General features: G+C 42.4%; 2 protein-coding genes and 2 long non-coding RNA genes across 5 annotated transcripts; 2 read left to right on the forward strand and 2 right to left on the reverse strand.

Annotated features, from left to right (window-relative positions):
- Positions 1-13,824: 13,824 nt before the first annotated feature.
- LOC105909564 (apolipoprotein B-100-like) lies at positions 13,825-28,455 on the reverse strand. The gene is made up of 28 exons (XM_031581414.2): positions 28,324-28,455; positions 26,792-26,818; positions 26,157-26,260; positions 25,619-25,764; positions 25,181-25,328; positions 24,835-24,987; positions 24,567-24,691; positions 24,386-24,471; positions 23,798-24,248; positions 23,596-23,710; positions 23,333-23,479; positions 23,029-23,240; positions 22,726-22,921; positions 22,453-22,632; positions 22,161-22,364; positions 21,905-22,072; positions 21,569-21,774; positions 21,271-21,450; positions 21,054-21,163; positions 20,550-20,760; positions 20,280-20,449; positions 20,025-20,188; positions 19,778-19,887; positions 19,200-19,564; positions 15,604-19,005; positions 15,385-15,499; positions 15,082-15,262; positions 13,825-14,970 (listed from the first exon to the last, which is right to left on the reverse strand). Exons 1-28 carry the CDS (start codon positions 28,376-28,378, stop codon positions 14,110-14,112), a joined length of 8,592 nt encoding a protein of 2,863 aa, XP_031437274.1. The 5' UTR covers positions 28,379-28,455; the 3' UTR covers positions 13,825-14,109.
- Positions 28,456-34,301: 5,846 nt separating this feature from the next.
- Positions 34,302-44,474, forward strand: LOC122133555. The gene is made up of 4 exons (XR_006152863.1): positions 34,302-34,675; positions 35,727-35,813; positions 35,982-36,091; positions 44,352-44,474. It is a non-coding gene; the product is annotated as an uncharacterized LOC122133555 (long non-coding RNA).
- Positions 35,908-52,657, reverse strand: LOC105909579 (apolipoprotein B-100-like). The gene is made up of 28 exons (XM_031581412.2): positions 52,566-52,657; positions 51,823-51,864; positions 51,361-51,464; positions 50,933-51,078; positions 50,564-50,711; positions 50,221-50,373; positions 49,882-50,006; positions 49,701-49,786; positions 49,120-49,570; positions 48,918-49,032; positions 48,661-48,807; positions 48,365-48,576; positions 48,068-48,263; positions 47,801-47,980; positions 47,508-47,711; positions 47,221-47,388; positions 46,930-47,135; positions 46,623-46,802; positions 46,398-46,507; positions 45,989-46,199; positions 45,716-45,888; positions 45,459-45,622; positions 45,221-45,330; positions 44,346-44,719; positions 38,160-44,138; positions 37,952-38,066; positions 37,650-37,830; positions 35,908-37,538 (listed from the first exon to the last, which is right to left on the reverse strand). The coding sequence occupies exons 1-28, from the start codon at positions 52,618-52,620 to the stop codon at positions 36,570-36,572; spliced, it is 11,304 nt and encodes a 3,767-aa protein (XP_031437272.1). The 5' UTR covers positions 52,621-52,657; the 3' UTR covers positions 35,908-36,569.
- LOC122133554 lies at positions 47,694-50,884 on the forward strand. Of its 2 annotated transcripts, XR_006152862.1 has the most exons (3): positions 47,694-48,020; positions 48,170-48,282; positions 48,378-50,884. It is a non-coding gene; the product is annotated as an uncharacterized LOC122133554 (long non-coding RNA). The 2 variants fall into 2 exon arrangements; XR_006152861.1 differs by having other exon boundaries at positions 47,694-48,282.
- Positions 52,658-63,253: the final 10,596 nt, after the last annotated feature.

Consider the following 63,253-nt stretch of genomic DNA (forward strand, 5'->3'; position numbering starts at 1 on the left):
TTAGCCCACTGGAGATTACAGAGACATTCTGTTCTAGAAGGTTTTTGTAAAGAAGAACAGTCTCAATTAAGTCTCACTCACTCAGTTGGATTTCTCACTTCCTCTCACTTACCTCATGAAGGGTAATTCATCTGTCCCAGGGAAGTGTATGCACATACCTGAAAACTGGGGAAAAACATGAAAACAAACTCAAACCCCAGAAATACACGATAAAGGCCTGCTTTCATCCTGTGACATTACCGTAGATTGCTGTGGCTACAAACAAGATGATGACTGCTATAGAATCCGATTTCAAAACCAGTTATTTCACCTTTCCGTGCTCCGCAAGCTTCGGGTACCAGGAGCCACACCGCAGCAGGCGGTGTCTCTACCACCAATGCACCCGGTGCTCAGTGTACCCAGTCTACGCCCAGTCCACGCCAGGGATGCCATGAGGCTGGACGAGACCAAAGCCAGGGTCACATCCATTTTTGGTGACATCTTAAAGCTTGACTCCCCTAAGAAGGTGAGCTTTGTCGTCCACTGCAGCATGTTTTTTCACAGCGTAATGTTAGTTTGACGTGTGACTATGAGTTTGTTAGATACATGTATATAAAGACGTTACTATTAATGAGACAGAGACCAGCAATCAGAATTTCAGCGCTTTATCTTTTGCAAAAGAGCTAGAGTGTCACAACCAAATATCATGAACAAACTCCAAAGATGAGTACAAGAAACATGTTTCATGAGCAGACAAAAATTTTCCCAGGATGTTGGTATGTCTGTTTCATATCGCTACAGAAGTTACAGAAGTGTTCTCAAAACATGTCCTTGAAAGAAGAACAGTATGTATGACTATCAGTACAAACAGGTGGTATGCCTCAGCAAAACAGTGTGCCTCAGCAAAACAGGATAAGCATTCAGATTAGAATAGAATAACAATGTCGTCATTACATTTCTCTATCAATCCTCCCTTTTATTATATTTTAATCCCTAGGACAGGTCTTCTGTGTGGATTTTCCCCGCCCAGTTCATTCATTAAAAGAGGTGGAATCAAAGAGATGCAAAGACACTTCATCATCATAAGCAGGTGCAGTTGGCTGAGCATAGTCTTCTTCCTCCGCAGGGAGTGCAGAATACATGATGTCTCGTTTCTCCACAGCATATTCTATTGCTCTGAGAACGAGAGCTCGAAAACAAGGTATCAAACAGTAACCAAACAACACTAAAATTGTAAGCATATAGCTATTATTACACTGGTAATGGTGTCTTTCCATTGACCAGCCACCGTCCCATCAGGTCAGAGAACGGATCAGAGTAGCCAGAGGTGATGGAGCCATAAGGAGCTGTATTCTTGGGGATAAACGTGCAACAGGCATCTCCAAACATTTTGCAAACACCCCCTTTCTCAGCTAATAACATGTCTAAAGCCATTCTATTTTGCCATGCCATTAAACTTGTCTTATCTAACTGCTCGTGTACCCCTTGTATTGCATATCGAGTGTAATTGACAAATCTCTGTTGGTTATAATAGATATAGTAGTTTATCCAGTCAACATTTTTGTTAATAGTAGGCCATACAAAAATAGATTCCCACCCAGCCGTTATCTGATTTCTTGCTTTAAATTCATCTGGGACTCCCCTGGGTACCCCAATTGCACATAGATATTTATGATCAGCCGAGTAATATTCATCCTGATTATCGCATGCTCCTGTAGAGCAAAAGTCAATAAGGAAAGTGCGGTCCTCCCCTTTGAACAGACTCACTGTTATATCTAGCTTTCCTGCCACCACCAGTATGCATACAGACAAGAGTCACAGCCACCACAAGACCTAGATCCGAGTCTAACCTCCCCTATGGGGGCGAAGAGTCGTGGGTTTCATCACCAGGGTTGAGACGAGATGGAGCCTATTGTCCACCTCCCCTTTGAAGCTGGCCTTTTACTCTTCACCACCCGTTGGGAGTTCAGCCTCGGCACCTCTTATCAGCTTACAGTGGCTCTGGTGTATCCAAGTCGCTCGTTCAGCTATTTTTAGGGCAGAAGGAGTAGTTAGCAAAACTTGATAAGGCCCTTCCCACATGGGTTGGTGCCAGTGTTTCTTCTTCAAACTTTTCACAAGGACCTAATCTCCAATTTTAACTAGATTCGGTCTCGGTTCTCTCAATACAACTTCGCTATTTTGTGTCTTGTTCCACTTCACTGTCTGTCTGGCCATGTACTTGACTATGTCATTTTCAGTGTAATTTACACCAACATTTTCAGCAATATTGAAAAATGGTTCTAACACATGGTTTACCATGTATGATTTCAAATAGAGTAAGTCTCCCTTGACCCTTAGTAATATGCATTGACAATTTTACAGTCTACCCAAACAGTCTACCCAATTTCTTCCTGTTTCTGCCATAGCTTTTCTTAGTTTTCCTTTGATCGTTCCGTTCGTTCTTTCCACCAGCCCTGCTGACTGTGGGTGATAGGCACAGTGTACTTTGTGTGTTATTCCTAGTATTTTGCACATTTCTTTTATCACTTGGTTTACAAAGTAAGTTCCATTATCGCTATACATTAGTCTAGGAATGCCAAATGTCGGTGTAATCCAATGTGTCATTGTCTTTTGCATCACGCATCACATCACATTACCACAGTTTTTGCATCAGCTTTTGCTGTTGAAAAGATTTCAACCCATTTAGAGAAACAGTCAATTATTACCAAGTAGTATTTATTTTGTTGACACACTGATAGTTCAGTAAAGTCCATTGCTTTTATTTCAAACGGATAAATTGGGCTTTCTAATTTTCCAGGTTTTGGTTTAAGATTGCCTTGCGCATTATGTTTAGCACACACAATACATTGTTCACAATTTTTTTTTTTGTAGTTAGAAAACCCAAATGTGGTAAATGTTCTTTGTACTAAGTCTACCATTCCTCCCTTTGAGACATGGGTAACACCATGGCTCACTCTCGCTACCATATGAAACCAGGCTCTTGGAAGGACAGGTAGCCCCGTATCATTGTCTTGCCAGAGTTCTGTGTCGTCTTGTGAACAGTTATGCTTTTTCCATTTCTGCTTTTTTGCATGCCCGTTACCGCTATTATTTCTGCTGCTTGTGCAGACTTTTATATGTAAAAGCAAACCAAAATTGACTGTCTTTATGCACAGGTATTCTGAAGAATGCATTGGCTATGTCTATTACGGTAAACACTTTTCTTTGCGGTTCTAATTCATTCAGCAAGGTATATGGGTCTGGCACAAGCGGTGCTCGAGGCACCACGGCATTATTTACAGCTTGTAGGTCTAGGACCATTTTCCACCAAGTAGATGGTGGAGCCTTTTTAACAGGAAAAATAGGAGTATTACACGGAGTCAGGACATGGCACAATTACTTTTTTCTCTCTTAATAATTACATTTTTGGCTCTATTCCTACCTCGGCTTCAGGCTTGATAGGATATTGTGGTTTATACGGTCTGTAGTTGCTTTTTGGAATAATCTTAACTGGTTCAACACCCACCATTAATCCCACATCCGCGGGTCCCTGCGACCACAACCCTGGGGTATGTCAAACAGCGCTTCCTCTTGTTCAGTGAGTGAGAAGTTGCACAAAAAACATGTTTCATGAGCAGACAAAGGACTTATTTTCCCAGGATGTTGGTATGTCTGTTTCATATCGCTACAGAAGTTACAGAAGTGTTCTCAAAACATGTCTGTATGTATGACTATCAGTACAAACAGGTGGTATGCCTCAGCAAAACAGTATGAAGGCACACCTTTTGAGCATTTTATTGACCACTGAAGCATTAGCTTGAAGTAAAGCTTGATGTCTGAACCGCTTAACAAAAATGTTGTTCAGAGTTTTACGTGTTAGAGTTTCTTGCTCTCATGCCATCACAGTAAATAACTAATACTGGAGGTTTGCTAATTCAGAGTATTTACTTTAGCTTAGAACTGTCCAGGTGATCGAATCCCTCTTTTAAAATTCAAACATATCTCAGTCATTTTGAGCTAAATATTATCAAGTTGCCAAACTCTGAAACAAATATAACAGGATTAAGATGTTATACTTTGGGCCTGTTTTTTATATCTCTATCTACTGGTCAAATCATTTAGGACATTAAAACAGTTTTGCTTCGTATATTTTCTTTCTTTATATACCTTCCTACATGTGTTTCCTATGGTGTTAAGGTGATTGTTTGGTTACAGATATCTGCAAGTGAGAGAACAGACTGTTATTTACATTGTCCATGCATGTGTATCTACAGTAGGTGTGATTGATTTATTTTTGATCAAAGCACAAGAATGGCATGTAGGTGTTTTCGATCAGTCACGGTCCTCTCAGATGTGTGTGTCCTTAGTCCTTATTTGTTAAGAAGAAACACTACATATACATTTCAACATTAAGAACTGGAACCATACCCCAAAAATCCTTGATTTCTTTATTTGAAATACACAATTTTCAGATTTGATCCAGGCAAATTCAATTTAAAACACACACACACTGCATTTGGTGACACACAAGGTTTTGGCCCTGGACCTAACAATTAATATAATAATGCTAACTGTCAATCATTCCCACTCTGCTCTCTTGCTGACTTAATTTGGCCTCTTTTCGTCCAGTTCTGCATAGACGCAGCAATCTGGCAGAGCTGAAAGGTTAAGAAGGGCGCAGTGCATACTCAGATAGGTAGGGTGGGACTCAGCAGAATTAGCCGATTACTGAACACAGAACTTTGCACAGATACTTCACTAATTTGAACATCATGTCACAAATCTCTATTATCAAGTTCCCTAAGAGTTGCAATCTTTGTTCATTTACGATGACAGCTTTTTTATGGTCATGACACCATGTCTAGGACTGTGATTCTCTTGTAACCAGCTTCACCACGTACATTTCACAGCATATGTTTGAAATAATGAACAGTTATCTGTGACAAAAAAAGAACAACAGTGTCAGTCAATCAATCAATCAGTCCATCAATCAATTAATGAACCAGTAGCTGTATAACAGGGTTTGTACTTATCAGTGCATTTCAAAGAGCTTTCCACAATCTGACAGAGGAGACATGTGTCGCAAAAAAAATCCATAAAAACAAGAAAGAAAAAAAAAAGGCATCAAAAAACCCTAATAGCAATACAAGCAACAATTGAATCAACACGGTCAGATAAACCAAGGAGGTTAAAGCACTCCACCAACACAGGTGAAAGGCACGAACAATCCTGAGGGTAAAGGCACTTTAATTTTTATTTTTCAACTCAGAACAATTAAGGCATAAGTACAAGGAACAGACAAATATGTCTCAAAGCTATAGCTATAAACTGGAATCAGACCAGCCAAAATCACTTCCTATGTCTGCAGTGTTTGCAGACATTATAATGTCAAATGACAGTTCTCCATCAAGTGTAAGCACATACACGCACATATGCAAGTGAATGCCTAATCATTTATAAGTAATTAACCATTTATAATTAATTACTGAGCTTTATCAAACTATGCGATTACTATTATGTTATCTCAGTGTCATTTACGGCATACATTTGAGCTTTAAAATACGACAGGAGATGATGATAAAAAAAATGAACAAAATGCATATTTATTAATTTAACAGTGTCTTTTGTCAAAAGTGACACAGTGTACAGTTATCTGTATGTTATCTGTCTACGTGCTAAAGGTGCTTCCTAGGAATCAAAACCTAAGATTGCCAGGGTCCCGCTCAGCAGTGGAGCTGACACACACTTCTGCACATTCAGCGTGTACTCATGGTATCACGGAAGGTGGATGTGTACTTTTCCCCATGTGTTTGTTCATATGTGTGTGTGTGTGGGGGGGGGGTGGGGGGTGGCCTCTGTGTGTCTGTCGTGTGTTGTTGAGACCACATTGCTCTTTGCAAATGAATCATGTCTGCGCTGACCTGAATTGATTGAAACAACAGCACTACTTTGTTCTTCCCCTTTCAGAGCTTAAAGGAAAATCCTACTTTCTTCTCTTACACTCGCTAACATGACAAAGCTATTGCTTGTATGCCATATGCTATATCTTACAATTGTATACAGTACTATTATAAAGAAACAAAGAACTTTGGTGTTTCTAGTACCTGACTTGGTCTCTGTCGGGCTCAAAGGACTTGGGTCCTGTTAGTCTTGATTCCTCGTCTGTCCTTGTCCTGAACACCTGAAGCCTAAAGCTTGACATGAAGCTGAGACTGTAAAGGATTTGGCCCTCAGTCAGTGCAAGATCAGGGTCATGTATGTTCCAGTCAACTGCTGCTGAGAGAGTTGTTACCAGTACCAAATGCATGCTTTGAAATGTGTAGCACAGTCCCCCATCATATCCATAGGGGATTCTAAGCTTTAACCAAAGAGAGCCTGGTTATTTTATGCATTGACCGGGAAGACGCAGATGTCTAGACCATGGACTGATTACGAATTTTAGAGGGTTACCCGAAGCGTTAATTGTATTTGTGTGTTTCTTCTATCTGCGGTATAGAGGGTAGAAAAAAATCCCAACAAAAGTAAGAAAAAGGTACATGTTTTCAGGTTATGCTTTTGTCAGGGTATCAAAAGATACACTCCACTTTGGTTTTAAGTCATCAGGTTCTCCATGCCCGTGGTGACATAGGTTGCTTCGGTGTTCTGATGTACATGACGGTTGTGCAACCCTAACTCAAACACTGGCCTGATGTTTGTCATGTCTGGAAGCGAGATAGTTGCCTGTGACTGCTGTGTCAGACGCATGCAGGGGGAGAGGTCTAGGCTGGTGATGTGTCAGGTACAACAGGCTCGGGGGGGTGAAGAGTTTGCCCTAATCTATTTCCCCCAGATAGATACACGCGTTAGGGGCAGTCTGCTCCTAGCGCTAGGAAACACTGAGTGCTGAACGTCTTGCAAATACACCTAACATATTTACACCTTCACATATTCTCTGAAAACTTAATCTGTGGTGTGTGGGGGGGATAGGCTCCTTTATCTGAAGGAAATAGGGTCTCTTAACAGGCTGTCTCCTTTACCTGTTGGTGGACTTCCAATTGTAGATATCAGCCTTTTAAGTATCCCTGAATCCATGTGGAAACCTTCCCGTATGTAGCCTTAATGGATACGGCATAGTATGCAAACCTTCTAGTATGTAGCTTTAATGGATACTGCATTGTATGCAAACCTTCCAGTATGTAGCCTTAATGGATACTGCATAGTATGCAAGCCTTCAAGGGAATTGCGCAACACTCCTAAGCAAAATTTCAATGTCGTCATTATGTTTGCTTTGTGTAGCACTCGCGTGTCATTCAGTCCTTTTGTAGAGAACCGCTGACTAGCCTCTGAGTCTAAACCGGACCTGGCCCAGATCTCGTCTGAGTCTAAACTGGATATGGCTGACCACTACATCATGTGCATTTCTGCACAAGTGTGCCGATGTCTGCATGACTGGTTTAACCACACCTTGTGTCACAAAAGCGCTCTTCGAATTCCTTTGTTGTTGACAAATCATTTGATTTTCTTTGACGTTTTTCCGTGGAGAATATCCACAGAGATTCTCAAAGACGACATGTGAAGCTGAATTGTCAGAAAACTAAAAATCCTTATTATAAAAAAATACTTATATATTTAATATCTTTTCAAATATCATCATTGTTACGCCCCCCTGGACCCCCACTGATCTTGCAGTGGCAGTGCACAAGTCTTTGTGAGGTGCACAAGTCTTTGGGTGGTGCACGAGTCTTTGGGTGGTGCATGAGTCTTTGGGTGGTGCACAAGTCTTTGGGTGGTGCACGAGTCTTTGGGTGGTGCACGAGTCTTTGGGTGGTGCACGAGTCTTTGGGTGGTGCACAAGTCTTTGGGTGGTGCATGGGCTTCATTGTCTTAAAGGCATGCCTGCGGAGGCTTGCACTGTCAACACGCTTGAGGCTGGAGCTCACCATGCTTGCCTTTGTGTTTGCTTTGATATTCATCCCTAGATTGTATGCTACAATTGTTTTTATTTATTGAAATAAAACCCTTATTTTGTCCTCCTCCACAGCATGTTGCGGCTCACAAGCCGAGTCATGATATAAAGGAAGCCTTGCCCGGGATCTTTGGAGAGTTTTTTTTGGAACTTTGTGGGCACTAGTGGCCACATCAGATGTTGGTGTGTGTGTGTGTGTCTGTGTGCGCTCTCTCTCTCTCTCTCTCGCTCGATCTCTCTCCCTCACTTTGAATGAGGGTAATAAAAGTCACTTGACTGATTGCTGGTTACGACTGGTCAACTTTCTGCTCTTTACTTTTCGGACCACTCATCAATGATGGATGATGCCAAACTAATTGTGTATTAATGGCCATTTTCAAAGGCAAACTCAATGTAGAAAGATAGGGCTGGCAGTAGAAGCGCTGAAGGAGAAACGGCGGCGGTGTGAATAAACACACGCAACCCAGACGCAACTGGGCACTGGGCTTAGAGCAAGCCTGTGATTATCTGAACCCGGCCTCTGGTCCTGCAGTGGGCCACACTGAACCGCTGTTGGGGGCCAGGGGTCAGCAGAGAGGGGGGGTGGTGTGGGTACCCTCTGTCATCAAGCAGGTGGCCATCAAACTCTCCTTTAATAATATAGTGGATGTATTTTGAGGGTGTTGAACAAGGAAGACAAGGGAATGATGGCCCTATTTGTACAAAGCTTTACTTACCATGTGAGTGTGTGTGTGTGTGTGTGTGTGTGTGTGTGTGTGTGTGTGTGTGTGTGTGCGCGCTCAAATCTATTGCATTCATGAGTCCTGCGCAGAGCCAGGCCATTAGTTACAGTATATTGACATGTATAGTCTTTGTTATTGTGAGACAGTGGTCAGTGTACCTGCACATTAATGCAATGGAAAGACTTTCTATTCACACAGTCTTCTTGATGAACTGACATTTCTCACAAATTCAGCCCTTAAGAACATGGGCATTCTTTTTAACTTTTTCTTAACTGCTTTCAGGAATGAGGTCCAATGATCTTATATAGTCATCAGGGGAGTCTGTACATTAGGGCTAGTCCCACCACCAGATGTCGCTGTGGAGCAGTACATCAGTAATTCAGCGAAGATGTTGCCCCCACAGCTAAGTAGGGGATAGGGATAGGGTTAGACTGGACGGACAGGATCCCGACGGGAAGGGATTTATTTTCCGATATACTTTTCAACAGACTTTACATTATCCCACATACGGTTACTTGCCAAAACGACAAATTATATTTCTCCAAATATCTCTTTTTTAGTGATGTCGTTGGCGTTTCTCGGCTTACGCTGAGAAAAAAAAAAGTTCTTCACGCAAATAGGACTTTGAAGTTTTAGGTGTGTAGCAATGTATTACTTGCTGACTTCAATTAACAATTAATTTTGAGTTACTTGAGTTACTTTTATTAACAATTATAAAAAAACAACCTGACACACTACTGAAAAGACGATATAACAACCAAACAAAGATTTTTAACATTTATAAACATATTTTTAAACATATTTACAGTAGTGCTGTCAAACGATAAAAATATTAATCGCGATTAATCGCATTTTTGTCATAGTTAACTAAAAATGTATCGCGATTAATCGCAAATTTGTATCTATTCTAAATGTCCCTTCGTTTATTTATTTTTTCCATCATTTTATTTTAATGCCCTTATCAACATGGAAAAGTGGATTGACTTGCTTTAAGCAAATGCTTTATTTTATTGAAAACCAACATTGCCAAACAGGGCGGTACAAAATAAAATCATAAAGTGCACATTTCAGGTAAACAAGGACTCAGCCTATAGTGCAGTTAAACCATGGCTTAATATTTTCTTTTTTTCAAGTTTGCTGGGAACATAGCAGTCAGGCCTCTTATTTCAGAAACAATGAACCGTAACAGTTAGGTTACCAATAAAAGGTAAGCCTACTACTTCTTTGATTTCAGCCAGCTGCCTGTTGACATTTTCAGACAACAGTGAAGCTCGCTTCTTTTGCACAACACAACTTTTAAAAGTAAACTTTCCATTCAGAAGCTTTTTATCATCCATTTCGCCGTATCGCGCTCACCATTCACTCAAACCGTAACGTTAGACTACTACACAGTTTGCGAGACCAAAAAGAACGTTAATCTAAAAAAATAAAAAAAATAAAAAAATAAATAATAATAATAATAATAAAAAGAAATCGCGTTAATCTCGCGATAAAAAAATGTACGCCGTTAAAATGGGTTTGCGTTAACGCCGTTAATAACGCGTTAAACTGACAGCACTAATTTACAGATATCTAATTTTCTCTCTCTGTCATTCTGCCTCTCTCTCTCTCTTGCACTCTAACTCACACACAAACCACAAACACACACACTCTCTTGAAGAGTAATTTCGATACTTTTCAGTTTTGATTTAAATTTGGTCGCCACATTTGGTGTAGTCACGTTATGCAGCGATACACCGCTCCTAGTGCTCCTGTCACACTTGGGATGCTCCCTGTAAGTCCCGTTCTTTATGTGTATCGAGCACCCCGCGACGCACTTTGGATCTCCTCCTCTGAGTCAAAACAGCAACCCTTCATCTGGATGTCTCAGAACTTTCTCCAGCTAAACATAGACAAAACTGAAGTAATAATTTTTGGTAAAAAGGAGAAAAGATGTAGGATTGCCCCCCTTCTTAACAAAAAAGGACTTAAAGCAAAGGATACTGTCAGAAATCTTGGTGTCTAACAGTGATCTAAATTTGAACAGCCACATGTAAGCAATTACTAAATCTTCGTCCTACCATCTCAAAAACATTGCCAAACTTAGGGGTTTTATGTCAAAAGATGACTTGGAAAAACTAATTCATGCCTTTATCTCCAGTAGGGTTGGTTACTGTAATGGGCTGTTCACAGGCCTTCCTAAAACAAACCTTAAACAGCTTCAAATGATACAAAATGCAGCAGCCAGAGTTCTTACAAAAACAAAAAGAACTGACCACATAACCCCTATACTGAAATCCCTGCACTGGCTCCCAGTAAGTTACAGGATTGACTTTAAAGCACTGCTGCTTGTTTCTAAGTCACTTAATGGGATAGGGCCAAAGTATCTATCTATGTTTCAGCAGTACGTGCCACTCAGATCTCTCAGATCGCAGCAGAAATATCTATTAGTAAAACCCACTGTCCGACCTAAACAGGGTGAAGCAGCACTCAGCCAGAAGACATTAAAAACGCTCCAACTATTTTCAGTTTTAAATCTAAACTAAAGACCAAACCTTTCTCAGATGCCTTCTGCTAACTGGCTATGAACAGTTCCTTCCTCCTGTAGTAGACAAGTGATTTTTATTATATTTTTTTTATGCTTTTATTTCCTATCTTTTACTGTTTTTATGCCTTAATGTTCTCATGCTTTTATTTCCTATCATTTACTGTTTTTATGATCATGTACTGACCTTTTGCTTTTATTTATGTGAAGCACATTGTATTGCCATTGTGTATTTATGTGAAGCACATAGAATTACCACAGTGTATGAAATGTGCTATATAAATAAACTTGCCTTGCCTTGCCTTGCCTTGCCTTGCCTTGCCTTGCCTTGCCTTCATCTTGGGGAAGGGGCAGAGAAAAAAGTAGCAGGGAGTCAAATCCAGCGAATAGTAGTGGTGGTGGGGAGCAAAAATCGTGTTGAAAACTTGTGTTTTCCACGTGCTGTGAATAGAGGTGCTATCATGATGAAGCACCCAAAATAAAATGCCAGCGCACCACATCTGAAGTCGTTTGCACAGAATGTTCTCCCTCAGACGCCTCCTGGGAGACGCATTGGGAGCGGTGAAAAGCGGCCAAATTTAAATTAGGGAATTACGGTTTTTGCTTTTTATAGCCTTGGAACCTGATTACACCTTTTCCTGTAACAAACTTCGAAGTTTCATACTTAAACGTGCCCATTATTTATCAAAACGACTGCACAAAAATATTAAATCGTGTAGGCGACACAATTTTGCCTCATATTATCTTTTAAAATCGAATTATTTGCTTACATCTTATTGTGAGCAATTATGTGACAACATTGCATTTAAGATAGTACCTCAGTTTCTTTTTATTTTCCGTTTTAGACCTTTTTTTTTTTTTGCAATCTATTTTATTGAATTCCAAGACTGACTAACTGTGTAAAGGACTGTATAGGTTGATGGTTCTGGTATGGTGATGTCGCCCTGGTGTGTCTGTAAGAACACCTCTGTAGTCGGAATGCAGTTTTATGAGATTGGGGATATGGGTGGCTAATGTAGGCAGCACAGCAATACACAGGACTCAGGCATATTCAGTGAAACTCAAGGATCTTTATCTTTGTGTTTGTGGTCTATCAAAAAGGGAATTAAGTACAAATTATACATCAGCATGCATAAACAACATTAACATAAAGGCTTAATATAGGCTATATATATATCTCAGACACACAGCAAATAGGTAATTACAGTAAAACAGTAGTGATTATTATGTAGTTATACTGCCATCTACTGGTCATTTACGTCTGTTTTAGTAATCTAGAAATATAACTATAATGCCATTAACGTGCATCCTCACGGTAGGAATAGAATACTCACTCACGCTACAAATAATAATACAAGAAAGCTTACACATATCACACAGGTCTAACATACTCACTAACATTAATAACAGTTCAACTAAATTACGTTTGTACTAGCCAGACATACAGCTATCATCTCCACATACTAACAAACACTAACATACTAGCTGCTAACTAAACCAACGTCACTAAAGTACGGAATTCTCGCGTACATTATATAATAGAAAACGTACAGTTCGTCAGCGACGCACAAACATGTCTGAAAGGAATATGAAACAGTAATAACTTTACTACTAAACTGAAAAGGAATAATGAAACTAACACCGTACAGACTCCTGTGGTGTTTTGCCGCGAACTGACCAAATCACGAAATATGCTGAGGAACAGATCTCTGGCCTTTCTAACAAAGACACTGTTAAGTTTTACAGTATTATTAAAAAAAAAAGTACAGCCCTCTGACTCCCCAATGATCAAAAGTATAATTAAAGGCATTTTGTTTGAAATATTGCTGTGAATCGTACTGCCCTTTGAGTCCATCTTGATCTTGACTATGTTGGTTTACTATTTTACTTTGGTATGGAAATAGCTGCTTACACAGATAACAGAACAGAACAGAAAAAGGGCTAGGCCCAGTCATTTTGACAGAGCCAATATGTGTAGTTGACTGGAACATATGATTGCAAAAGGAGAATTTTATTTTATTTTAAACCAACATGGCATTTCATAGTAACATAGTGCATCGATGTTGATCCATGCATTCGTTCATCTATTATGAAGCATGTATGTAAGGTGCTATGCACTCACCCTTAAAATAAAGTGTTACCACAGTATTTATGCAATATTTTTATTTTAGATTTTTTTTTAATCATTGAATCTAAATATGTTCATGGAATATCAGGTTGACCAGGAGAGCTTTTGGTCTGTCCCCAATAATACAGCTGAGAAGCCTTGCCAAAATGGCTGCCGACTGCAGACTCGCCTGCAGGGATTAATCTTGGACACTAACTGTAATCTATTTGTGTAATTTCAGAGACATTCTTTTATTTTAAGAAATAAAACATAAAGATATCATGGATGGGAGAACTGCATGTTCGAGGCTTTAAAATAGAAATACAATTTCAATTTGCTCTTTTGATCAACATATTACACATTTATTGTAATTTACACTATCTGACAGTATGCAACTACAGATTAAGAGGTACATATATTATGTATTATGCCCATAAACATCTTGCAAAGAAAGGGAATACTTTTAACATATGATTTGTGTCTTGAATCGCACTTTACGCAGATGTAGTTTATGATTGTGAAACACATAATCTTAATGAAATGGAAAAAAAACCAACATGCATAGTTCTTGCAGTACAAATGATCTTTATTGGTACTCTCAGTCATAGCATTGAACACATGTAGGGTATGATGTGTAGATGGATTCATCAAAGCATTTTCATTTCAAAAGGTGATCGCTGAGTTGGTGTACGAGTTGTCATTTACACAAAAATAATACAGCTTTTTAGACGTTACTTTGGACGTCTTTAAATACATGCTAAAGGACCTAAGCATCCATTGTTCTCTCAAAATGTTCCTTTCAACATAAGATTGTTTCACCTGTTAAACACTTTCACAGCTTACAAATATATTATTGGTGGATGGGAAAGTCTAGCTCCAAATCCAGTTTTCCATCTGACAGATACTGAGCAACAAAATTGATAATTACAGTCACAAAAGATCTGGCCGACTCTAACGCATACTTAAGTGAGTTGTCAATGCCCTGTGCAGTCAGCATGTTATTAACTTGCTCTGTCACATCCTTGGCAAGTGTGACAAGGTTAGAATAGAGAGCATTGATGTACACAAAGACACTGTCCAGAACGTCAGAGCTCAGGCTGTCGACAAATGTCTGGGTTGTCTGGACTACGTTACTCAGGGTGTCACCCATTTTCTGCAAGATGACATCAAAGCTTTCCAGATTCTTCACCATCTCCACCACCTTGTTTGAGACAGCCTTCATCTGTTCCAGGTTCAGGTTATCACTGATCACCTGCAGAAGCTGCTCAAGCACTGTGCCAACGTTGGTTGTGATCTTGTGCACGATTTCAGGCAGAGTAGCCTTCTCCATCCCTGGCAGCTCAATCTGGGTTTCCCTCAGGAACTTGATGGCTGCATCAAGCAGGGCCTGAACGGTCTTCTGGTACTGAACAACAACATTCCTGAAGAGGATGGACAGCTGGCTCATCTCCGGAGTGTAGCTCTTGACAGTGTTGTAGGCTTCATCAACTATACCAACGAACATGTCCTTCAAGCTCCCAAGATTGCTGACCATGGCATACTTCTCTGCAAAGTTGGTCAGTGATGAGGTTATGGCAGGGACTCTATCATGCAGGCCAGACAGGATCACGATGGGTGCCTCCATGTTGGCAGAAGCGTGCAGATGCATCTTCTCAGGTTCTGCCAGAGCTGCTTTTAAGACCAGGAGGTCCACGTCATTCTCAGGCTCGGACTATTCAAACGGAGAGAACACAGGAGTTAAGAGAGCCAACCAGATACCATGTACCACATGAACATTTATATTCTTGATTAATTAATTTACAGGATGGGGTATTATACTCACAGCATAGCGGCAGTACAGTCTTGCACTCATCTGTGGGATTTTACCCTGAAGCTGAAATCCAAGAAAGCCAGAAGATGGGCTTGAGATTGAAGTGCTGGCTCCATCCTTTCGGGCAGCATAACGGAAGTTCACATCAGTGAAGGTGGGGCTTGTGATGTCCACATTCAGGGTATGGGCAGGACTTTACAGAAAGACAAACATATTGTTCTTTGAGACAGGTTCCTTGGAAATTGGGTGTACAAGTACTGATGTAATATCCATGTGTTGATATTGATAGCTAACTGATGTATTTGCAATATTTACCCTTCATTGTCGTGCTGAATAGCATGTTGAACATCCATAGTCAGGTCAGTATGGGTCAGGACAGCCTTGAGAGTGTGGCTCACAACTTCATTTTCAAGGGAGGCTGTGAACGAGCCTAGTGAGGGTATAAACAAGACAATAAGGAGTATGACAAAAATATTATACTGTACAAAGGACACAAAACCATAGTGATCCAACTAAAAAGATGCATGTACTCACCATCTAGATCGTACTCCAGGTACACAGCTGGAGACTTGGCAGTGGCCTTAAAGGTTCCTTGGTATGTGGGGAAGACACCTTCTGTTTCTACTGCAGCAGTGGTGGTGTACACAGGAGAAACAATCTTGAGAGTGTAGTCCTCCTTCTGTTTTTCGTTAGTTATGTCAAGGGTCAACTTCTCAAAGTAGCTGAGATCACCCAGGCCACTTGGTTGAGCAAGGTCAGCTTCCATATCAACAGCCAGAGATGTCAGTGTCATATCACAAGTGGCCTTGGCCGAGTGCTTTCCCTTGGTGTTCAGGTTAGCCACGTTGATTTCGTTGTTAGAGTCAATTTTCATACTGGCATACAATCTTTCTTTAAGTTCAAATACCAAATCCTCATCAACATCAAACTCAATTTTAAGATCACCATAGCTGACATGTGCTTTGTCGGTGATCTTCTGAGTTGAGCGAATGCCTTTTCCGTTGAAATAGAAGCTGGTAACATCATTCAAGGATCTCTTTACAATCCCAGTGCCCAGGATGGTTCCATCAAACTGTTCCTTAGTTGATGACTCCATGGAAAGAAATATCATGCCAGCTTCAAGCTTCATGCTGCTCTCAACATCTCCAGAGCCAACAGCATTGATGACGGGAAGATTCAAGGTGTACACCATTTTGAAAGCGTAGTCTACAAATGGATCACTCGTTGGGCCTACTTTCACCTGATGGTTGGCTTCAGCAGAGAAAAATGGCAGGTTCACCTTTGCAACAGTTGCAGAAGAAAGAGAGGCTTCAGAGTTCAGGTTCAGAGTGCTGTCATGGGTAGCCTCAACATGGGCATTCTCCAAGGAAAGGGCTGTGGCCAGTTTCACACCTCTCTTGGTGGTAAGGCTGCTGGTACCATCAATCTTGGCCTTCAGACCCTCAAAGACAGATGCAGAGACGGCACCAATGCGGATAACCAAGTCATCCTCAGCAGACACCTCAGCATTGACATTCAGGTTGATGATGGAGGACTTGAAAGAGGCTTCAGAGACCAGACTGCCAACAGCAGGAATGTGAATCAGGCCCAGATCTAGAAGGGGAGCAAAACGGCTCTTGTACACAATCTTGGCATCCACATCAACTGTCTGCTCAGTAGAGGTCAACAGGTTCTTCAGGCCAGTGTGTTCATACAGATTGATGTCATTGATGGCTGGGGTCTTGAAATCAATGATTGGCACAGCAAGTTCAGGAATGCTAATGGGCACAGTCAGGATGTCAAGGTTGACATCACCATCTACAGAAGCATAGATGCCAGTTTCAGCCTGGTTATTGTCTACAGTGAAGTTGTAGCTGATCCCATATTGGTTCAGCTTGACAAGGGCCATTGTGTTGATGTGCTGCACATTATAATTCAAAGAGACAGAATAGTCATTCTGGAGATCAAGCTTTGCTGAAAGTGTGCCCACCAGGTTGGCCTTGGCATTGCCCTTGTTCTGGAAGCCAAGCACAAACTCATCGGGTTTAGCCATAACATGGAGGGAGTTGGATAGGGTTCCACTAAGATCACCAGTAAGCTCTGTGTCATGATTGGCCTTGATTTCAACTTTCATTTCACCCAAGTGAGCCTTCCCAGAGGCAATCAGCAGGCTGTTCTTGATGAATGGAGACTCTATCTCTACACGGGCATCAAAGTTGATGTACCTGAAAACAAGACCATCAGCATTCAAGCTTTCCTTCACTTTAAAAGAAGGACTCTCCGTATCAGAAGTGTATGTGAGCTTGGCAGTGCGGAGGTTCATGGTGTAATCAAGATCGCTCTTATGGGTTGTTTCCTCAGAGTGAGGAATAGCAACTTTGCTTGTTCCTTCATTTTTAAGAGAAAGTTTGATGGTGGTGCCATCTTGGCGAGCAACAGCCTTCTGCGTAAGAGACATATCACTGATGTATATCATGGGGATATTGACCTTGTGGTTGTAGGAAGTGTCAAAAGAAGTGGTTATGCCACCTTCCATACCAAAGAATGCAATGTTGACAATGTCAGCAGTGTATGGAGAAGTGTTAACCTTCATAGTCGTCCTGGCTGAGGTCTGAGCAGAAAGGCCATAAAGGGTCATTGTTGCTAGGTGCTCAACAGACACTGCCGACTGGGTGAACTTCAGGGTTTCTGCAATGATAATGCGGCTCATTTTGGGAATCACCACATCAGCAGTGCAGTCCAGGCTGTAGTCCAGTTCTTCATCAACAGGAGATGAGCCCTTTGAATTCAAAAAGGTAGTGAACTTGGGCGTGGTCTCACTATCAGTTGTGTCCTGAAATTCTGCAGTGGTCCTGATGTTGTAGATGGGAGTGTGGACTTTGACCTCACCATAAAGCTTTCTAAAAGATGGCAAGATCACAAAGCGAGGAATGTGGGGCATTTTGAATTCTGGGATCTTAAGAGCCATGTCAAAGAGAGAGAACTCTGGCGGTGAAATAGGAGACAGGTTAGGCAGGTAATTTGTGGTGAGCTCTCTAAGGAAAGCATCCCCATTCACAAAGGTGATTTCAAAGTTGGTAAGGAAGTCCATGAGTGTCATGTCAGCAAATACACATTTGGTGTCAATGTTTAAGGCAGCCTTAGAGGCACCCAGGGAACCGCTGAAGGTGTTCTCCAGCGTCAGAGGGCTCTGCAGGGATGTGGCTCCATCGGTTGCCAAACCATCATTGTTCAGTGTCAAGGATGCTTTGTGAGTTGCAGTGTTCTCGGCAAGCTTGACATCAGCAGCACTGTTCATAGCCAGGCCATTGACATCCAGGGTAGCAGACACAAGGGAATGGAGGCGGTCTTCTGCATGGTCAGCACTTGTTTCCACCTTGATGTTAACAGCTCCAGCACCAGCAGAAGCTTCAGCCACATTCTGAATCTTCAGGCCGAGGGCTTCTGCCTTGGTATCGGACTTCACAGCCAGTGTGGAATCCTTGAAGGTGACCTCAGCAAGATGCACCAGGGTATCATCAAGTGCTGCAGTGTTGGATGTGGCAGTCAGCTCACCATTAGCAAAGGCAGCAGCAAATGTGTTCTGGGCTTTGACAAGGGTGGAATCAATCTTAACAGAAGAGTCAATCTTGGCCTCTGGCTTGAATGGGAAAACTTCGACCGTTTGGGAGATGGTGGTAGCACAATAAACTGGGCCAGCCTTAAGGGATGCCTCTAGTTTTCCATTTCCAGAGATCCCCTCTGTGTTCAGATCACCATCACCATCATACTCCATAGACACCTCCACACCAAGAAGGCTAGTGACCTCAATCTTGCTGTTGGACTTCAAGCTGAACTTGTCAGCAATGGTTGCCACCTCCTCAACAGTAATGCTGGCATCAATGAGCTTGTGGTTTACATGTGTCTTCATTTCAGCCTTGACTGAGTCACCGGGTGGATCTTCAAGCAGTACAGATCCTGTTCAAAATATGGCATGAATCCCAATGTCATAATACTATCCTTGGCTTACATAATAAAATAACCACAATATTTCTCCATTTTGTACAGAACGGACTTGCATGTTTTCTGAATATATATATATATATATATATATATATATATATATATATATATATACGGATGAAATTGAACATACACAGACACATACTTACCATCAATCTTCAGGGAAAGAATTTCAGCAGGACAAGTTCCAGTCACTTCTACTTTTGCAGAATAGCTGGGGTGGTCCACTGGATCTCTACCAGCAGAGACGTCGGCCTCCACGTTGTAGAAGTTGCTCTCTATCTTGGCGTACACTTCGGCCTTCCCGAGAGACACATACACCTGCTCTGGAACAAACACCTCAGGGAGGGGAATGTCAAAGGAGGCTACCTCCAGGCCCAGCTGGGGCACTGTCAGGTGAGGAGTGGTCAGGGCAGCAGGGAAGTTCAGGTCTCCAGAGGATTTCCCTCCAAGAGGCAGAGGGATGGCGAAGCTGATGTAATCTTTGCCAAAGTGGTATTTGACATCAGCCTCACTGTAAATGAACATACGTTACTCTGAATTAAAAATGGTTCAATGAAACGTTGCATTACTAGGTCTATTGCAGTGTCTTCATGTATGAAGCCTGTATCACTGGCATTCTAATTAATTTTCCACACCACATATGTTTTCCATTGAATGCGCAGAATTATGGTATTTTAACATACAATTACTGATGGCATTGTGACTGAGTGTTAATTGCACTTACGCCTTCAAGTACAGTTTCTCAGGTAGAGACAGCTCAGGGAATTCAGGCACTCTCATGGTCTGTACATATGGAATATCTGCTCCATACTTCTCAATGTAGGCATTCGTTTCCTATGTTCGGATAATGCCAGATGTTGTGGGCATAGTCATTTCACAAAAACAGGAGTGAATGAAATACGACAGTAAAAGGGAAATGTGTTAAGTATTTGTTGAGTATTTACTTTTATGAATAATCAACTTTATCTTACCTTAACAGACTTGCTGAGGAGAGTACCAACTGTCATCCCAGTCTGGCTAATTTCCAGGTTGACAAAGCTGTCAATGGTGGCCTCAACCTCTCCAAAGTTTGAAAGGATTTTCCTGATCTCAGAGCTCACATCAGATTTGATTTCAGCCTCCAGTTTCCCATTATCTGAAGTGAAAGAATGGAGAATTCTTTTAAACACAACAGCAGGAAAGGAATTTCATGTTTTTTTTTTTTTAAAGAAGGCAACGATGCTCACCATATTTAAGAGTAATTTCCTGCACAGAGTTAGTATCTGGCAGTTTGAAGTCAGTCTTCAGTTCAAGGGTCAGATCTTCCTCACGGTGAAGGTGAGCAGCAACCTTGAAATCAGCAAATGGTGGGACAAGAAGCTGAACTTCCATGTTTGCATCCTTCATGGACTCAAATCTGTGTGAAGCAAATACCAGTCAATTTTTTTTGTCATTTCACAAGTTTGAAAAAAGATATTTATGAAGACCAAGCTATTAATGGAAAACATTGCCCTTACTTTCCCAGGGCAATAAGCGAGGCTTGGGGGATGTTTTTGTTGACTAGGTCAATCTGGACAGAGTGCGTGGCTTTGCCCTTGGTGTCGGGGTTGACAGAGCCAAGCCTGAGCCCAACCTCCAGGTCATAATCAGGGATCTGGAGATCAGCTTCAACGTTATACGTCTTCCTGTTGAACTTCACATTTGCTGTGGCCTCAGCGGCTGCTGCTCCTGTGGTAGTAGGAGACAGAACAGTTCAGGCACAGAGGAAAACCGCCCGGGAAAAGCAAAAATTGTCGACTGAAAATTCACAAAATCTATCACCTCCGAAATGCACTCACATCTTTTGTCCTTTAGCTTTTCAGGCAAACTGCTTGTCCCTGTCTCTGTACCAGTTGCATACTATTTGCGTGTGTGTGTGTACAAATATGTATGCAATGACAGTACATCATAATGAAGGTAATGTTTAACGATATGTACTTTTGCTTTAAGAAATATTTTCATGAAAATAATTATGACATTACCTTCAGCCTTTAGAGTGAGTTTAACTTCATCTGTCCTCTCTTCATAGGAATAGTCAATGTCAGCCGTGTACTCAGAGACCTCACCAGTGGGGTGAAACTCAATGGCAAGCCTGCAGAGATCACAATAGTCTACTCAGAGTGCTACCAGCAGTTCAGTTTATAACTGATGTTACCAAGCTCTTGAAGGTCACTCTGCATTCCAGCGTTATCTACTTACTTGCTGTCCCCAGTGAAGGGGAAGTAGGGAGACTCATCAGTCTGCATAGCATCAGAGTACTGCAGAGCTGTGCAGTACTTCATGCCAGCAAAGACAGGTGTGCATTCTGTCACATCAACTCTCTCTCCTGTGGCTGGGATGGTCTTGGTCTCAGCGCCATGCACAGACACCAGGGAGTTGCTGCAATGTAGAATGAGATATTTATTTCCATACTCTGACACTACACAAAGTTGGAGGGCTGCACTGATGAAGAGGTCACGTAATGCCGCTTTGGAAAAATGCAAGGATACAGACGTACGTGAGGCTGACAAGCTTGGTAGGGCTCTGAGGGGCAGGGATGGTCAGCTTTATGTTGCTCAGGGACACAGAGACCTTGGCTTTCAGGCCACTCTCGTGGTAAATGTTGGTGTGCATCTCCAGACCAGACTGAACAAAGTCAGGCAAGTGGGCTCCAACCTCAGTCACAAACTCGATACCAGCAGATGGCATGAATGTCACCTCACTCTGTGGATGGAGGGAAATATTAAGGAGAATGGCATGTCTAATTACCAGATAATTTACATGAATAATGTGATGACCAGGCTATTGTACCATTTAACTTCAATATGTCACTATGTGGGGTTATCTTTCTTACCATGTCAGGAGCCATGTTCACTCCTCCCTTGAATCCAGGGGTGAAGGTACCAGACAGGGCAACCCTCAGAGGAACACCAGGGCCGGTTGGCAGGTAGAATTCATTGTCCATAAAGATGTAGTGGGCAAACAGGTCATTGTCAGCGCTGGTCAGCAGTCCCTTGATGAACTGTAGAGCATCAATTTGTTGTAAATTGTGTTTTAGAAGAAAATGTTGTGGCCACAGGAAGAGAATGCGTTGTCTTTAGTAAACTCACATCAGATGGGAACATTTTAAGGAGGTTGTCAATCATCGCTGCAGCAGAGTAGGCCATCTTCTCCATGTCTTTGGTCTTCAGGTAGCCAAGTTCCATTCCCAGCATTTTCAGGTAGACCATGGCCTCAGGGGCATCCTGAGCCTTCAGGTCTCTGAACAATTTGTTGACGCTCTGTCCAAGCTCTTTTATGAGGCTCTGGGAAGCCTAATGAGGTGAGAGCATGATGATGAATCTAACGGAGACTATTCAACTCTACGTGGGTATGATACAAGGATGACTGATATTTTAGTACCTGTCTCTTTTTCCTGTCGTTCCTCAGGAAAGGAAGAATGTTTTTCAGAACCTTTTTGAATTGGCCAGGCATCCTATCAGCAGCAAAGTAGATGGTCTTCATCACGGTGTCGGGGAAGAACCCATTGTCACCAAACAGGGCCCCAACAGTTGGCTCAAGTCCCTTGCCCTCCATGCCAATCTGAAAGCACAATACATGATTAGTTGGAGTGAACAATCAATAAATACTTCGTAACTAACACTTTCAGACTAAAAAGTAATTTTTTAATCATACCTCAAACATGTCCAAATCATAGCCAAAGGCATTCAGGGTCATCTCCAGCATGACTTCCTTAGGCAGGTAGTTACTGCCCTCAAATACCATGTTTCCCTCCAGGGATCCGACTTTGTAGTTACCAGAGAACTTGGTTGGGTCCATGACAGTTCCAACGTCATTGCCCTGAAGGGCATCAAGGATCTTCTGTCTAAGCCTGGGCAGAAATGAAAAACATGTTTTCTCAGTCAGGAGGGTAACAACTTTTTAAGTTTAGTTGAAAGCAATTTAAATTAAAATGGAATTTTGTCTAATATGTTTTACTCCTTTGTCTCAGGTGCAGTGGAGCTCAGGATGTTGGTGACATGAGAGATCACAAAGCTCTTGGCCTGTTGGTTATCCTCAACTGGCAGGGCAGCAGCCAGCTGAGACAGTTCAGAGGGCTGAGGGTCCTTCATCAGCACCAGGTAGGCAGCAAGACGTTTCTGCAGTGGGGCAGCACCGTCCAAAAGGACCTGCATAAGCACCTCTCTGCCCTGTAAAGCACATATCAGATGTAGCTCAGTTAGCAAGGTTCCAAACGCAAGATTTTCACTGAGTAGTAAAACACAAGATGACTCTGGGTTACCTCCTCTGGCAGAGTGGTCTGTCTGTAGGCCTGGATGGCAGCAAGCTGAACCTCTGGAGTGGCAGCAGGCTGGTTCACACACTGGATCACAGCAGATTTCAGGGCAGGGCTGGCAGCCCCAATAGCAGCAGCCATGTTACCAATAACCTGAGAGACAAAGCGACCCATAATCACAAAACTTCACCAAATCTATAAACAGCATGTAGAGTAAAGAAAAGTGCCTGCTAACGTCAAAACACTGGCTACATATTACTGCAACACACCTTCAGGGACATGTAAATGTGCTCCTGGTCACCAGTGCAGTCTCCAATCTGCTCCAGTGCAAAGTCTGCAACAGCCTCAATCTCAGGAGTGACCTTGCCCTCAGCCTTGTACAGTCTGTGGATGGACAGAGTGTATATTCATCATTTCTCAATCTTTAAATCACAATTAATCCTGTTAGGGGAACCTTGGACATTGTCTTACCTCTTGACGGCATTACTGGCACCATAGAAAATGGGCTTGCTCTGCTTGAACTTGGCCATCTCCAGCATGTCGTGGACGAGCTGGCGAGAAGGGTTGGGTAGCAGACCCATGGCGTAGACGGTGGCATCAATCTCCATAGAAGAGCTGTCGAAGGTCCTGAGGATCTGCATGATGGCGCTGTTGCACTCGGGGGTACCGCACTGAAACAGAGCCTGGTAGATCAGGGAGCGAGAGATTTCCAGGGCCTTGGGCACGCCAGCAGCCAGGGTCTCTGCAGACATCTTGCGGATCATGCTCACGATCTTGTGGGCCAGGTGGGCTCTCTTGTGTCCATTCTCGGTCTTGGAAAGGCCAGCCAGTTCAGTTAGGAGAGCGAGAGCAGCATCTTTGTCCTGGATTGGGCTCTTGTCCACACTGGCGTGTGGGTGCAGGGTCTGCTCATTGGCCAAAACTACAAATCAAACAGGCAAATGTGTCATCACATACATCATCTCTTGTGAAGGCAATGTATTTGACAGACATTGAAATATAGCCATCAACAGTTTCCACCTTCAATTCACAACAGCAAAGTTCAAGTAAATGTCTTACTGGGGTCAAAGACTCTGTCATTGTGCTCAGTCACTCCCAGGAGAGTGGCCTTCTGTTTGCCAATGTTGGTAACTCCATATTTACCCCTGTAGAGAGGATGAGTGTTAAATCACTGTGTCAACCAGTAGGATTATCTTGAAATGATTGACACGTCTAATCACCATCTGGCTCTCAGACGTACTTGTGGGAGAATGGCACCAGGATGTGGTTCTCAGTGCATTCACCAGAGACTGGGTGGTGCTCTGCATTGTCAAACTGGTAGTTGCAGGTCTGGGTGCTCCTGATCAGCTGGCTAAGAGGGTAGTTCTATTGGAGAGGTGAGAGACATGGTATGAAACACTGTCTGATGCATATTTCACAAAATCTTGCACACTAGAATCTTTATTTACTCTTCACAAACTACCCATGAGATCACATTTGATTAAAAACATTTGCAAGGAATGACTTACCATGCCAGTGATGAGGGCCAGGGGGCTGGTGTGGTCGCTGACTGGCTTGAATTGGTCACAGCTGGACAGGTCTCGTGTGAGGGTTACGTCTGTGGCAATGTCCTCTCTGGCATTCACAGTGTAGCCAGTCTTGCACAATCCATAGATGGTGGGCTGTCAGGGTGGGAGGACAACTTGATTTGTGGAGGAATGCATGATGCTTGCCATAATCTCCCTCTCTTTCAAGCATCTTTTTATTTTCTATTTTCATCTTAGATGCATCTCTGTTTTAGCACAACTTGTTGTGTGTGTTAATGCAACTCTGACTCCGATATGACTGAAATGCTTGCTAACGATATTTGCATACCATCCTCTTGTTCCTCTCCTCCTCCAGGACAGGTACAGCAAAGGCAGAGATGATTCCTCTCTTGATGTTGAGGATGTTGATTGGCTCATCGTCCTCAGGGAACAGCTTAATGTCATTATCACCTTCAACAGTGACCTTCAGAGGGTTCCTGTGTGGAGAACATGAGTAGTTATGTTACATGTACACTGATCAATTACAGTTGTTGTGTTTTAACACAAACCAGAATACCAGTAAATACATATATTAGTTATGTTAACTGTACACTGGTCAATTACAGTTGTGTTTTAACACATACTTGAATACATATGGGTCTGCATTTAGGGAAAAGCACAGTATAATATGCACTGATGGTATGTGTCCCTCAAATTAAGAGAAAACATGGCTTTATTTTATGAAAAAAAAAGAAATGTATTTTTTATATATAAGAGAAATGCTTACTTCTCCATTGCAGCCTTAAAGGCATCAGCAGTGGTTGCTGGGGCAAAGACCGGGTTGCCAGCTGCATCAAAATCAGTGACCTCACTGAGCGTGCACTCAGTGGTACGAACGATGTAGTGGCAGGGGCCAGGAACCTCAATCTCAACCTGTAAGACATGGGAAAGGTGAAAATTGCGTTTTCCTTTTTGATCAAAATATACACCTTACTCTCAGAATGAATGTATACCTAATGTAAAGACTATAGATAAACTAGTAGGTGTATTTGATGGTTGTTGAAGTAAATGACTTGATCATGCATAATGGAATTAATTATGTGAAGAAATCCTTCATACAAAGACCAGTGGACTCCAGTAAATAACTTTGTTTATGGTTTACGGAAGTTAACTGATGACTAATGATAAATAATCCATCTATTAATGTTAATTAAATATCCTTCATTTTTGAATGATTACATAACTGTAAATGGTTAATATTTATAATTATTGTTTATTACTGGATGCAAAAAAGATGATGAACCAGTAGAAATGATGAGCCATACCTTGCAGCTTCCTTTGGGGCCGTTGACAGCTCCGTTGAGGAAGTTGAGGGATTCAGCTTCATACAGATATTCATACTTGTGGAAGGGCTTGTACCTCTTGGCCACTAGGGGGGAGAAGAGAGCAGATTTTTTTTTAATTAAAATAATGTTGTTCAAGCAATAGCATTTCTCATGGAACTTTATGAAGAATATTTAACAGTGTAAATGTGAAAATGCAAAACAATGTACATGAACCTGTTATAAATCAGACACAACCATGTCAGAAATCTGTCAAACCTCCTGTGAGAGGTTTTCATGAAAGGTTTCTTCCAACACTGTCGCCATGACCAATCATAATGTTTGATGCTTAATGTCACAGCATGTTAACAATGTGTCACATAGAACATTTTCGCCTTCAGTAATGGTGAAGTCTACAGTAAATGTACTGGTGATGATAATATGAATTTGTTTTTGACTATTTAGTGTCCTGTCAACAAATGCTGGGATTTAACATCTATGGTAAGGAGTTTCTAAGATGGTTATGTCAGTCATACATCAGAGGGTCCATGTAAAGGCTTATCAAAATGTGATATCTGGTGCTGGAAGTCCAGTGAAAACGTGATTTACTGATGAGGATGAGGTTTAGTCAGACTTACTCAGGCATGGAGCCTCATCATCTGCATCTAAAATGTGGTAGAACACAAAATGTATGTAATTTTACAGTAACGTTTTACAGAAAACGGCCATGTTTGGAGGTTAAGAGTTAAGGGATGTAATTCGCAATGCTTTTCAGGACAGATCACAGAAGATATGTGCATAACTGCAATTAGACCAAATGCATTTCAGGACAGATCACAGAAGGTAAGTGCATAAGGACTGATCACAGAAGGTAAGTGCATAAGGACAGATCACAGAAGGTAAGTGCATAAGGACTGATAAGTGCATAAGGACAGATCACAGTAGGTAAGTGCATAAGGACAGATCACAGTAGGTAAGTGCATAAGGACAGATCACAGAAGGTAAGTGCATAAGGACTGATAAGTGCATAAGGACAGATCACAGTAGGTAAGTGCATAAGGACAGATCACAGTAGGTAAGTGCATAAGGACTGATCACAGAAGGTAAGTGCAGAACTGCAATTAGACCAAATTTATTGTAATTTATTGTATTCATTTAATGCTATTAAAATAGGTAATGTCAAAATTCTACTACTAGAGTCCTACTATTAGCCTGTAGACCTATAACATCTCTGGATTTCCTAACTTAGACCTATATGCTTTAGTTTTTAACATTGGTAATGCAAAACTGCATTCATTTTATTTTATTCATATTTTTCATGTTGAAACTATAAGCCTAAAATACAGAGCCTGGCCTATAGTTTTCATGATTGTTTGTTTGTTGACAATATGTGCAAACTGCGATGTAAGCCATAGCTTGTACCACACTAAAGTAAATTTAATTTTTAATGTTTTTTTGGAATGTATCCAAAGTTAATGTAAGCATAGTGTGCATTACATGATGACACGTAGCCAGGTGTTGCTATTCAAATATTTTCCCTTTGTCAGAATCGTTTGGGGTTCAGTAATTGACTCTTGCTTTGAGTTGAGGCAGAACTTTTCTGCCAGTAATTTACTGTAAATTTCATTAAGTGTTTTTAAAGTGCGAGGCAGAAGCATTAATTACACACTACTCCACTATCTCACTTCAATAACACCGCCTAAGCTTGAGCTCCATCTACGGGCAGTTATCTCTTGAGCTACACAGAGATAGGATACTCAAATTGAAGAAATCCAAAAAATCCAAAAAGGCTTTTTGTAACGATTGAATGCATCGAAATGGTGATTCCTCAAAGATTGAAGAGAAATTTAAGGAAAAAAAAATATTTTAAATTTATGCCATATACAGATATTTTGTTTTGTTGCAGAAATTGTTACATGTTGTACGAAGCATGTCTGGTATCTAAATGGCTTAAATACGTTATTTAGCACTGACACATTTCACCCGTTTTTGTCATACTTGTTATAAATTCAAATTAACCAGAATCAAAGGTATAGTAGGAGAACAAACATAATATTACAGCCAAAAATTAACATTTGTATGCAGTTGTGTGTGGGAGAATTAACAATGATGACTTAAACTCTAATTTGGAGTGTTTAAGCTCACAGAGGTGTACAGATGAGGTACTTACGGGCCAACGCGACGGCGCTGAGGATCAGCATGAGGCAGAGCTTAGTGTCCCCCATGATGGGTTTGATGTAGCTCTCTCCTTTGGGTAGGCGTTTACTCAGTCGAGACTGATTCACCTCCTCCAGAACTGCTCTTTTATACCCCCCCACCCCAGGCAACTAGTGGACAGGGGGAGTTTACAAAAAGGACTGCCCTGACTCCAAAGTTCACACTGCTTGCCGTTAGGACAGAACAAAGGCCACTGGCTTTATTAAAAAGTAGGATTATACCGTTTGCAGCGTCTGCTTTTTAGATGACATAGACTTATTTTTAAATCAATTTTGACTTGACTTGAATAACAACTATCTATATTTCGAGCTTGAGTGCAGCCAAGAAGAACAGGTGCTGAACCATGTGACATTAGGCTTGAGTGTTTTTTATATTCAGCACCTTATTGCACATGTGTATCATTTAAAAGATTAGTGTCCAAAGCAGCTTTCATAACCCTTTTCTCATCTCATGGGAAAGATTCAATGGTTGAAGTACAAGATGAATGCCAGCAAAATATGCTATTGGTAGCATAAGTTAGCCAAATATACGTTCATGGCTAGTGTTATTTGACCATCTAGCAATAGTAAGACTCTTCCAATATTAACGATAAGTCAACGTTAGACGAGCGTGTTGAGCGTGTGACTAACGTGTGAATAGCGACAGAATAGAGTTTCGCTGGCGTGTGGGTTTTATGGTCAAACGGGTATAAAACGCTGAAAAATCATAGTGGATTCAGTTGATCTGAACAGTGAACATCATGCCGCCAAGACGACGAAAGGGTGTGAGGGGGGCTTCTGCTGCAAGTAAGAAGATGATAAATGCTGCTGAAAGTAAGAAGAATACAAAGCCTCTTTCACTAGCAATGTCTTCGGAAGAATATTTACTGCTCAGCTATGTTCAAGTTCAGTACATCTACTTAATGCGGGGCTCAAGCAAGCATATATACCCTCCTTCTGGATCCTCCATAGTGGGTGTTCTCTACGGTAGCCCAAAATAAACTGAACCCTATTTAAAAAGCATAGGTTTATATAGGGTAGACTGAGTACAGTTGAGACACCCATTTAAACCCATTGATGGTGACTGACCAAGGATTGAAAATACAGGCTATATCACAATCAAGCTGTATCAACTGTACCCGTTCTCCCACCTTGCTTATTTAGACCCCAAGATAAATCATTCTTACTACTTTCATGTTTGAAAAGACACCCATTAATATAGGACAGTTCTAATATCAAAAATATAAAATTTTATTTTCATTTGCTTTGTTTGTTGTTTGCTAACTTTGACTTCTAACCTGCTTATCGCGGGTACAGTTGAGACATTGTGTCTCAACTGTACCCCGCTGACCACCTCACGCTTTTCGCTAGATTATGCAATGACATTGCATGACATGATAGCATGGAATATGTAGATTTATAGTGCACAGAATAACGTTTGCAATGATGTAAGTTGCGTTTGTTGATCACGTATGGTTAATAACATATTAATTGTAGAAGGGACATGATAAAATCAAGATCTTCCCTTGGTGAAAAAACTTTCGCCGATATCTTCATACGAGAGATGGGTTAGGTGCTCAAATTTCACGGGATCAAAGAGGACGTTAGTAGGCATGTCCAAACTAAACTGAGGATTGCTGCGCACATACGTTATTTCGGGTGTATCAACTGTACTCAGTCTACCCTACCCAAATGCATGGACGTTCGTGAAACGCTAAATGACGCTCATTGGACGCCATATGAAGTTCGTTTGACGTTAGTCACACGCTGCGTGCGCTAGGGGTCCGTTCAGTGGTCGTTGACAGGTCGCCAGTGGGTGGTTCACTGCAAGGCAAACGATTAATAACAACCAAGTAACGCTAGGGTAACGACTGACTAAAGATAGCCAAACGCGTGCAATGTTAGTAAAACGTTCCACGAACGTTCTCCAGCGTTTAAATTAAACGTTGAAGAACGCTGGTCTCCATGAGAACTTTTGTGCATGTTCAAAAATGTATTTTCGGACCACCGGGGGCCTATCTGCTTGAGGCCGGCCGGTGGAGATAGAAAAAGAAGGGGGGGGGGGGGGGGGGGGGGGGGGCATGCTGATCCTGATATGTGTATGAATTCATCTGCCATGTTTCTGATTCTCTGCCCTCCCCTTCTCCTCCTCTCCTCTCTCTCCTTTTGTGGTTTAATACTGCACTGCCACACAACAGAATGAACCCTATTTGCCTCATGTATGTCCACATACTGTAAGTCTTGACGGGTCTGGACACATAAAAGCCCCCCCGTGTGGCAATACATCCCTTAGACCAGAAACTGTAATAGTCTTGCTAACGTTGTACAAAAACAATCTCTGTTTAGACCAATTATATCTCTAAAATATGTCTGTTGCTATCAGCGAAAAGTAACAGACTACAATGCAAGTCACAATTTCCTAAGGTGAGCAGAAGCTAACCATAGTTACTGATTGGGTATCACAACAACCATGCAGTTAACTTAAGTAAACACACCCATTACCTAATGATTTCATAGCATCTGTTGCATGGTATAAATCAGTTGCTCAGATCAATCAGATTCTAGAGCTGTAACGTAAAGTTTTATAAGAAGCCGCAGGGTGTGAGGCAAGCAACATGAATCGAGGTATTCTGTCTTTTTTCTGCTTTAGATTATTGGTAACAACATCTCTGTTTTTAGTTAGTTACAAAAGGGCTTAAGTTGATTACCAATTGTAAGCCTAGAGCCCCCCACTCCACAAACGACTCACGCCTGGCCAACAACTTGAATGAGTTTTACTGTCGCTTTGATGGACAATGGAACAGTCCTGACACCATCCCCCGTAACACCACCCTCCACCCCCAGCCCATCACCTGCAGCCCCCCCACCTCAGCTAAGGCCAGCGCCTTCTCACAACTGCCCACCTCAGAGCCCCCTCCCTCCTCCCCCTCCACAGTGACGACTCTCTCCATCCTGGAGAGGGACGTCAACAGGCTATTCAAGAGACAGAACCCCCGCAAAGCAGCCGGGCCAGACTCTGTCTCTCCAACAATCCTGAAGCACTGTGTTGATCAGCTGTCTCCGGTGTTCACAGACATTTTTAACACCTCACTGGAGACATGCCACGTACCAGCCTGCTTCAAGACCTCCACCATCATCCCCGTCCCCAAAAAAGCTAAGATCACTGGACTCAATGATTACAGACCCATCGCCCTGACCTCTGTAGTGATGAAGGCATTTGAGCGCCTTGTGCTGCTTCACCTCAAAGCCATCACTGACCCTCTCCTGGACCCCCTGCAGTTTGCCTACAGAGCCAACAGGTCTGTAGACGATGCAGTAAACATGGCCCTTCACTTTATCCTCCAGCACCTGGACTCCGCAGGAACCTACGCCAGGATCCTGTTTGTGGACTTCAGCTCTGCCTTCAATACCATCATTCCTGCTCTGCTACAGGACAAGCTCTCCCAGCTGAGTGTGCCTGACTCCACCTGCAAGTGGATCACAGACTTCCTGTCTGACAGGAGGCAACACGTGAGGCTGGGGAAGTATGTCTCTGACTCCAGGACTATAAGCACCGGCTCCCCTCAAGGCTGCGTTCTTTCCCCTCTACTCTTCTCCCTGTATACAAACAGCTGCACCTCCAGTCACCAGTCCGTCAAACTCCTCAAGTTCGCGGATGACACCACCCTCATTGGGCTTATCTCTGGTGGGGATGAGTCTGCTTACAGGTGGGAGATTGACCATCTGGTGACCTGGTGTGGCCAGAACAACCTGGAGCTAAATGCTCTGAAAACAGTGGAGATGGTTGTAGACTTTAGAAAGAACCCAGCCCCACCCACCCCCATCACCCTGAGAGACTCCCCAATCGACACTGCGGAGTCCTTCCGCTTTCTGGGCACCATCATCTCCCAGGACCTCAAGTGGGAGCTGAACATCAGCTCCCTCACCAAAAGAGCTCAACAGAGGATGTACTTCCTGCGGCAGCTGAAGAAGTTCAACCTGCCAAAGGCAATGATGGTGCACTTCTACACCTGCATCATCGAGTCCATCCTCACCTCCTCCATCACCGTCTGGTACGCTGCTGCCACTGCCAATGACAAAGGCAGACTGCAGCGTATCATCCGCTCTGCCGAGAAGGTGATTGGCTGCAATCTTCCATCTCTTCAGGACCTGTTCGCCTCTAGGACCCTGAGGCGGGCAGGTAAGATTGTGGCTGATCCCTCCCACCCGGGTCACAAACTCTTTGAGGTTCTTTCCTTCCGGCAGGAGGATGCGGTCCATCAGGACCAAAACCTCACGCCACAAAACCAGCTTCTTCCCGGCTGCAGTTGGCCTTATTAACAAGGCCCGGGACCCCCACCTGACCTGGACTCTTATCCCACCCCCACACCCTAAGTCTGTGTTACATTAACACACATTTCATTGCACATTGCTCATCCACATTGCACTACTGTTTTGCTTTTTGCACTCTACTTTCCACTTTACTTTTTTTATATTCATTGTTTATACATTTGTATCGTATATATTGTGTTTTTTGGTTCTCATGTGTAGTACTTTTCTTATGTGTAGTACTTATTTGTGATTTTATGTTATGTGTAGTACTTATTGTGTTTCTATGTTTTTATGTTTTATGTTTACTGTATGCACCTTCACACCAGAAAAAATTCCAAGTAGGTGTAAACCTACTTGGCAATAAATCCCATTCTGATTCTGATTCTGATTCTGAAGACTGACTGATAACTACATTTGAACTCCCCAAAGGATTTGTTTAAGTTTTGTGTTGTTTCGCTCACAACTGATCTTCGCTAATTTAGTTAAAAACCCATTTTTCCATAGGGGCACACTCACGTGATTATGGGGCAAAACAGGGAACACAAACATCCCATAGGATTCTATTACAAACAGAACAGGTTCAGTCTTTGGAGGGTTTGCTGGGCTGACAGTCGATGTGCTTTCCACAGCCACATAACTTTCCCCCAACATGTCCTCACCCTGCTCACTGGAGACCGTTAAGGTGGTTAAATATACAGATGATGCCATTAACAGTAATGTCATTAATTAGGCTTAGACTGTTAGAGCACATCCTTCTGATTTGAGCACCGTTTTAAAACTATTACTCCCACTGCTCAATACAAATGCATGAACAGAATGGCCTTTTCTTAAAGTTAAGGTGTATAACTAAGTGGTCGTCAAAACCGGTATCAGGGAGAGACAGACCTTTGCGCTGTAATGTCAGCTCGTTGAACACATCCTTATGATGTCATTGTTAAAAAATGGTTTCCCACGCGCAAGACCAAAACCTCAGACCAAAACCTGACAAATATGTATTACATAGTGGTTGTCTATACAGGCATCAGAGAGCGATAGAGGCAGACAGAGAGAGAGAGAGAGAGAGAGAGAGAGAGAGAGAGAGAGAGAGAGAGAGAGAGAGAGGCCCACAGATCCCCAGACCTCCTGCCAAATTTCGCTCTCCACCACTTTCCAAATCAAACTTTGTTTACTTCGCTGCAAAGAGCACACAGTGAAAAACGAGCCAAATACCAAAGTTCTGTGGCACACAGGTCACCTCTTCAGTGACCCTAGCTGCTGTTGCAGAAAGAAGCAGACTCGGGGGCGGATGGGACCCAGAGCGTTTCAGGGTTGGTGGTGTATAAATGCCTCCCTACTAGAAGGTGAACTAGTTTTACTCACAAGCCTGATCTGATTAGCCCATCCATTGCAGAGGGCAGCCAATGCAGCATACTAATGATATTATTATTATATTATATATTTAGCTGTTACTGATATTAAAATGTCTTGAATAACAGCATGCATTGAATGTTTTTGTAGTCTGTGGGTGGGTGGGTGGGAGCCCCCCCCCCAACACTCCCCATGATGCTGCCCCTTCCCCCCCACTCCCCATGATGCTGTCCCTCCCCCTGTTCCCAGCAGACAGTGGCAGCTTGAGTTTGGTCAGTAGGATCAGCATGATGAAAACCTCAAAAGCATTTAGCCTTCTTACCTGATAAAGACCCTGACAGGGTGTGCTGTAGGCTGATTTTGTACTATTACTTTTGACTTCGGTAGCATTAACTGTTTGTGTTTTTCTCCTGTTGGCATTATGCCTGTCGTCCAAACAAGAGGACCATTAGTCATTTTTACAGGATTGCTAGTCTGCTATTCTGTCTTCTCCAGTTTCAAATTCTATCTGTGTGGCTGCAGCAAAGGGTTACTGTAGTTAACATTACAACTGATCATTTACTCTAGAGTAAACCTCCTGCAATATTTCCTCTTAATTCGGCAGTCTGGATCAGCATCATGGATGCCTGGAACAAAAGAGGGAGACTAAGGTCATATTTCTTGGTAAATGTAAGTAGCTATGTAGTAAAAGGCTGAGTTTGCTCACTTGTTTCCTCTATCAGCAAATGTTTTTTGCCAGTAAGCACATGCTTGATGAGTTAACTTGACTAGTGATCTAGTATTGTATTGCAAATCAGATGTTTCCATCATTGTCATTTATTTATTTTTCATGTATTTGATTTGTTCTTAATGCAAACATCAGAGAGAGAGACAGGGAAAGAAAGAGAAAGACCAGGTCAGACAGGGACAGAAAGAGAAAGACCAGGTCAGACGGGGAAAGAACGGAGAGGGAACAGGTAAGAGTTTGCACTATGACCTGTAATGTTACCTAAAAGAGCAAATCCTTCTGATTTGAGCACCGTTTTTAAAACTACTTCTCCCATCACTCATTACAAATGCATAAACAGAATGGCCTTTTCTTCAAGTTAAGGTATATCACTAAGTGGTCGTCAAAACAGGTATTAGGGAGAGACAGACCTGTGCGCTGTAATGTTATGTCATTGTGCACATCCTTCTGATGTACTTGTTAAAAAAACGTTTAAAAGCTTATCCCTTGTGCAAGACCAAAACCTAACAAATATGGTTGTCAGTGACTGTATTACACAGTGGTTGTCTATACAGGCATCAGAGAGAGATAGAGGCAGATACCGAGAAAGAGAGGCCCACAGATCCCCAGACCTCCTGCCAAATTTGTCCCCACCACCTTCCAAATCAAACTTACGTCTTTGTTTACTTCGCTGCAAAGAGCACACAGTGAAAGACGAGCCAGATACCAAAGTTCTTTGGCACACAGGTCACCTCTTCAGTGACCCTAGCTGCTGTTGCAGAGAGTAGCAGACTCCGGGGCGGATGTGGCCCACATGCGTTTCAGGGTTTGTGGTGTATAAATGCCTTCCTTCTAGAACGTGAACTAGTTTTACTCACAAGCCTGATACAGAATGGCCCTTCCATTGCAGAGGGCAGCCAGTGCAGCATAGTATTATATAATTAGCTATTCTGCATATTTGAAATTGATTTTATTTAACTCAACATCAATGCAATTTCAACTGCAATTTTTCAGAATTCCCTCAGGAAATAAGTATTTTTTGGCTGCAGTGATCACAAAAAAGCCTTCCAAGATCCTGGAGGGACTGTGAAGTGTGCCAAGGTAAGAAAGTACCCATGGAGTGCTAGTTAACTTGTAGTGATATAGTAACTTATTGAGTGATCAACAATGAACCTTCAAATAAAAATAAAAATCATTGAGATTTAGATATTTTATTATGATAAAGCCTAAACAACTTTTTTTTCATGGATGCATTCTTCCCTGATGAAGTAGTGAGCCAGAGGTTTGGACTCCATATCAACCACTGCAAAAACGAAATGTCGGAGATGGCTCACAGTTCCATACTCCACATCGCCCTGCTTGAGCATTAACCTATGCTGGTAATGGCATGTTTTGAGTGAACTGCCAATAGAGATGCTACATTTGAGACCCTTACATGACTTTCCCAATTCAAAATAACTGTCTGACTTACTGAATGGTAATATTCTTGTCAATGCAGTTTCTGATTCTGTTTCTACAATGCTATACTATGATTGTGAAACACATAATGGAAAAAAAACAACATGCATAGTTATTGGAGTACAAATGATGTTTATTGGTACTCTCACTCATTGCATTGAAGACATGTAGGGTATGATGGGTAGAGGGATTTACCAAAGCATTTTCATCTCAAAAGATGACGCTGAGTTGGTATACAAGTTGTCATTTACACAAAAATAATACAGCTTTTTACATGTTAGTTTGGACTTCTTTAAATACATGCTAAAGGACTTAAGCATACGTTGCTCCCTCAAAGTATTGCGTTCAACATAGGGTAGTGTTTAACAAGCAAAACATTCACAGCTTACAAATCTATTATTAATGGCGGATAGAAACATCGAGCTCCACATCTAGTCTTCCTCCATTCACCCTTAGAGGTCCAGTTTCTGGCAGAAGTTGAGCAACAAAATTGATAATTTCAGTCACAAAAGATCTGGCAGACTCTAACGCATACTTAAGTGAGTTGTCAATGTCCTGTGCAGTCAGCAGGTTATTAACTTGCTCTGTCACATCCTTGGCAAGTGTGACAAGGTTAGAATAGAAACCATTGATGTACACAAAGAAACTGTCCAGGATGTCAGAGCTCAGGATGTCGACAAATCCTTGGGCTGTCTGGACTACGTTACTCAGGGTCTCACCCATTTTCTCCAAGATGACATCAAAGCTCTCCAGATTCTTCACCATATCCACCACCTCGTTCAAGACGACCTTCACCTGGTCCAGAATCTGGCTTCCAGTCAGAACCTCGCCAGAAGGCATGGTCACCTGGATGGAGCTGATGGTGTCAACAATTGGTGTGAGGTAGGCATACAGGTTATCACTGATCACCTGCAGAAGCTGCTCAAGCACTGTGCCAACGTTGGTTGTGATCTTGTGCACGATTTCGGGCAGAGTAGCCTTCTCCATCCCTGGCAGCTCAATCTGGGTTTCCCTCAGGAACTTGATGGCTGCATCAAGCAGGGCCTGAACGGTCTTCTGGTACTGAACAACAACATTCCTGAAGAGGATGGACAGCTGGCTCATATCCGGAGTGTAGCTCTTGACGGTGTTGTAGGCTTCATCAACTGTGCTAACGAACATGTCCTTCAAGCTCTCAAGATCGCTGATGATGGCGTACTTCTCTGCAAAGTTGGTCAGTGATGAGGTAATGGCAGGGACTCTATCATGCAGGCCAGACAGGATCACGATGGGTGCCTCCATGTTGGCAGAAGCGTGCAGATGCATCTTCTCAGGTTCTGCCAGAGCTGCTTTTAAGACCAGGAGGTCCACGTCATTCTCAGGCTCGGACTATTCAAACGGAGAGAACACAGGAGTTAAGAGAGCCAACCAGATACAATATACCACATGAACATTTATATTCTTAATGAATTAATTTACAGGATGGGGTATTATACTCACAGCATAGCGGCAGTACAGTTTTGCGCTCATCTGTGGGATTTTACCCTGAAGCTGAAATCCAAGAAAGCCAGAAGATGGGCTGGAGATGGAAGTGCTAGCTCCATCCTTACGAGCAGCATAACGGAAGTTTACATCAGTGAAGGTGGGGCTTGTGATGTCCACATTCAGGGTATGGGCAGGACTTCACAGAAAGACAAACATATTCTTCTTTGAGACAGATTCCTTGGAAATTGTGTGATAAGTACTGAAGTAATGTTCATGTGTTGATTTTGATCACTAACTGATATATTTGCAATATTTACCCTTCATCCTCGTGCTGAATAGCATGTTGAACATCCATATTCAGGTCAGTATGGGTCAGGACAGCCTTGAGAGTGTGGCTCACAACTTCATTTTCAAGGGAGGCTGTGAACGAGCCTAGTAAGGATGAAAACAAGACAGTTTGACATAATTATTATACTGTACAAAGGACACAACACCATGCTGATGCAACTAAAAAGATGTACTCACCATCCAGATCGTACTCCAGGAACACAGCCGGAGACTTGGCAGTGGCCTTAAAGGTTCCTTGGTATGTGGGGAAGACACCCTCTGTTTCTACTGCAGCAGTGGTGGTGTACACAGGAGAAACAATCTTGAGAGTGTAGACCTCCTTCTGTTTTTCGTTAGTTATGTCAAGGGTCAACTTTTCAAAGTAGCTGAGATCACCCAGGACACTTGGTTGAGCAAGGTCAGCTTCCATATCAACAGCCAGAGATGTCGGTGTGATATCATAAGTGGCCTTAAAAGAGTGCTTTCCCTTGGTGTTCAGGGCAGCTACATTGATTTCATTGTTGGAGGCGATTTTCACTGTGGAATACAAACGGCTCAGGCCTCCTTCAAGAGCAATATCGTCATCAAGATCAAACTCCACCTTCAAGTCTCCATGGCTGATATGTGCATTGCCGTTGCTCTTCAGAGTTGAGCGAAGGCCATTTTCATTCAGGTAGATGTTAGCTGTGTTATCCAGGGCTCCCTTTACAAGACCTGTGTCCAGGATGGTTCCATCAATGTGTCCCTTTGTTGAGGATTCCAGGGAAATGAAGTAGAGACCAGCCTCAAGCTTCAGGCTGTTCTCAGCATCTCCAGAACCAACAGCCTTGATGACTGGAATGTCCAAGGTGTACTTGATGTTGAGAGTGGAGGCTGCTTTGGGATGTTCCTTTGTGTCTGCTGTCAGCTGGTGGTTGGCCTCAGCAGTGAGGATAGCCAGGTTCACCTTTGCAACAGTAGCAGCAGAAAGAGAGGCTTCCAGCTCTTCAGTGTTCAGGTTCAGAGTGCTGTCATGGGTTGCCTCAACATGGGCATTCTCCAGAGAAAAGGCTGTGGCCAGTTTCACACCTCTCTTGGTGGTAAGGCTGCTTGTACCATCAATCTTGGCCTTCAGACCCTCAAAGACAGATGCAGAGACGGCACCAATGCGGATAACCAAGTCATCCTCAGCAGACACCTCAGCATTGACATTCAGGTTGACGATGGAGGACTTGAAAGAGGCTTCAGAGACCAGACTGCCAACAGCAAAACTGCTTTTCTTGTACACAATCTTTGCATCCACATCAACTGTCTGCTCAGTGGAGGTCAGCAGGTGCTTCAGGCCAGTGTGCTCATACAGATTGATGTCATTGATGGCTGGGGTCTTGAAATCAATGATTGGCACAGCAATCTCAGGAATGCTAATGGACTCAGTCAGAATGTCAAGGTTGACATCACCATCTACAGAAGCATAAATGCCAGTTTCGGCCTGGTTATTGTCGACAGTTAAGTTGTAGCTGATCCCATATTGGTTCAGTTTGACCAGGGCCATTGTGTTGATGTGCTGCACATTATAATTCAAAGAGACAGAGTAGTCATTCTGGAGATCAAGCTTTGCTGAAAGTATGCCCTCAAGGGTGGTCTTGGCATTGCCCTTGTTCTGGAAGTCAAGCACAAACTCATCGGGTTTAGCCATAGCATGGAGGGAGTTGGACAGGGTTCCACTAAGAGAACCAGTAAGCTCTGTGTCATGATTGGCCTTGATTTCAACTTTCATGTCACCCATGTGAGCCTTCCCAGAGGCGGTCAGCAGGCTGTTCTTGATGAATGGAGACTCTATCTCTACACGGGCATCAAAGTTGATGTATCTGAAAACAAGACCATCAGCATTCAAGCTTTCCTTTACTTTAAAAGAAGAACTATCCGTATCAGAAGTGTATGTGAGCTTGACAGTGCGGAGGTTCATGGTGTAATCAAAATCACTCTTATGGGTTGTTTCCTCAGAGAAGTCAGGAATAGCAACCTTGCCTGTTCCTTCATTTTTAAAAGAAAGTTTGATGGTGGTGCCATCTTGACGAGCAACAGCCTTCTGCATAAGAGACATATCACTGATGTATGAGATCATGGGGATGTTGACCTTGTGGTTGTAAGAGGTGTCAAAAGAAGCGGTAACACCACCATCCATGGCAAAGAATGCGATGTTGACAATGTCAGCAGTGTATGGAGAAGTGTTAACCTTCATAGTCGTCTTGGCTGAGGACTGAGCAGAAAGGCCATAAAGGGTCGTTGATGCTTGGTGCTCAACAGACACTGCCGATTGTGTGAACTTCAGGGTTTCTGCGATGATAATGCGGCTCATTTTGGGGATCGCCACACGAGCAGTGCAGTCCAGGTTGTAGTCCAGTCCTTCAACAGCAGGGGATGATCCCTTGGAATTCAAGAAGGCAGTGAACTGGGGTGTGGTCTCACTATCAGTGGAGTTCTGGAATTCTGCAGTGGTCCTGATGCTGTAGATGGGAGTGTTGACTTTGATCTCACCATAAAGTTTTCCAAAAGATGGCAAGATCACAGAACGAGGAATGTTGGGCAGTTTGAACTCTGGGATCTGAAGAGGCATGTCAATGACGTGTTCTGTGCTAAACTTAGGGATGGCAGGGAGAGAGATCTCTGGAAGGCTGATCTCTGGCAGTGAAATAGCAGACAGCTCAGGCAGATAATTCATGGTCAGCTCTCCAAAGAAGGCATCCACATTCACAAATTTGATTTCAAAGTTGACAATGAAGTCAATGAGCTGCATAACCTTCTGCTTGACATCATCATAAGTAATGGTCATGGCTGGCACAGTATGGAAGCCCAGAATGGTGAACTCGGGCAGGTCAATCTGTGTTGGGAGGCTGTCCTGAAGGTGGGCCAGGCTGATCTTGAAGGAAGGCAGAACCAGGTTGGTGAGTGGGACAGTGAATGATGGGAATTCAAACTCAGCTGTCTTCAGTCCATCCACAACTCCCTCAATGACCTGCTTAAGTTGGCCAACAATTGCTTGATCAGCAACAAATTTCTGGACTGCATCAACAACTCCACTGAAGGTTTCACTGACTATGTCCATGACCTTGGTGTACAGGTTGCTGACGACTTCCAGGTAATGCTGGATTTCACCTCTGAGGTCAACCTCTGGAAGTTTGGCCACCAGGGCTCTGATGTCATTCAGAGCCACACTGTCAATGATGTCTTTCAGAGTTTTGACTAAATCAGCTACCTTGATGCCCCTCAGTTCTTCCAAGAGGCCACTCAGTGTGGACAGAGCATAGTTGACAAATTCTCTGGTTGCCTCAACCTTCTGTGGAATCTCAAGAGAAGCAATGAGTGTATTCAGCTCACCAGTGTAAGCAGCAATTTTCTCATTGACATCATCTACAAAGGCATTGTAGTCAAATGCTTTAACTCTATGCACAAAAACATCAATATATTCGTTCAAATGCTCAATAGCCTGCTTGATCTCTGTGGACTTCAGGTAGTTGATAGCATCTTCCAGTGCGACAGGGATGTGAATGGTCTTCAGAGTGTTAACAACGACCTGTACAGTCTCATCAATTTTGAATTTCTGGATGAGCTCAACAACCTTCTCCAGGATTGCTTCAATTCTTTTTTCAAGTTCGTACTGAACAAGTACTGCTCTCACATTGCCATAGACTGCATTCAGCTTGCCAATGATGTCCAATTCTGTGACCAGAGATTTGACTGTGTCTACAATCTTGTTCAGTTGCTCTGTTGGAATGTGTGCTACCAGCTGACTGGTCAGACCTTCGATGTCAACGGAGGAAATCAAGTTCTTCAGATCCTCAACAAACTGAGCCAAGCTGAGGCTTGAAATCATTTGTTTCAGTTCACCCACTCTTTCCTCAAGCATGGCTTTGATGGCATACTGGGCATCCAGGTCATGCAAGAGAGCAATGCTGCTGTCCTTCAGTTTCAGGAGATCAATTTGCTTAATCAGATCTTCAACAGCTTCAATGACTTCAACAAGCATGGCATTGATGTCATATTGCTCACTAAATGTATTTAGTAGCTCAGAAAGCCTCTTGACAACATCGTCAGAAAGGGTTCCACTTGCAACCAGCTCTTTGATCATTTTGACGGTTTCGTTGACAGTAGCAGCCAGATCAGTCAGGAGCTTTTCAAGAGCAGCCCTCAGGTTCATCAGACAGGTCTCCAGGTCTTCAAAGGTGATTGTGTACTCCTCTGAGAAGGAAAGCAGTTGCTGCTTAAGCTCAGTTGCTCTTTCTTCAATGTTGAGGTCCTTCACAAAGACACTGATGTGCTCGAGAACATTTTCCAACTTGTTCATGAGATCTTCTTGTCTAATATAAGCCTGCAGGGCCTCAACCACTTCCACTACAATGAGTCTCAGGTGATCCGCAACAACAAATATGTCCTCTGTAAAAGGCAGATCAATGACGTGAATATCACTATTTTTGTCGTATTTCATGAAGCCAGATGCGCCAAATTCTTGGTTTTCACTGTCAGCTGCATTGATCAAATTCGTCATGATGTTTCCTGACATTTCCAGTCCAAGCCTTTCAGGTGTGTTGTAAATACTGACCTCCTGGTTAATGGCATGGTTGTTGAACTTGGATTTAAGTGTCACATGAGCTTTCTGGTCAGAGGGAGTCAAGAGAGTTTCAATCTTGTTGTCAAGTCCAGTCTCAACGGAAACACCATTGTCAAGGTTTTGGGAGGTTGAGATTCTGCATTCATGAGAGTGTGCAAATGCCAGTGGCTCTGCCTTCATGAGGAACTTGGTGTAGACTTGTGCACTGTGCTTCCCATACAGGGTCAGGTCACCATCAGCATTGGCAATAGCATCAATGTTGAAGCTGAAGGGAACAGCTGTTGCACGGGTGGTGGTGTCAAAGCGGAGAAGCTGGGAGTTGAAGCGGGCATCATTGTTGATTCTAACAGTAAGTCCAGCAACCTCAACTTCTGTGTTTTGGCTGAGGTGAGAGCCCAGAAGCTTACCAGCTGTGCTGCACTTGGCATTGGCCATCAGGTCAGCGTACCTGATTTCAAAAGTGTGCTTGAGCTCCTCTTCTCCATAGGCTGCCTTCAGGCTTCCAGTCAGATCAGCCTTGTAGGGCTCTACCTTAAACTCAGCCAGATTCACCAGGTTGGCATGCAGGACCTTCAGGTCATTGTTGATGTTCAAAGATGCAGTGTAGTCATGCACATCCAGAACAATGGAATGGGTGTAGGAGGTTCCCTCGCTAACAACTGCTTCAGCATTGTTGTTGAAAGCAATAGAAGAGAGTGTTCCAGTCAGAGACATGGCATGAGCAATCTTCATGTCAGCAAATTCACCTTTGGTGTCAGTGTTGAAGGCACCCTTAGATGCATCCAGGGAACCGCTGAATGTGTTCTCCAGCTTCAGAGGGCTCTGCAGGGATGTGGCTCCATTGGTTGCCAGACCATCCTTGTTCAGTGTCAAGGATGCTTTGTGAGTTGCAGTGTTCTCTGCAAGCTTGACATCAGCATCACTGTTCACAGCCAGTCCATTGACATCCAGGGTAGCAGACACAAGGGAATGGATGCGGTCTTCTGCATGGTCAGCACTTGTTTCCACCTTGATGTTAACAGCTCCTGCACCAGCAGAGGCTTCAGCCACATTCTGAATCTTCAGGCCGAGGGCTTCTGCCTTGGTATCGGACTTCACAGCCAGTGTGGAATCCTTGAAGGTGACCTCAGCAAGATGCACCAGGGTATCATCAAGTGCTGCAGTGTTGGATGTGGCAGTCAGCTCACCATTAGCAAAGGCAGCAGCAAATGTGTTCTGGGCTTTGACAAGGGTGGAATCAATCTTAACAGAAGAGTCAATCTTGGCCTCTGGCTTGAATGGGAAAACTTCGACCGTCTGGGAGATGGTGGTAGCACCATAAACTGGGCCAGCCTTAAGGGATGCCTCTAGTTTTCCATTTCCAAAGATCCCCTCTGTGTTCACATTACCATCACCCTCATACTCCAGAGACACAAGTACACCAAGAGGACTAGTTGCCTCAATCTTGCTGTTGGACTTCAAGTTGAAGTTGTCAGCAATAGTTGCAACCTCCACAACACTAATGCTGGCATCAATGAGCTTGTGGTTCACATGTGTCTTCACTTCAGCCTTCAGGGAATCACCAGGTGTACCAGCAAGCAGTGCAGATGCTAGTTAAAATAAATGTATAAAGCAACATTATTTAAAATGTAGAAAGGAATGTTATTCACAATGTCACTTCAGAATGGCATGTCAGTGTTAACAAAAATGTAAATAGATTCATACTGACAATATAAAAAATTTTAACTTGGTAATAATTCTGCTGAGTGTAAGAGTTGAAAAAGTATACATTCATGATTAATCAAGTCTTTATTTACCTTCAGTCTTGAAACAGAAGAGATCTACAGGGCAGCTACCAGTGAGCTCCACCTTAGCAGAATAGCTGGGGTGGTCAACTGGATCTCTACCAGCAGAGACCTCGGCCTCCAGGTTGTAGAAGTTGCTGTGCACCTTGGCGGAGACTTCAGCCTTTCCGAAGACAGGCACAGACACAGACACCTGCTCTGGAACAAACACCTCAGGGAGGGGAATGTCAATGGAGGCTACCTCCAGGCCCAGCTGGGGCACTGTCAGGTGAGGAGTGGTGAGGGCAGCAGGGAAGTTCAGGTCTCCAGAGGATTTCCCTCCAAGAGGCAGAGGAATGGCGATGGTGTAGGAATGCGTGCCGAAGTGGTATTTGGCATCAGCCTCACTGTGAATTAAGAAAAAGGTTAAAGTTAAATATCAATAAACATGTTTTAGTTATTACATTACACATATTTCAGTTCTATATCCCATGAATTCAAAATGTGAGACTTGTAACTTAATTATCTTGTATGTTAATTTGTATCTTAACTTATATTTTAGACTTGGTATTAACTTAATTTTCATACCTTACAGCTACCTATAAAAAGTGAATGTAAGATGGGAAACTGATAGGTAGCTTGTCATTCACTTAGTTGTAGCTATATCTGAGATTACTTACTCAATGTAAGTTAACACATTTTAATCATTGAACAAATAAAAAATGCTTGAATAAAACTTTGCATTACAGGGCTCTTGTGGTGTCTTTATGTAAAGAGCTTGTATCAGCTTGTATCAGCATTCTAATCTATTTTCCACACCACATATGTTTTACATTGAATGCACAGAATTATGGCATTGTAGCATACAATTACTGATGGCATTGTGACTGAGTGTTAATTGTACTTACGCCTTCAAGTACAGTTTCTCAGGTAGAGACAGCTCAGGGAATTCAGGCACTCTCATGGTCTGTACATATGGAATATCTGCTCCATACTTCTCAATGTAGGCATTCGCACCCTATGTTGGGATAAAGTCACATGTTGTGGACATAGTTATTTCACGAAAACAGGAGTGAATGAAATAGGACAGTAAAAGGGAAATGTGTTTAGTACTTGTTGGCAAATAAATAATCATCTTCATCTTACCTCAACAGACTTGCTCAGGAAAGTACTGACTGTCATCCCAGTCTGGCCAATTTCCTGGTTGAGAAAACTGTGAATGGTGGCCTCAACCTCTCCAAAGTTTGAAAGGATGTTCTTGATCTCAGAGCTCACATCAGATTTGATTTCAGCCTCCAGTTTCTCATTATCTGAAGTGAAAGAACATCAATTTGTCACGTAGTGCCATGGAGGAAAAGGAATTTCATGTTTAAAAAAAAAAAAAAAAAGGTAATGATACTCACCATATTTAAGAGTAATTTCCTGCACAGAGTTAGTTTCTGGCAGTTTAATGTCAGTCTTCAGTTCCAGGGTCAGACCTTCCTCACGGTGAATGTGTGCAGAGACTTTGGCATCAGCCTTCAGTGCATGCACGAGGAGCTGAAGATCCAGAGTGGCATCCTTCATTGCCTCAATTCTTTAAAAAAAGACATAATGATTATGAACGGTCATAGCATGATCTTATAAAACAATGTTCACATATTTTACATCTTCAGATAAGATATCATTTTACATACTTGGCCAGGGCAACCAGAGAGGCCTGAGGAATGTTCTTGTTGACGAGGTCAATCTGGACAGAGTGTGTGGCCTTGCCCTTGGTGTCGGGGTCAACAGAGCCGAGCCTGAGCCCAACCTCCAGGTCATAATCAGGGATCTGGAGATCAGCTTCAACGGTGTACTTCTGCCTGTTAAACTTCACAGTTGCTGTGGCCTCAGAAACTGCTTCTCCTGGAGTAGTAGGAGACAAAACAGTTCAGGCACAGAGGAAATTGGCATATATATGCCAATACTCTCATTCAACCAGTTACTGATCTGTTATTTGATTGTTATTTGAACTGTTCAGTAATTTACTACGCAGATATTTTAGTTTAATGTATGTGTGAGTTGAATGTATTTTTCAGTGAGGGGCACCTTCAGCCTATTTACCTTCAGCCTTCAGAGTCAAAGTCACTTTGTCGGTCTTGTCCTCATAGGAATGGTCAATGTTGGCAGTGTATTCTGAGACCTCACCAGTAGGATGCAGCTCGATGGCAAGCCTGAAGAAAGAAGCAAATGGATTTTCAGTATTTCCACAGCATCTCTGACAGAGATAACTGAAATACAAACTACTTTTAACTACTTTAAACTGCTATTTATCCTTGATTTGCTTACTTGCTGTCCCCGGTGAAGGGGAAGTAGGGAGACTCATCAGTCTGCATAGCATCAGAGTACTGCAGAGCTGTGCAGTACTTCATGCCAGCAAAGACAGGTGTGCATTCTGTCACATCAACTCTATCTCCTGTGGCTGGGATAGTCTTGGTCTCAGCGCCATGCACAGACACCAGGGAGTTACTGATGTAAGGGAAGAAAAGTACAAAAATTAACTTTTCCATTCACTCCTGTGTGTATTCACTCCAGTCCCTTCCTTTATATTGTTTTCACAGTCCCTCAAAGACATGATGCAAAGATTCAAACATACGTGAAGCTGACGAGCTTGGTAGGGCTCTGAGGGGCAGGGATGGTCAACTTGATGTTGTTGTGGGACACAGAGACCTTGGCTTTCAGGCCACTCTCGTGGTAAATGTTGGTGTGCATCTCCAGACCAGACTGAACAAAGTCAGGGAAGTGGGCTCCAACCTCAGTCACAAACTCGATACCAGCAGATGGCATGAATGTCACCTCACTCTGTGGATGAAGGGAAAAGGAATTTGAAGGCTGTTGTTGTTCCATTTAACGTAACTATGTCACAATGTGGGGTCAGCTTTCTTACCATATCAGCAGCAATGTTCACTCCTCCCTTGACTCCAGGGGTGAAGGTACCAGACAGGGCAACCCTCAGAGGAACACCAGCGCCGGTTGGCAGGTAGAACTCATTGTCCATGAAGATGTAGTGGGCAAACAGCTCATTGTCAGCGCTGGTCAGCAGTCCCTTGATGAACTGCAGAGCATCAACATTGACTTGTTACACTGACATGTTGTAAAGTGTGTTTCAGAAGAAAAGGTTGTGGCCACACTGGCTTTTTGAGGAAAGGAATCCGTTGTCTTTAGTAAACTCACCTCAGTAGGGAACATTTTCAGGAGGTTGTCAATCATTAGTGCAGCAGAGTAGGCCATCTCCTCCATGTCTTTGGTCTTCAGGTAGCCAAGTTCCATTCCCAGCATTCTCAGGTAGACCATGGCCTCAGGGGCATCCTGAGCCTTCAGGTCTCTGAATAGTTTGTTGACGCTGCGGCCAAGCTCTTTTATGAGGCTCTGGGAAGCCTAATGAGGTAAGAGCATGATGATGACTCTGACAGAAACTCCAACTCTATGTGGGAATGATACAAGGATGGCTGAGTATATTTTAGTACCTGTCTCTTTTTCCTGTCGTTCCTCAGGGAAGGAAGCATGTTCTTCAGAACACTTCTGAATTGGCCAGGCATCCTATCAGCAGCAAAGTAGATGGTCTTCATCACAGTGTCGGGGAAGAACCCATTGTCACCAAACAGGGCCTCAACAGTTGGATCAAGTCCCTTGCCCTCCATACCAATCTGAAAGCACAATACACATTTAGTTGGAGCAACAATCATTGTAACTACACAATTTCAGACTAAAAAAGCACCTTTTTTTATTCATACCTCAAACATGTCCACATCATAGCCAAAGGCATTCAATGTCATCTCTAGCATGACTTCCTTTGGCATTTTGCTATCGCCCTCAAAGATCATGTTTCCCTCCAGGGATCCGACCTTGTAGTTACCGGAGAACTTGGTTGGGTCCATGACAGTTCCAACCTCATTGCCCTGGAGGGCATCAAGGATCTTCTGTCTCAGCCTGTACAAGCAAAACAGATGTAAGTGAGGAGGGTAACAACTGTGTAGCTTTTTAGTTGATAGAAATTTTAATTAAAATGGAAGCTTTCTAATGTAACATACTCTTGGGTCTCAGGTGCAGTGGAGCTCAGGATGTTGGTGACATGAGAGATCACAAAGCTCTTGGCCTGTTGGTTCTCCTCAACTGGGAGGGCAGCAGCCAGCTGAGACAGTTCAGAGGGCTGAGGGTCCTTCATCAGCACCAGGTAGGCAGCAACACGTTTCTGCAGTGGGGCAGCACCGTCCAAAAGGACCTGCATGAGCACCTCTCTGCCCTGTAAGGCACAAAGGAAAAGTGATTAGAGATCCTCAGAATGAATGCTGTCTATGTAAGAAAGGTCTAGAAAATTCTGGGTTACCTCCTCAGGCAGAGTGGTCTGTCTGTAGGCCTGGATGGCAGCAAGCTGAACCTCTGGAGTGGCAGCAGGCTGGTTCACACACTGGATCACAGCAGATTTCAGGGCAGGGCTGGCAGCCCCCATAGCAGCAGCCATGTTACCAATAACCTGAGAGACAAAGCGACCCATAATCACTTACCAAAACTATCAACAGCATGTAGAGTAAATAATAGCGCCTGCTAATGCTCTAACACTAGCTACATATTACTGCAACACACCTTGAGGGACATGAAAATGTGCTCCTGGTCACCAGTGCAGTCTCCAATCTGCTCCAGGGCAAAGTTGGCAACAGCCTCAATCTCAGGAGTGACCTTACCCTCAGCCTTGTACAGTCTGTGGATGGACAGGGCGGTTATTCAACATTTCTCAATCTTTAAATCACAATTAATCCTGTTAGGGGAACCTTGGACATTGTCTTACCTCTTGACGGCATTACTGGCACCATAGAAAATGGGCTTGCTCTGCTTGAACTTGGCCATCTCCAGCATGTCGTAGACGAGCTGGCGAGATGGGTTGGGTAGCAGACCCATGGCGTAGACGGTGGCATCAATCTCCATAGAAGAGCTGTCGAAGGTCCTGAGGATCTGCATGATGGCGCTGCTGCACTCGGGGGTACCGCACTGGAACAGAGCCTGGTAGGTCAGGGAGCGAGAGATTTCCAGGGCCTCGGGCACGCCAGCAGCCAGGGTCTCTGCAGACATCTTGCGGATCATGCTCACGATCTTGCGGGCCAGGTGGGCTCTCTTGTGTCCATTCTCGGTCTTTGAAAGGCCAGCCAGTTCAGTTAGGAGAGCGAGAGCAGCATCTTTGTCCTGAATTGGGCTCTTGTCCACACTGGCATGTGGGTGCAGGGTCTGCTCATTGGCCAGAACTACAAATCAAACAGGCAAATGTGTTATGTCCATACATCATCTCTTGTGAAGGCAATGTATTTGACAGACCTCAAATATATTCATCAACAGTTTTCCACCTTCAATACAAAGTCAAAGTAGATGTCTTACTGGGGTCAAAGACTCTGTCATTGTGCTCAGTCACTCCCAGGAGAGTGGCCTTCTGTTTGCTGACGTTGGTAACTCCATTTTTACCCCTGTAGAGAGGATGAGTGTTAAATCACAGTCTAAAACAGGAGAGTTGTCTTGAAATGATTGACTCATCTATACACTAACTGACTCTCGGACGTACTTGTGCGAGAAAGGCACCAGGATGTGGTTCTCAGTGCATTCACCAGAGACTGGGTGGTGCTCTGCGTTGTCAAACTGGTAGTTGCAGGTCTGGGTGCTCCTGATCAGCTGGCTAAGAGGGTAGTTCTATTGGAGAGGTGAGAGACATGGTATGAAACACTGATGCATATTTCACAAAATCGTGCACACTAGAATCTTTATTAACTCTTCACAAACTACCCATGAGATCACATTTGATTTAAAAATTTGTAAGGATGAAACGGTCAAATCGTGCTGTGCTCCCTCCTGAAATCTTTTGTTTGTTTATTTGTTTGTCTAAGCAGTTGTCATAGTGACTCACCATGCCAGTGATGAGGGCCAGGGGGCTGGTGTGGTCGCTGACTGGCTTGAATTGGTCACAGCTGGACAGGTCTCGTGTGAGGGTCACGTCTGTGGCAATGTCCTCTCTGGCATTCACAGTGTAGCCAGTCTTGCACAATCCATAGATGGTGGGCTGTCAGGGTGGGAAGACATCTTGATTTGTGGAGGAATGCATGAAGCTTGCCATAATCTCCCTCTCTTTTAAGTATCTTATTATTTTCCATTTTCATCTAAGATGCATCTGTGTTTTAGCACAACTTGTGTGTGTTAATGCGACTATGACTCTGATATGACTGAAATGCTTGCTAACGATATTTGCATACCATTATCTTGTTCTTCTCCTCCTCCAGAACAGGTACAGCAAAGGCAGAGATGATTCCTCTCTTGATGTTGAGGATGTTGATTGGCTCATCGTCCTCAGGGAACAGCTTAATGTCATTGTCACCTTCAACAGTGACCTTCAGAGGGTTCCTGTGTGGAGAACATTAGTAGTTATGTTACCTGTTGATCAATTGATCAATTACAGTTGTTGTGTTTTAACACAAATCAAAATACACAATTGTCTGCATTTAAGGAAAAGCACAGTATAATATCACTGATGGTGTGTGTTAATCAAATTAAGATCAAACATGGCTTCATTTTACAGAAAAAAAAAAAAAAAAAACATTTATAAATTGAAGAGAAATGCTTACTTCTCCATTGCAGCCTTAAAGGCATCAGCAGTGGCTGCTGGGTCAAAGACCGGGTTGCCAGCTTCATCAAATTCAATGACCTCACTGAGCGTGCACTCAGTGGTACGAACGATGTAGTGGCAGGGGCCAGGAACCTCAATCTCAACCTGTAAGACATGGGAAAGGTGAAAATTGCGTTTTCCTTTTTGATCAAAATGTACACCTTTCTTTTAGAATGAATGTATACCTAATGTAAAAACTATAGATAAACTATTAGTTGTATTTGATGGTTGTTGAAGTAAATGACTTGATCATGCATAATGGAATTAATTATTTGAAGAAATCCTTCATACAAAGACTAATTCAGATGTCAACATAAACAAGACCTGGATAACTTTGCTTAATTTGTACGGAAGTTAACTGATACCAGTAGAAAGGATGAGCCATACCTTGCAGCTTCCTTTGGGGCCGTTGACAGCTCCGTTGAGGAAGTTGAGGGATTCGGCTTCATACAGATATTCATACTTGTGGAAGGGCTTGTACCTCTTAGCCACTAGAGGGAGAAGAGAGCAGTTTTTGTTTGTTTAAAAAAATTATAATATAATGTTGTTCAAGCATTTCTCATGGAACTTTATGAAGAATATGTTACAGTGTAAATGTGAAAATGCAAAACAATGTACATGAACCTGAAACGTCAGACACAACCATGTCAGAAACCTGTCCCCATTTTTGGTAAACGCATCAATAACATGAATCTGTTATTGAGTATCAAATGTCCTAATCTATATCTATGGTCCTGACAACAAATGCTGCGGTTTGACATCTATGGTAAGAAGTTTCTAAGATGGTTATGTCAGTCATTTCAGTGAAAACTCGATTTGATGATGAGGATGAGGTTTGGTCAGACTTACTCAGGCATGGAACCACATCATCTGCAGCCTCATCATCTGCATCTGAAAGGTGAGGGAAATGAAGCAGAAGCATTAATTACAGACCACAGCACTATCTCTCTACAATAACACTGCCTAAGCCTGAGCTCCATTATGACAGGCAGTGACCTCTTGAGCCCTTCAGCCAGACATGACTGAGAAATAAAATCTTTTCAGGAAAGTTATATTCTGTGTGCATGAAAAGTGAAACGTGGAACTCTTAAGTGAAGTAGGTAACTCAAAAATAGGGGATACAAAAACCCAGATGAACATGAGTGTGCTGGTCACATAAATTCTGTACTACTGATGATCAGTAAGTGATGCAAATATTATGTAATATATAATTCAAATCTGCTTGTTTGTTTGTGTTTCTCTCTTAAAAGCCATGATTGAATACTTTGAAATTGTGATTCATCAAAGATTAAAGATATTAGTGCATGCAACATAAAGATGTTTCATGTTGTATGATATATTATTAGGTTATGTATACATTATTTAGCAATGACACATTTCACCCCTTTTTGTCATACTTTTTGTCATACTACTATAAATTCAAATTATCCAGAATCAGATTCATAGTAAGAGCACAAACATAATATTACAGCCAAACATCCTGCACAAAATTAACATTTTTATGAAGTTGTGTGTGGGAGAATTAACAATGATGAATTAAACTCTAATTTGGAGTGTTTTAGCTCAGAGAGATGTACAGATGAGGTACTTACGGGCCAATGCGACGACGCTGAGGATCAGCATGAGATAGAGCTTAGTGTCCCCCATTATGGGTTCGAGGTAGCTCTTTCCTTCAGGTAGGCGAGTACTCAGTCGAGACTGATTCACCTCCTCCAGAGCTGCTCTTTTATACCCCCAGGACAGCTGTTTTAGTCCATAGGAGGAGATTGTGAAAAGGGCTGCCTTGGCTCCAAAGTCCACACTGCTTGCCCTGGTGGCAGGACAAAGGCAAACGTTTTCATACAAAATAGATCTATAATGTTAGTCGTGTTTGCTCTCTTGATGACTGATACTCTTTTTAAGTTATTATTTGTATTAAGTTTATTTTGATTTTGATATCCATATAACAACTATCTATATGCTAACATATGACACAGTCATGCAGTGGAGAGGAACAGATTAGGCAAGAACAGATGCTAATACATGAGACACTGGGCTTGAGTTTCTTATATTCAGCACATTATTGATCATTTAAAGATTAGTGTGCAAAACAGCTTTCATAACCCTTTGCTCAGTACAAGATGACTGCAGGCCAAATATGTGATTGTTAGCATATATCAGCCAAATATACATTCGTGGCCAGTCTTATATGACCATCTAGCAATAGCAAGAGTCTTCCAATGTTTTGTATGATGTACTTTAAGAAATGCATTGCTTCCCATATGCACTTATATTCCAGCCAACAATGAAGGAATCTTATGAAGAGACAGTACATATGCAGTAATGGCTAGAGCTCATGTGCACTGTGCACACATATGGATCTATTGTAAGGAATCCTATGAGGAGATGGTACTGGACTGCTTCAGATCTTTCCTTAAGGATCTTTCCGCCTGAGCTTTAACGCTTCAGCTGATATGTCTTCTATGACACATTCTAGCATATCGTAAATATGATTCTGGTGCTCGCTCTGGCACTGGCTTTGGCATTGTTAGTTGTTTTTATTCAGCAACAAATAGTGGTTGGCACCAATGCCAGGACACATGCCAAGTCACCTTTGCCAGCTTCAGAAATGGGTCAGGCACCGAGCCCATGTCTAACCCCCACCACACTAATAGACACTGCCTTATGTAATCAACCTTGCGGCTCTACAAGGCTAAAGACATTAAAAGTTAAGTACTTCAATCATCTGCTTGGCACCGTTTGTAAGGTATTGTTGGCAATGTTTGGTAAATTAAACATTAAATTAAATTAAAACAATTGATGATGCTATAATTGTACGGTACAAATCGGTAAAAGCATAATGTCATTTTCTGTATGTCTTCTGTAGGTGCTTAGTTGGGTAATATCTGAGACAAACGAATTACATCATCTCTGTTTTAAACCGCTCATGATGTCTTCTCTGTGTGTGTTTGTACTGCTGATTGTGTGTGCTGCCTGATAGGTGGCCTGAGACTCGCTGTGGCTGGGCCTGCCTGTCCTTGGCCAAGGTACAGCTGCTGGATCGACGCGTGATTGCAGGCACCGGTCATTGATCTTTGATTTAAAAAAAGGCTTACTGAGCACCCAGGCTGCCTGTCGAGGGTCTGGTGAAGGCTAAACGTCACATGGCAGTGCAAGAGTCGCCCATGCAGGTAGTAGGGACATCACTATACATCTCTTTTATGTACATTAGACATAGGGACATCAATATGCATCTTTTATAGGTATATTATACAAAGGGCCATCAATATGCATCTCTTGTTCGTACATTATACAAAGGGACGTCAATATGCATCTCTTATACATGTACATTAGACATAGGGACATCATTATACATATCTATTACAGATATCAACATATTAAAATGTGTTGAATAATAATAATAATAGTCTGGGGGGGGGGGGGGGGGGGGCAAACCTTTCTATCTCGGGTGGCCTGACCCTCTTTACCCTCAGCCACTCCCCATGATGCTGCCCATCCATCCTCACACTGAAGAGCAGACAGTGGAAGCTGTAGTTTGTTCAGTAGGATCAGCATGATTAAAACCACAAAAGCATTTAACCTTCTTACCTGATAACGACCCTGACTCAAACTCACTCTACTTAACTCTACTCTTAGAGCCAGAGCAACATGGCTGCTCAAACCACTGTCAGTCTTATCACTCCTCCTGATAGCCTACTCTAGTTTGGTCAGTAGGGTCAGTCTGATCTTATGAGCAATTGTCTCCTCTAAGACAGAATGAAATTAAAAAGTGAGCGTGTCATCTTTGAAGCTTAGTTTCGATTCCTCTCTGCTGTCCTCTAAATTGATTGCTCAGACTTCATGACAGAGCAGATAGATAACTATTGCAACCTGTGTTTCAGCACAGGGACACAGAGAGAGTCATGGAAAATTTGGACACATTTTATTTACATTATTTACACATTTATACACTTTGTTTCAGTAAATCTACGCTTGTAATAGAATGTCATATATACAAGGTACAGTTAATACAGTATAAAATATAACATTACAGAGAACAACCACACATTCACCTACACTTTGTAATTCTACAAAAGATTAGTGTTGAAATTAGGGTTATGTTAAGTTGAGGGTATCAAGGTGCTGTTATACACTAGCAATGATGTGATAGTGTGCACGTAATGACACAACTACCATGGGTTTAGCATATTTCTAGTAACTTCAGCCTCACTTTGCATGTTTTAGGGGGTAAACTTTTCGATCAATGACATATGTCACAAAGACAAATAGTGTGTTTGGCTGATTAGTAATAACCTAAAACTAGGTCTACAGTTGATATTGAGGTTATGTAATGAGTACAGTATCAAAGTGCTGTCCTACACTGATAAGAAGTATGATACTTTGCTTAATGATGTGGTTGTAATATAATATAACCAGGCACTACGCACACAAGTCTGATACATTTCTCACTTTTTTAAACACTTTGAGTGTTTAAAGAAAAGCATTTCAGCAGCAAAATAGTACGTGTCCCATAAATAAAAACCTTATTATTGGTGAAAATCTGGACAAGCCAGTGCCGATGGTCTCCTATAATATGACTCAGTTAGTCACCTTCATATGTGCATCAGTGAGTCTCACTCCTGTTCTAACCTGTTGCACTAAATGCCCTTTGGTGAAATGTGTATGATCTCACTTATAAAGGGACAACAGACTTATGGAAGTAGTAAAGCAAAGATATAACTATCGAAATATTGTCATATTGTCATATTTAGGTTGACTTTTATATATGACACATACTCTGTGTGGCTGTATGGTACATGTCAGAGGTCTCTTGTGATGCAATGCAAGACAGAATATTAATCATTTCCCTTTACTGCGCTGTGTATACATCAGGCAGCATGTCCTGTGTTTGCTTTCCACACAACCACTGCAAACATTTGTAGAGAACATTAAGCACCATCGCTGTGCTTGACCCCAGAGCCTCAGCACACTCTTACTGAGGACATCCTGCACAGGGTGCACCTGTCAATCCCTGTCAATCCACCTCGCTAGTGCTCAAGATCTGAGAGCTGCACTGAGAACATGAATCACAACTGTCCTCTGCACGTTTGAATGCCTGTCAATCAACATCTATCAATGTGCAACAGCACTAAGAACATGAATCACACCTGTCATCTGCACGTTATAATGCCTGTCAACGACTGAGAACAGAAATCCCGGTTTAGTCAGAGTGGTTGGCTGGTGCTGATGATTCAGAGTCAGTGAAGCTTCTGAGTGATGATGGGAGATCACTTCCATTCCTAGTCCAGATCAAATACGAGTGAACCATGGAAACTCAACTAATTTCTCTATGAATGGATGGGTCTGCGGCCTAAGATGCCACGAGGCCACTAAGTACCTGAATAATCACAAACTGGTTTCAGAGGAAATGTTAAGAAAACGTAATGGCACATTTTTTCTGTTTGGGCGTCAGGGACATACGCACAAACTCACAGGGCAGACTGTTCCCAGGTCACAGAGTCACAGGTCCAGACCATAGAACATGAAAAGTTAAAAAGGTCAGTGGGTGCAACCTCTATATACAGAGACCTACAGTTCAACTCAGTACTGTCATAAAGGGCTGTTCCATCTGGAGACGTTACCTAATCAATATCATATCCTTGATTTAAAGATATTGGTCTTTGCAGAGATAAGGATACCATGGAGATAAGAGATGCATGGGAACAAAGCCTACTAAAGCAGATCAGGCCCTGCACCGTTGGATGTAAGGATTGTGCATGTGAGCTCATTAACTGCAAGACTATGGGGCTGTTGGTTTGTCTGCCACCTTTGATTTCTTTGATTCTTGTCTTTGGTAGCCCTTGACATTTGATACCGGAGGGAGAACAGTGGAGAACCCAAAGAGACTGGGATACGATTGGTTTCCTGAAGGTGTAGCATAGCATTGTGTTATGATCTCAGCTGTGGTTGTAAGGATTTTGAATGTGACAGAGTAGAGTGGAGAACCCAAACTGACTGTGGAGAACATTAGAGAACCCAAAATGACTATGATATGGCTGACTTCCTTCAGATGTTTAATTGGCCCATTTCCCAAAATGATTAAAAATGTCTGAAGCCAGATTAAGCAATGGCATTTTACAAAATATATATAATTAATTTGTGACTGAAAGTAAAAACTAATGTGGATTGGGACTCCTGGTTCTCTAAAATACATTGTCATATACAGATAAACAGATAGTGGGTATCCCATCATGTTGTTAGGCATGCCGCGCGGAATGATTTCAGCCATCAGCCTTCTTGCTCTGGCTACAGCAGGAACCGCTTCAGTCAGTGAACAATCACTGGTAGGTAGGAATGATCAACAGCTGGACCTTGTTGAAATTCTGGCTCCTTCTGAATTCTGGAAGTCCTGGCTCTTTCATAGCTATCAGAACATCATTGTATTCATTCGATGTATTGCTTACTGTAGCCTTAATTGATGCTGTTTCATGTCTAACATCGTGATTACTCCTGTTAATGACATGCATGATAGTGAGTTTTAACACATGGACGTCTCAGAAGACTAAGGTTGCATTGTTCATAAATTGCTGTTGGCCAATAAAGGCTGATAAGATATTGTCTGATATGAAGTGTACTCAGATAGTGGTTACTGTACAGGCCGAGTCCAGTCACAGGCTGCAGCTGAGTGCCTTTGCAGGGCGGAGTGTCCGTGTATACTGTACGTGATACAATGTGCCTCACTTAATACAAGGATTGATTTTTTTTAGTTGTTGGGTGTCCTAGCATGTTTACATAAAATGTACAAGCACAATTAACATAAATAAATAAAAACAAACAATAAGTTATAGGTGGTAGCAATGTGGTATAGAAACATATAACAGGTTCATTGTTAATTATTAAACATTAAATATTAGTTATCTGGGACAGGGGGTTCATGTTAGTGTGGAGCTCATGACAGGCTGATACATATTTTGCTGCCAAACAGCAGTCTACAGCAGTCCTCCCTCTCTCCCAGTAGAACTGAGAGTCTGTCCAGATCATTTAGATGTTGGAATTCTGGGAATATTTGTGTTATTTTGTCAAAAATAATAATAAAAGACTTTGGTTATGGTTGCAGTAAATCAGGAAGTGTAGCTCCGTCTCTACTGTTCCCTGGTTACAGAAGGAGCACAGCCTCTCCTCTCTGGGTAGCCAGGTCTGCTAGGTTGTGCTCACTCAGTCTGTATTTAGTTAAAGTTTTCCTCAGTTTTTTATCAGACACTGTGGTCAGGTAGTTTGCCACGGTGTACTGTCTGTTTAGTGATACATATGTTTCTAATTTGTTCTGGGATTTTGTTAGTTTTGCCCAGTGATATATTTTTATTTTTCTTTCATTATGATTTGGTTTGGTCTGATTATCTGAGATCTTGAGTTTTGAGGCTGAGGTCGTCGTTGTGTAATGACCTGGGTGGGTGATGGTTCACCCAGCCTCAGGACAAGTAAGCAGAGGGGACTCCTTTGTGGGTTCAACTCCTGGCAGCATAGGGCTTTGTAGGAAAAGGAGAGTGGGTCACTTGTTTTAATATGATTCCAGAAATTCAGGGCTCGTTTTTGGATCTTAAAATTATAGGGTATTGGCCTAATTCAGCTCTACATGCAGAGTTGGGAGCTTTTCTCTGCACTTGGAGGATACTCTTGCAGAACTGTGTATGTAGTATTTCAATTGCGTGTTTGTCCCATTTTGTCCAATCATGTTGAATTTGTGTACCCCACACCTCGCTGCCATATAGTGCAATTGGTTCAATGATAGATTGGAAAATTTTGAGCCATGTTGTTACTGGTAGTTCAATTTGTATAGATTTTTTGATGGCATAGAAAGCCCTTTTTGCTTTGTCTCTCAATTCATTCACAGCCAAGTTAAAATTACCTGTATTTGAAATTTTTCGTCCTAAATATGTATAATTTGTTGTTTCTTTAATAGGGTTGTTTCCAATTGTGAAAATAGTGTTGTCTCTCTGTGGCCTGGACCTTTTTTGAAAAATTAGTACATTTGTTTTGGTTTGATTTACTGTCAGGGCCCAGGTTTGACAGTATTTGTCTAATTCTGACAGGTGTTGCTGTAACCCCTCTTTTTTGGGAGACAGTAGGACCAGGTCATCAGCATAAAATAGACATTTTATTTCAGTGTCTTGTAGTTTCAGGCCAGGTGCAGGGGAGTTCTCTATTTGTTTTGACAATTCATTTATGTATATATTGAATAATGTGGGGCTAAGGTTACAGCCCTGCCTTACTCCACGTCTCTGAAAGAAAGATTCAGTTATCTTTGTTCCAATTTTAATTGAGCACCTCCCGTTAGTGTACATTGATTTGATCAGATTGTATGTGTTCCCTCCGATACCACTTTCGAGTAATTTTAAGAAAAGGCCGTTGTGCCAGACTGAATCGAAGGCTTTTTGGAAATCCACAAAGCAGGCATACATCTTTGTATTATTTTTGTGTACATAGTTGTCAATTAGTGTGTTTAATGTGAATATATGATCTGTAGTTCTAAATTTGGGTAGGAATCCAATTTGGCTGTTGCTTAATACATTATGTTCTGTGAGGAAGTCTATGATCCTTGAGTTTAGAATGCTACATAAGACCTTCCCTAGACATGAATTTATACAGATTCCACGGTAATTTTGTGGATCTGTCTTGTCTCCACTTTTAAATATGGGACGTATCAGTCCTTCATTCCATATTTCAGGAAAGAAGCCAGCTCTAAGTACTAAATTTAGAAGTTTCAGAATGGCTGATTTGAATTTATTGTCTGTGTGTTTAAGCATCTCATTGAGGATGTCGTCAGGTCCACAGGCTTTTCTACACTTAAAATTTTTCAGTTTTTGATCTAATTCTTTTTTTGTAATGTCATAATCTAATGGGTTCTGGTAGTCCTTAATGATTGTTTCTAATTGGTTCAATTTGTCTTGTAATTGGTCTCGTTTCGGTGTGATATGGGTTTCTTGATATAGATCCTTGAAGTAGTTGATCCATATATCCCCATCTTGAATGGCTAGATCATTATTTGTATTATTATTTTTGTTCAAGGTCCTCCAGTGGTCCCAGAAACTGTTTGAATTTATTGAGTCTTCAATTAGGTTGATTTGGTTTTTGAGGTGGTGCTCTTTCTTAAATCTCAGTTTTTGTTTATATTATTTGACTGTCTCCATCTCTCTCTCTCTCCCTCTCCCTCCCTCTCTCTCTCTCTCTCCCTCTCTCTCTCCCTCTCTCTCTCTCTCTCTCTTTCCCTCTCTCCAAGCGCTCTGTTACTCACACGTATCGGCATATCAATGTTTACCACGTCTGAGAGATGTTGACAGGGCTGTAGTGAGGAGGAGCATAGAGCTGGGGCTTAGAATCTGAACAGGGCCTCAGTCTGAGCCACTATAAAAGGTTGGGCTGTGTATGATCACCAGAGTTATATTTAACAGACACTGAGCAGATAGATAGATAGATAGATAGATAGATAGATAGATAGATAGATAGATAGATAGATAGATAGATAGATAGATACACAAATCACATACACAAAGGGAGAACATGTTCACAAGGAGTGGGGTGGTAACAGATACAAGAGAGCTGCAACACCGTGAGGAGCAGTTCGCTGAATTTGGTGAAAGGTGTATTGGGGTTAGAATTGTGGACTGTTCCTTTGAAAGAGTTAAAGGCATCGTCCTGTCCTGTTCCCTGATCTGAGATGACCCAGGGAAGCTGAATCAGTAAAGGTGTATCTCCTTTCGGTGTGGGTTTCACGAGGTGACCGTCCTCAGAGCTCAGTGTAATTATGTCTATCCTCTGACCTCAGTATAATTATGACTATCCTCTGACCACAAAACTCATCACATGGATATTCGCATGATGTTTCCAACACTGAGTCACACTTTAACAAGCAGAACCCCCCCCCCCCCCCGCTGAGAAATAAGACAACTACCCCCACCCCCGTTCTCTCTGTAACTGAGATAAATATATCTGATGGAGATACTGATGGTCTCCTGTCTGCTCACAGCTGGTGAAGTGTCAGGGGGTGCAAGAGGGGTGAAGGTTGCATAGAAACTGCCAGAGAATCCAAAACGAACCTTGTCTGTCCCTGGACATATGGACAGAAAGAGAAAAACAGACATTAAGAGAGGAGAAATGGACGTTACCCACACGGCTGCTTGTTTGTCTGACAACAACATGTGACACGTGATTTTTTTATTTTTTTTATTCATGTGTTTATCCATTCTATCAATCATTAGGGATTCTGTAGAAAAGGAGGAAAGCCTGTTCTTTGGATCTGTTTAACATTGGGGTGATAGAATCCAAAGCAGGATGTTTGCTTGAGACCGGTTTTTATGCACTGCATCCCTAAAGACATGGGAATTTAGTTAGCCTGAGACAGGTTAACATGCAGCGGAGAACTGGCTGAACTTTCCTGTAATGGCTGTAATCGATTACTGTACTGTATTGTAGGGTGAAAGTGGTTCGATCCGCACTCCTCACCAAGTGTCGAAGTGCCCTTGAGCAAGACACTGAACCCCCAACTGCTCCCGATGCGCAGGTTGGCGCCTTAGATAGTAGCCTCCGCCATCGGTGAGTGAATGGGTAGATGTGTGAGTCATCCATCTGTAAAGCGCTTTGAGTGTTCTATCAGTAGAAAAGCGCGATATAAATGCATTCCATTTACTTTCATTAACCAAACTATTTCATATCAGAGACACACAGAGTGTATGTGTGTGTGTGTGTGTGTGTGTGTGTGTGTGTGTGTGTGTGTGGTGTGTGTGTGTGTGTGTGTGTGTGTGTGTGTGTGTGTGTGTGTGTGTGTGTGTGTGTGCGATCTAGCTGTGACCTTCAGTAACCAGTTGTGGCTCGTCCATAAGCTATATAAATGCAGTCCATTTACCATTTACTGCAGATGGGTGAGGATCCCCTGGGAAAACTCACATTTCTGGACCCTTCCTCAGCAGGGTTAGTTGGTGTGAAGCCCACTAAGCTCCTCTGGTAGTGTCATAAGAAACTATAAGCAGAAATAGAGACTATAGAAAATAACTTAGATATAGTTACAATGAAACACAATGTTATTAAAAATTATATATATAGTTAATATAATATATATATATATATATAATTATATATTTATTAGGGCTGTCAATAGATAAAAAAAAATTAACTAATTAATCGCACATTTTGAAATGAATTAATCGCGATTAAAAGTTTTTTTTCTTCTTAAGACTAAATCTTATAAATTAACGAGTAATCACTTCATACAGCGTGTATTTTAGACACTGTTGTTTAATTGTATTTTTTTTTTAAACACAATGGTGCCCCTCGACGGTAAATCGTAAGAATTTCCCCTGAAGCAATTCCAATCACCTCAATCAGCCCACGGTCCTCAACTATGTTGATGGGCCGACAGTCACCGGCAACCCAAATGGCAACCTTTTCACGGACTGGTCTAGTTATTTTCCTAGAGAAGTCAGGGTGTGTGGGTTGGCGATCATCTAACCTGGGACTGCTTTCTGTCGGGTGCTTTGCATTAAGGTGATAACTTCAAGACGAGCTGCTTCTGTGATAGCTAAATTCAGCTTGACAAATGCTACATACAACTTTAGTTTTGTCGATTGTTCCGTCATTTTGGCTCTTAAACAGAGACTTTCCACCCAACAATCTCTCAGCTCTCTCCATCTTCAACTACCGCAGTGGTTCTCAAACTTTTTCTGTCATTCCCCACTTTGAACAAGAGAGGCTATTCAAGCCCCACCTGTCCCTCATCGCTCCCATAAAATGGTAGGCCAAGCCCCCTATTTACGGGCTACATTGCCCGAGGGGACACAGGTTCAAGTCTGGCCTAATGTAATTTCCCAATCCTCTCCCCACCTATTCTCCGCCTGCCTTCCTGTCATAACTTCATGTCCTATCCAATTTTTTTAAATTGCGTTAATTGCGTTAAAATATTTTATCGCGTTAATCGCGGCCGCATTAATCGCATAGATTAACTCGTTAACGCTGACAGCCCTAATATTTATATATAAAGCAATATTTATAATTATACACAGCTTATATATACAGTATATATATATACGGTATAGTGTGAGTTCTTCTTAAAGAAGTAAAGGGGCTTTTCAGCTCTGAAATAAGAGTTAATTGATCGCTGATCAATCTGATATCTCTGTTTGCAAATGTGTACAGAATAGATCCATTTAGGTCTCTTTATAGCTTTTTTTTATAAAGTAAACGGTGAAGTATACGGAACACCACAGTGCATTCAAACACACACACACACACACACACACACACACACGCA

Source organism: Clupea harengus, chromosome 15 (assembly GCF_900700415.2).
Source record: "Clupea harengus chromosome 15, Ch_v2.0.2, whole genome shotgun sequence".
In the NCBI taxonomy this organism is placed as follows: domain Eukaryota; kingdom Metazoa; phylum Chordata; class Actinopteri; order Clupeiformes; family Clupeidae; genus Clupea; species Clupea harengus.

What these genes read in the sequence shown, in the direction of transcription:
- LOC105909564 (XM_031581414.2), bottom strand. Translation starts at nt 28,378, where the DNA reads ATGGGGGACACTAAGCTCTGCCTCATGCTGATCCTCAGCGCCGTCGCG. An exon ending in TCTTTCCCTGAAGATTGATG is followed by an intron (nt 19,006 to 19,199) that starts GTAAGTATGTGT and finishes TATTTTGAACAG; the next exon opens with GATCTGTACTGCTTGAAGAT. An exon ending in GACTGTACTGCCGCTATGCT is followed by an intron (nt 14,971 to 15,081) that starts GTGAGTATAATA and finishes CCGTTTGAATAG; the next exon opens with TCCGAGCCTGAGAATGACGT.
- LOC105909579 (XM_031581412.2), bottom strand. Translation starts at nt 52,620, where the DNA reads ATGGGGGACACTAAGCTCTATCTCATGCTGATCCTCAGCGTCGTCGCA. An exon ending in AGACCACTCTGCCTGAGGAG is followed by an intron (nt 48,577 to 48,660) that starts GTAACCCAGAAT and finishes TGTGCCTTACAG; the next exon opens with GGCAGAGAGGTGCTCATGCA. An exon ending in ATGATGTGGACATGTTTGAG is followed by an intron (nt 47,981 to 48,067) that starts GTATGAATAAAA and finishes TTGTGCTTTCAG; the next exon opens with ATTGGTATGGAGGGCAAGGG.